The following is a 72,089-nucleotide window of genomic DNA, read 5'->3' as shown; positions in this document are numbered from 1 at the left end:
TTCCACCTCTTCAACCGCGACGCCAGGTCCCGAACTTGGCACCGTTGCCGTTGGATCCCAGGAAGAGAGCTGAGATGAATCATCCACGGCCGGGTTCCAGCCAGGAGCCGAGACCGCCACCACCGGGCTTCAGCCAGGAGCCAAGACCAACCCAAGAACCAGCAGTTGAGGAAAATGGTAATGATCTTTACACCTCAACCGAACTCCTCAATATTTTCAAACAGATGTCCGCTGCACTGCGTGGATGCAAAACCAAGACCCAGCAGATTGAAGTGCTGACCTCGTTCGTCATCCAGTATGGATCGTAGGTCCCTCAAGCTGCTGAATTGGAACGCTTGCTCCATTAGGAGGAAGAATTTAGAGCTGGTGGATTTTCTTCGCGAGAAGGAGATCGACGTAGCTGCCATCACGGAAACTCATCTGAAGCCCGGTGAAAAAGTTTATCTGCAAAACTACAAGATCGCGACGCAGCTCGATAGGACCACCTCTGGAGGAGGAGGTGTGCTTGTCGCTGTTCATCGTGATCTCAAGCCACGCCGGCTGCCACACTTCAAGCTGGACATCATCGAGGCCGTTGGGGTGGAAATTCCCACTTCGGTTGGCCCAGTACTCTTCATTGCTGCATACTGCCCACGTCAGGTGAATGCCAGAGATGGTTCAGCAGCAAAACTGAAGAGCGATATCCAGAAGCTGACACGGCGGAGCGCAAAGTACATCATCGCTGGTGACCTCAACGCGAAGCATGAAGTTTGGGGCAACAGCAGGAGGAATCGGAACGGAGTGATTCTGCACAACGATCTGCAAAACGGATACTACAACGTTGTGAGTCCGGATCGTCCAACGAGGGTGGCTCGGTCTGGGAATCACTCAATCATCGACTTCTTCATTACCAATATGGCTGAGAACGTGGCTCATCCTGAGGTGTTTGAAGAGTTGAGTTCTGATCACTATCCGGTGGTTGTGGAGGTTGGAGCTTCCGTTACTCCGCAGCGGCAACCAACCCGGAAAGATTACCACAACGTTGACTGGCAGCAGTTTCAGCAAGTGGTAGACAGCAACATCGACTATGATCAACACCCGGAAACTTCTGCTGATATTGATCGTTCGCTGGAGGTGATCCAGCAGGCTATCAACCAAGCAGAGGCTGCCAACGTTCGGGAGGTTCCTGTTAATTTTAAGGTAACTGATATTGACGTAGATACTAAACACTTGATTAGACTTAGGAATGTTTATAGGAGACAATATCAACGGACTGGGGACTATGACAAAAGATTTCAGTGAACAATTTGAACAAAATCATACAAGACCGACTTGACAATATCAGAAATCAAGAATTTTCAAAACATGTAAGCCAGCTTGGGAATTATTCAAAACCATTTTGGAAACTTTCAAAAGTTCTTAAAAACAAACCAAAGCCTATTCCTCCTCTTATTGTTGAGGATTCTCCTTTGATTACATCCGAGGAAAAGGCAAATGCACTTGGGCTTCATTTTGTTAGTTCACATAATCTTGGCGCTTCCATGACCAGCCGTAAAGAAACATCAGTTGCCAATAGTATTTCAACAATCAATGACTCTACCTTTGAATTTCCTGCAGATTCCCATGTTTCTGGTGAGGAAGTCAAAGTTGCAGTTAAACAAATGAAAAATATGAAAGCTCCTGGCTTTGATAACATTTTAATCTAGTGTTGAAAAAACAGAGTGATCAGTTCTTTCAACATCTAGCCAATATTTTCAATAAATGTTTGCAACTTGGTTACTTCCCCACCAATTGGAAACTGGGCAAAGTCATACCAATTTTGAAGCCTCAAAAAGATCCAACATCGCCAACAAGTTATCGTCCCATTAGTCTTTTGAGTAGTTTGTCCAAACTCTTTGAGAAGGTCATCTATTCAAGGCTTTTGGATTTTACCAATGATAACAATATAATTTTGAATGAGCATAATTTTGCTCATCAGCTTACGAGAGTAACTAAAATCATCAAGCAGAACAAGCTTGAGTCTAAATCAACTGCTATGGCTTTGTTGGATGTTGAGAAGGCTTTTGACAATGTTTGGCATGATGGTTTGATACATAAACTGTATTTATACGGTTTTCCAATGTATCTTATCAAAATTATCCAGCACTATCTTTCGGAGAGATCGTTCAGGGTTTTCTGAATGGGATTGCTTCTGGATTATTCAACATTGATGCTGGGGTTCCCAAGGAAGTATTCTTGGCCCACTTCTGTACAATATTTTTACATCTGATTTGCCTACTCTTCCTGGTAATGGTGTGTTGTCACTTTTTGCTGATGACACTGCCGTTATTTATAAGGGTAAAATAACCAGATATTTAGTTGGCCGTCTTCAGAAGGGTCTTGACGTTCTTTCCGAATACTTTGGCGACTGGAAAATTCGCATAAATGCAGCCAAAACTCAAACCATCATTTTTCCACTTTCCAAATCGGCCCGATTTGTCCCAAAGGATGATGTTTTGATTAAAATGAATGATGTTTCGATACCCTGGTCAAAGGAAGTTGTCTATTTAGGTCTCATACTTGACTCGAAACTATTGTTTCGGCAGCATGTAGATAAAATATTGAACAAGTGCAGCATTCTCATCAGGTGTTTGTATCCTTTAATTAACAGAAAATCAAAGCTATCTTTGAAAAATAAGCTAGCAGTTTACAAACAAATAATTTACCCCGTTATTGAGTATGCAGTACCTGTTTGGGAGTGTTGCGCTAGAACTCATAAATTGAAGCTCCAGCGTGTCCAAAACAAGGTACTCAAAATGGTTTTGAATGTTCCTGGCTGGACAAGATCAAGTGAGGTTCATGAATTAGCAGAAGTTAAAATGTTGGATCAGAAGATTCAAGAAAAATGTTTGAAATTCAGGGAAAAATGTGCTATATCTGAATACCCCTTGATTCAAGGATTGGTTTAGTTTATGGTAAGATTAAGTTAGTTTTAGGTTAGGTTATGTTTTCTTAATTTTTTTTTTCTCATTGTACCTAGTGTTACAAAAATGATAAATCATATACTTTTAAAGTTAAGAAAATGAACAGTGTTTAAATCACGAAAAGCAAACTAAAGCTGAAGAGCCACAGCTGACCACTTATTATGTAAACCAAATGTAATTATTATAAGAAAGATTCAATAAAGTATATTTAATTCAAAAAAAAAAAAAAACTGAATAGTTTGTGTCTTGAGCGTAATTTTCGTTGAGTAATTGGTGTTTTTTGTGATTTTTTTTGTGATCTTAATTAATTGTTTTGTGATTTTCAAAGCCCTTCCTATATCATCGTTGATCGGAAGGCACGGCGTCGGGTAAATTGTGTATATTTTTTCGAATAAGGTTTTATTTTTTATGGTGAAAAAGCCATTTCTATATAATGATCGAAAGACGCACTGACATTTTGGATCAATTAATAGTGGAGTGAAATAATTGTGTGTGAGTGACTTTGTTTGTTAACCAGAAAGACCTTCCCATAGCATCGTAGCTCAGAAGGCTCGCCGACGGGTTTGTTATGAAAGTCCTCCCCATAGCATCGTAGCTCGGGAGGCATCGAAAAGCCAATACCTTATCCTACTAACCCAAAAAAATAATAATCACGTGATGTTTGAAGGAGATGCTGTGGATTCAACGGTCTCAAGCGGTATCAACAAGTATATAGCGAAAAACTGTGTGCTTGATGAGTCTGCAACTTCAACTATCGGACTAACATTCCTCCCTTTCGTTGAACTGCAGGCTTCTTGGGAGGGCGCCGGTATTGACTAATAAAGTAGGGATCTTCAGAGGTTAAACAGTGAATGGATGGTTGGCTCCCACTGATCATTTTTGATTCATTGTTTAACTTCAGCTGATCCGTCAATAACGGAGTAGCAGCTCATTGGCAGTCAACCATGCTCATGCTCCCTGAATGAAAATTTAAAATTAAATATTCAAATAAATCAAATTCGAATAAATCAAATAAATACATGATTTTTTTCCTTGAATCCATTTTTTCTAAATAAAAAGTCCTCAACGTTTGATATAGCCGCGTAACATTAAAAAATCGGTCGATAAATATGAATTTTCCTTTTGAATATTTTCGTCGTTTCATTATTTATTATTACCCTAAGTATACGCGTTTTTGATCGTTTAGTTAGTTTAGTTGCAATTTTATTTTTTCCATTATCGTTGTATCGCTGTTAAGATTCGATTTTGTGTAGTGGGACCTCGCGGTTACTTTGCATCGTGTTTTTGAAGCCTTTTATTTGATATTTTATTTTTCATAAATCCTTCTTTAATCATCGTTGATCGGAAGGCACGCCGCCGGTTTAGATCGTTTAAGTTATTGTTTTAATTTCATAACAATCGTTTACGCGGTGTCCTGTTTTCTTTGCGTTCGGTAACTAAATTGTTCAAATAGCATGAAGATACTGATAAGTCCATCCCACAGCATTACTGCTCGGTTGGCACGCGTTCGATTATAAAAAAAACTTTTTTAAATAATTAATTATGTAAGTTATAAAGGTCCCATTATGCAAGGATGGTTTTCTCTAAATTAATTACTCCAAAGTGTTGAGTTTGACGGTCCAAAACGTTCTGATTTTATTATGATCGAAAAGTCCCCCAGAGCCTCACACACGAGATACTGAGGTTTTGCTTACAGTGCATTAATCGAGCTACTTGCTTTAATCGCGGCGAGGTAAACGAAGTTTAGCTTTGTTCGCAGTTTGGGTTACTGTTGCCGGCTGTGCTGACGATGTTGGTGGCGTCGATCAATTATGCGGAAAGCAATTTCCGTAACTGCTCCCTCACCAAGAAAGGATCGTCCCGATCCGTATCGACTGCACATAAATTTTCCATCGGAAAGAACTACCAAACAGGTCACTCAGCGAGTTTGAAATATCAGAAGCTTCTTTGGTGATGTTTGAAACATTATAGTTGTTGCTGTTTTGTAATTAAGTGTTACAAATATTTGTAATCAAAGATTACGTAATCCTTAATTACATCTTCGTTTGTTACATTTCTGTAACTCTGAATTACAAATCGAGACTTGTAATTAGCTATTACAAACAAACTATTATTTCATTGTAATGTTTCCTCTTAACAATTTCAAACACACTCGATTAACTTAAATTTTTTTGCTACATAATTTTGAAATGATTTTCTTTGTTTTTTTTTTATCACTCACACACCTTCTAAAAATAAATTTTGAATCGTGTTTTTTCCTTTTGTCAAATTAGTTAATCTGATTTTCGAATTGCTGATTTTGTTTTTACTCACACACACTCACTTAACTTATCAAATTTGGAAAAATATTTTTGAATTTTGAATTTGGATTTTTTTTTTCACTTTAAATTTTGTCGCTTGTTGAAAATCCGGGTAACGCTGTTCCTTTGTCCTCCTCGTCGAAGGTGTTGACGTCCATGTTGTGCTGCGCTCCTGAACTCTGACCGAGTTTTTCGCGATATGCACACGATGGTATCACGCCTCTTGCCGAAGTATCCAGCGGATAACGTTGGTTCATCTTCTTCGGTCGGTGGCTATTTCACCAGGCAATTTCCTTGGCTGCTTCACTCCTGATCTCCAGAGCCGTTGGTGACGAATTTCTGCTGAATGAACAACTGCCGTGTTTTTCGCATTAACTTGCACTTTCGGTCTCACTACCGAGATTTTCGCGAACGACCACTTCAATCACTGGGCACAGCCACCTTCCGGCGAAGACTCGACTGCGCCAGTTATAAAGGTCTCATTATGCAAGGATGGTTTTCTCTAAATTAATTACTCCAAAGTGTTGAGTTTGACGGTCCAAAACGTTCTGATTTTATTATGATCGAAAAGTCCCCCAGAGCCTCACACACGAGATACTGAGGTTTTGCTTACAGTGCATTAATCGAGCTACTTGCTTTAATCGCGGCGAGGTAAACGAAGTTTAGCTTTGTTCGCAGTTTGGGTTACTGTTGCCGGCTGTGCTGACGATGTTGGTGGCGTCGATCAATTATGCGGAAAGCAATTTCCGTAACTTGTATCTTTCCGCAGCCGGCTGCCTAAGATTTTTAAAGTTTCAACCGATAAACAAATTGCTTATGGTCGCATCAACTACCACAGTGAATCCTGACCTCATACCCATCTTACTAACCCCTCAAAACTCATGTGATACTTTGTCGGAGACGCAGTCGATTTGGCGGTCCCATCACTCAAGTATCGGACTAACATTCCCATCCACTTCCCCGTGTCTTACCACTGGTCGTGGCCGGCGTCGGTATTGATCAGCATGATAGGGATCTTTGAAAATTGCGAAGGGGTGATGATTGGTTCCTACTTTTCATCTGTGGTCCACGGAGCAATTTCTGGGGGTCCCGGTCAATAACGAAGTAGCAGCTACGGGTAGACACCAATGCTATGCTATGCTATAAAAAGTCCTCAACGTTTGATATAATTTGAGCTAACTATTCGATTCCTTACCCTAAACCCGAGAAAAACACGACTTCTTCACGTAATAATAGCCTGAAATCAGGAAGCTTTTGCAGAGCCTCTGAACCTGTGCCGTTTAGCGAAAGCAAAGATTAATTAGCCCACGATAAGCATCTTATATTTGAATGGAAATCTTCCGCTGTGCTTCCGTTGGGCCACTTCTTTGGTTGCTGCTCCACCTATATTGAGGTACCTACCATATTTCAAAGCCCTGAAAACATGTTCTTTGTTCTACATGTGTTCTGGAGGGATGGCGCTCTAGGTGAAATGGAAATTCTTCAAAGATCAAAGTACGCTCGCTTCCTTGTGCAGTGCGCGACTAAAACAGTTCGCACACGCTTTGAGCAAACAAGCTTAACAAATCTTAAGGAGAAGTCCTTCTTACACAAAAGAAAAGAAATGCTTCAAAGTAAAAGCTCGGAAGTCGTCTCGCATGTGCGACGGCCACGAACAGAGAGGGATTCCACTAGACGCACGGCAAACATTGAATATTAAATTTCCCACCCAAACTCAAATTTTGCAACATAACTTGCCCTTACATTCTCGGACAAAATCCAACTTTGTAGAGAGGTGCTACCGTTCGTTCTACCCAGCAAGTGACGAACGCGAGACTCGGGCTCAATAAAATTTAATTAATTTCCACTTTGTCTGCCTGCCGCTGAAGCCTTCTCGCTATGGCCGACGCAGGAATCAGGATATACTGTGGCAATATCTTTTTAAAACGAGATTTTTTTCGAGCAATTTAACACCCTGGCAAGTAGTATCGTTCATTGTGTTGCAGGTCGAGTCGTTACGATGAAAGTAGCGTGTTTTTTTAATCTTCCTGAGAAAAAAAAAGTGGAAGCGAGAACGGTCAGTTACTAATTGAGCGAAGGAGTTGGAAGAGTGCTTGAAATAACACTTTGTCTATTGAACTGGTGCTGATACTACTTTCCAATTTTCAGGTATAACGAAATTAATGTTAAAATATATATGGGTCATTCCAGGTCAACTGAGTACACTTTTGGACTCGACCTTCACCGATTTGGATCAAACTTGGAAGAAACGTTCATCTATCGATAGTTAACAGAAATCCCAAGTTTGGTGCTGCTTGGACCATCTCTCTATTTTTGGCACCGCCCTCTTTTTTGACGATTTTCAAAAAAAACTTTTTTTTCTTTTAATCATAACTTTGCAACTATTTGAGCAAAAGACTTTCTACAGGTTGCATTTTATAGGAAATTGTCCAAGGAATTCGATAAAAATAAAATTTTAACCCTTAAATGCCCACTAGTAGTATATTTTAACGTTTTAAGTATTAAAATTCAGTTTTGACCAATCCCTTATTTTTTTATTTGTTTTATTCTATCACCATCGTGTTCCCCGGACAATTTAACATAATAATCAATGTAGACCTCAAACTAAAATGAACTGTTGGCGAGATACAGCGATTTTACTGAAAAAAGTTTTATTTTACGCTGCACTCTGTTATATGAATTCAAATCCGAAATAAGTTTCTCACATATAAAAGCCGAACTATGTGGGATTCCACCTTTTTTTTTATTGAAAAGTACATCATGTAATTCCGAGTGATGCGCAAAAACAAACTTTTTTCAGTAAAATCGCTGTGGACACTTTTTGCAATCTCAGACCCCCCCCCCTCCCCCCTCGTGTACAATTTCCCTACAAAATAAATCTATTTTGTATGGAGCGTGGACAATCCTGACACCCCCTACGGTGTCCACGTGGTTTATGGATGGTCCCTTTCAAACAACAGTTCGACTTTTAAAATATTTGTTAAATTTTATTTTATTTTTAAATACAACTAATTCTTGTTTATCGTAATATTTTTGTGTTTTTCCATTCATTCAGATCTGAAAAAAAATGATAAAATGTTCGACTTCCAAAATACTTTAAAAGTTTATTCTTATTTAAAAAACAACCTATTCTTGGTTGTCATAATACTTTTGTGAGTTTTTTTTCTGTCAAGCAAAAGCAGTTGTTTTTTAAAAAAAAAGTTCGACTTCTGCAATATTGTTTAGTTTATTTAAACAACATTTTATTGACTGTCGTAATGTTTTTGTGAATTGTTTAATTCTTTAACCCTTTCAGGCCTGAACTTTCAAAAAAAAACGTTACTTAATCCACCTTGAGGTGGTTGGTGCCTTCCTCACATTCATAAAGTCAATACATTCAGTAAAAATAGCAACATTCCCTTAACATGTTTAACAAATCAACTTTATTACTCATCTTTTGATAGGGTTCGCAGACCTTCAATTTTTCTGGCTCATCGGCAAGGTCTGATAAAAAAAACCTATCCAACGATAGTTCACATGGAAGATTCAGACAATATTTTTATCACAATATCTGAGATCCAGCCTCCAAAAAGTGTATAAATAACACATAAGTGCTTAGGCTCATTTGAAAGGTCCTTCGATTATCTAACTAACGATGGGTCGCATGATGGACCCGGACATCATTTTAACTGAAATGTCTGAGATCCGGCCTCCAAAAAGTGTACACCCAAAATTCAGAATCGAGATAATCGTTCTCTCAAAATTTATTGAGGGCTCAGTGCCAAAATCGATACACCCAAAACTGGCAGCGGTAGTCCGAGAGAATGATGGTCTCGAGTCGAGAGAATAGTGGTACCATTCACGGACGCAGAGAACACAGCTCGAGATAGGCGATAGAACTATTCTCTCGAGGTTCATTTGCAAAAAAAAGTTCATCCGTCAAACAAAAACCAAAAGCGTCGACAACGGGAATCGAACCAGAGACCTTTGACAAACCAATCCAATGACTTAGCTGCCTCGGCCACCACAGCTTGGTGACCAAGGAGAAGTCAGAAGTCGATGTATGACACTTGTTGGAGATTTATTGATTCAACTAACGAATGAACTCATTTGTTATGACGGTGTGAGTTGGTACCATTATTCTATCGATTTTGGCACTGAGCCCTCAATAAATTTTGAGAGAACGATTATCTCGATTCTGAAATGAGTTCATTCGTTAGTTGAATCAATAAATCTCCAACAAGTGTCATACATTGACTTCTGACTTCTCCTTGGTCACCAAGCTGTGGTGGCCGAGGCAGCTAAGTCATTGGATTGGTTTGTCAAAGGTCTCTGGTTCGATTCCCGTTGTCGACACTTTTGGTTTTTGTTTGACGGATGAACTTTTTTTGCAAATGAACCTCGAGAGAATAGTTCTATCGTCTATCTCGAGCTGTGTTCTCTGCGTCCGTGAATGGTACCACTATTCTCTCGACTCGAGACCATCATTCTCTCGGACTACCGCTGCCAGTTTTGGGTGTATAAATAACACTTAAGTGCTAATAACTTTTGATAGGGTTGTCAGATCTTCAATGTTTTGGGCTCATTGGAAAGGTCTTTTAAATACCTTTCTGAAAATGTATAACATGCCAGGTTTTCTTACAAAAACCACCCTTTTTATAATCTTGCGGACATACGCCAAAATCGTATTTTTAGCATAACTTTTGAAATACTTAACTAAACTTGCTGATTTTAAATAGAGACCTATGGGACCCCAAGACGGATCGAATGAGACTAATACAGTCAAAATCCGTTCATCAAGTCTCGTGATAATCGAGTGACAATTTTTTTGTCCACCCACCTACACACATCCACACAGACATTTGCTCAGAACATGATCCTAAGTCGATAGGTATACGTGAAGGTGGGTCTACAAGGTCGAATTAAGAAGTTCATTTTTCGAGTGATTTTATAGCCTTTCCTCAGTAAGGTGAGGAAGGCAAAAATTTTAGTCAATGATGGGAAAATGATTCTTATGACCATACGAAAATTATAGGCTAGTTTTGGAAATTTTTATATTTGCGTCAAATAGAACCCATCAGGCTCGAAAGAGTTTAAATGAGGGGCTTCCAAAACAAAGTTCAACTTCGGAAATATTTTTTAAGTTTTTATTTTATTTTTGGAAACAACCCATTCTTAATTGTCGTTATATTTTGGTGAGTTTTTCCATTCTTTAAAAAATGAGAAATTCTTCCAAAAAAAAATCGACATACAAAATATTTTTTTTGCAATTCCGTCGTGAAACTACTTACTTTTCCTGTCATTCTTGAACGACGAAATAGCCTACTTTTCTGTACCAAAAATAACAGAATCGAATAGCAACACTTTTCAAAATAAATGCTGAAAAGTTCTACTTTTCAGCACTGAAATGGGTGCTGAAAAGTTGAACTTTTCAGCACTTGTTTCAAAAGTAACACTTTTCAACATTTTTTGATTTAAACGATTTATTGACAAAATACATGAAAATTCGACTTAAAATTTCACTCAATGGGTGTTTTTCGAAATAGCAAAAAATGTTGTATGGAACTCGTTGCAAAACTTGATTTTTTCAGCACTCGTCGTATTTATCCAACTCGGTGAACCTCGTTGGATAAATGTACGACTCGTGCTGAAAAAATCCTCTTTTTGCAACTTGTTGCATAAACTACTATTACGCTTTAATTTTGTTTTATTTTATTTTATATTATTTTTAAAAAGTTATTCTTGAATGTCATAATGTTTTTAAATTTTTTTTCTATTTTTTTCAAAAATGAAAATACGGTCATTTAAAAAAAACTGCTTCCAAAATATTGTGTAAGTTTTTTTTTTTATTTAGGCCGTTGCAAATATTTATTCAAAGTTCTAAGTTTTGGTTCGAAAAATCAGGAGGCAAAAAAAAATATTCATAAAACAGGAAAATTTAAATGGAAATAGAAGTCTAATCAACTCAAAACTCAAACACAAAACGTCTTTTTCTGCATTGATAATCGTATTTAGCTTATTTGGGCTTGATTAAAAATATTTGGAAATTTTATGAAATTACAATAAAATTATGCAAAAATACTCATAAAAAAAATCCCCCTCAACTTTGGTCAGAGTCGAGGGAAATAAACTTAAAAAATATTTTCAACGGTAAGAAATTAATTACGCTTTAATTTTGTTTTATTTTATTTTATATTATTTTTAAAAAGTTATTCTTGAAATTTTTTCGTATTTTTTTTGTAATTTTTCCATTATTTAAAAAAGTTCCAAGAAATTAAAAAGTCTTGCTTCTTACATATATTTGCAAGTTTTCTACCCTTTTTCAAACTATCCTTCATTAGATCCTTTAAAAAAATGTGACTTCAAAAATAATTCTGTACATATAAAAAAATGCCATTGCATTTATTTATATTTTCAAAGATTTTTTTTAAATTCATGTTCAGATGTCACATCAAATTTGCAAATTGCATTATATTCAACCATTCCACGTCAAACCAGCAGGATCCAAAATGAAAGTGCTCCAATTTGGCTCTAATTTGGCATCGGAGTTCCGTGGCCAAAATGATTAGACCATTTTTTTTTTGTTTAGCGATTATAGTGGTCCTATCCGAAACAAAGTGGTTCACTGCGGAACATATTTTTCTATAATTAAGAATGTTTACCGTTTTGTTTAAAAAGTCTTTTAAAATGTTGAAACAAAACGAATCATATTATAACAGTTATGTTACTAGCAAAACTTTAAAGATTCCCAGCAAGCCAAATACAAGAGAGCTGCTTCGAAAGAACATCTTGTAAAAGGAAAGATCCCCGTTTCAGCAAACAAAAGCGCACACAATTTAAGTTAGCTTCGAAAGAAGCTTTCTTTTCACAAACTTCACCCCAACACAGCTCAGCCCGCCACGCTGACAAGCACCATTACAATGTTGCAGCTTCTTTATCATCAGAACCACGTGTAAAATCAAGAAGGGAAATTTATCGCTGTAAACTTCTGAGGCCCTTCGAAGGCAAGGGCCAGAGCAAGAAATAGAGCTTCCCCATTATTCCCGGAAAACCAGATTTGCAAGTTTTTAACAAGGGCATCATTTTCACCACCCGCTCCCCGGGGGTAGTTATTTACACTTATTTTCTATTGGCATAATATTCGTCGATAATGAGATATCGTTGACGTCTACGGGGAGGTTTGCAGCAATAAATAAGCAAATTTCACCGCCACTTGAAGCGTTCTTAATTGAGTTCGGCTCATTCAGGTCGCGCTTTATTGGCGGCACCCGTGCGGAAACGGTAAAAGCCAAGGAAGGCCACGTTTGCGATCGACAGCAGAGACGCCCCGAAAAACAGTCCCACGAGGCTGCCCAGGGAAACTGGAAGGAGGAAACGGTTAGGTGCGATTAGGTGCGATTCAGTGACATCGCTTACTGAAAAGATCAAGCTCCGTCCTGGCCACGTGGCGGAGAAACTTGCTGTTGGGTAGATCCAGCATCCGAACCGTTACAAAGTCGTCCTCTTCCTGGTCACTGAAACGAGAGACAGTGGAAGCGTAATACATTTATTCGGAAAGTATTGTGGCATAACTCTAAAATGATTGCAAAGCGCCAGAAGGTATACTACACACAGTGCATCTTACGCCACAATGTATTGTGATTTCTCCTGAAGTTATGCATTTGTGCTCTAGCTTACAACTGATACTGAGAAATCACACATTACGGATTGTGCAAACCAAATTCTCATACCTCTCAGAGCTGAAAACCACCGAGTACTCCGGTTCGATGCAGGACGACAGACAGGGGCACAATTTTCTGTGCTGCGATATGTTCACTGCAAGAAAAAGAAAATGTGATTCAAGGAATAGAAAAAATAATATCTATTTGCAGAAAAATATGCTCACCTGAATGCTCGGTCATACAGGTTAACCCGTCAAAGTTGCAAATATTTTCACCTGAACGGGCTGCAATGATGATTGAAAAGGATGTGAAATTAAAAAAAAATATGTATTTTTCCCAACCAATTAAAAAGAGATGAAATACAATAATATTGGTTCATGCAGGGGGGAAAATCTGAATTTCTTATGATTATTTCTCGTGCCAATCATTGTAGAGCAACCAAGTGTTTGTTTTCTTGGGCGTATTTTCAGAAAAGTTGTAATGATCGTCATTCTGAGTAACTTTGCTGAAGGATGCATTACTCTATCATGAAACAAAAAAATTCTAGAGCAATTTTTGTGATTAAAGTTAGGGTGATTCCGAAAAATATAGTTATTTTTTTTATTCATCAATTCAGGCTTTCTTCGCAGCGCGTTGGTGTCTTCAAAATATGTGTAGAGTTCATCAAACCAAACAATTTTCTTCCAAGGGGTCGAAAATCGAAGAAAAATTATGAAAAATTATTTGATTTTATGAAAAATTTGCAACCAAAAATAATATCAGAAAAAAATCACAGTTTATATCAACTTGGATACGATGCGGATCTTCTTGCAATTTTTTAAAAATAAATTAAAAACAGATGAACAAATGTGAGCCAAATTTGAGTTTCGTTTTTAGTAAATTATTACCATAAAATCAAACATAAAAACCGTATTGTTGCGACGGAGCACGTCCCAAATACGGCCGAAGCAATCCCCTCGTACTGCGTTAGTATTAGTGTTTGTTTTCGTTTTGACTGGTGCCCGTGCTGTCGCTTGGCGATCGATCAGAAGTTGAAAACTATCTGAGCAAGCGGGAGCACGGGCGCAGCTAAGAAAGTAGCTGCGAAAAGACACCGTAAATGTAAGTTTATTGTTTATTGTGAACGTTGGTAGCTGTAATTAATTGTAAATAAAATTACAGTTTTGTAGCATGTGGTGAATAAAAGAGTTTTATTTACCCTGCTGACGGAACCGGTGCCCGGTTGAGAAATTCCCGCCTGTCTCAACACGTATTCATAAACAGTATAATTTTTAAAATATCAAAAATCTGACTAATGATAGATTTTTTAAAATCCTTATTTTTCCACAAACCGCTTGAACCATATCTATCTGAAATGTTAACAAACAATCAAGCAGGTAATAACAATAAATTATAATCAGTAGTTTTATCTTTGATACAGACTAATTAGGTTTATTTGTATTTATTTATACGTTATGCGTAAAATATTCCATCGAAAATTATTATTGTCACTTAGAGATTTAATAGTGTAGAACTTGAGTAAAACTCAGGAGTATTTTTTGAAAAGACAAAGAGGAAACTCCTTGGTTTTTTTTATTCGGAGAAAATCACAACATAGTGAAACATAATAGAATATAATTTAATATAAAACAATTCCACAAAAAAGAGATCCGATTTCAAGCCATTTATTTCAATAAAAAATTTAGCTAAAATTACTCAAAGTCACAAGCCGTAAATATACTTAAAAATGATAATAAGATTCAAAGAACCATTTAGTTAAGATATTCTAAAATATAGTTTTCAAACAGACAGAGTTTAGAAGAATATTACACTGACCTACAAAAATTGACAGAAATTGACCTAAATTACTGCGCAGGCTCAACTCGAGGGAAAGCATGAAGTTTGGGGTCTTACGAACAAAACGAAATAAAAATAAATGAATGTTTTCAATGATACGTAAAGTATTCTTATCTTTGTTTCAATATAATGAAAAGAAAACGATAAAAATAGTATAAAATTTGAATCCAATTGAATTATAATTTATTTAGTTTGTCAGATCAAAATCAGTTATTTCTTTTTAAACACAAAATATAAAAAAAAATCAGAAGAAGTTATAGTTTTTTTATCTGTTCATTTAATTTTTCCATCTTGATTTATTGAAATAATTATTTTTTCAAACCCAATCTATATTTTATATCAGGCAAAAATAAATTTGTAAGAAAGTTTGTGTCGGAATTCATTCAAATCCATGAAAAATCGAAAAACAAAAAGTAGCAAAATGTTTCATGCTAAAATTAAAGTTTGATTCTAATACGTTCGCAAAATAATTTTTAAAAAAATCTAAAAATTTGGAGAAGGGAAAAAATCAAATTGAATGAAAATTGTGTTGTTGCATAGGAAATAAATCCATTTTGGAAAAAAAAATATTTGGGCCGAAAAGTTTTCTCTAAAAATTGTTTAGAGAATAAGTGTTGTTCACTCCTTGTACATATTGCATGATTCTGTATAGTATGCAAGAACAAACGGCCCTAATTATCTATACAAAAAAACCATTCTGTCCAGTCTAAATATTTTTGTGAAATTTAATGTGCACGATTTTCTAGGAAACCATGTTTCTCCTCGAGTTAAGCTAGCACAGTCATTTTTTTTTTCAATTTTTGTAGGACAGTGTTATAAACAAATTGCACTTTTTATATCTCAAATAATTTTTTTATGCCCACCGAAGAAGGGCCACAAAAAAGTGTTAGTTTCTATCAAAAGTGTAACTTTTTCTAAATTCTATCAAAAGTGTAACTTTTTGCCCAAACTTTGACGAAGACACCAAATGGATCAGACAATTTATTTCAAGGGGTTACATACATGTAGAAAATCTCAAAATTTCATTTTACGGCAAAATTGTTAATTCCACTAAAAAGATGATTTCCAATCACTCCTGAAAGTTTCATGAAGATATTTCATGATTAAACTGAGTAACAAGTAACAATTTACTTTCAAAATTTTGCAATGCGCAAAGCGAACTGTCGAACTTTGTGAGCGTTTTTCTGTGAACACCGAGTTGATTTACGGGTGCCACGATATCTCGAGATGGGACGGACCAAATTGGCTGAAATTTGAGATGAAGACTTGCAGACATATTCCGTGTGCATGACGAAGCCCGATTTTGAAATTTTGCTTTATAAAAAAATAAAAAAAAACGTTTCTTAATCCACCCTTTGGTGGTTGGTGCCTTCCTCACATTTAGAGGGTAATGCTATCCAAAATAGATACAAAAGGGCGGACCTTTCAGTGTTCTATCAACTTGATTCATTATTCATACCATCAGATTGGGTAGTCAGATCTTCATAATTCAGGGCTCTTATGTGCTTATAACTTTTGATAGGGTTGTCAGATCTGCAATTTATTGAACTCATTGAAATGGTCTTTTGATTACCTATCCAACGACCAGTCGCATGATAGATCCGGACAACGTTTTCATAAAAATATATGAGATCCGGCCTCTAAAAAGTTCATAAATAACACTTAAGTGCTTATAACTTTTGATAGGGTTGTCAGATCTTGAATGTTTTTGACGCGTTGGAAAGGTCTCTTTATTACCTTTCTAAAAATGTATAGCATGACGGGTTTTCTTATAAAAACCACCCTTTTTACAATCTTCCGGACTTTTGTTAAAATCGTTTTTTTAGCATAACTTTTGAAGTACTTAACTAAACATTATAATTTTCAATAGCGACTTATGGGACCCCAAGACGGATCGAATGAGACCAAAACGGTCCAAATCGGTTCAGCCAGTGCCGAGATAAGCCAGTGCAATTTTTTTTGATCAACATCCCACCACACACCACAGACATTTGCTCAGAATTTGATTCTGAGTCGATATGTATACATGAAGGTGGGTCTAGGAGGTAAAACTAAGAAGTTCGTTTTCTGAGTGATTTTATAGCCTTTCCTCAGTAAGGTGAGGAAGGCAAAACTGGTGATTTTTTATATGAAAAACATAAAAATATTTTTATCTTTTTTTCAAACTTTTTGAAAATCGGGCTTCGTCATGCACACAGGACCGGTTTAACGAGGCTTCACCAAAATTTTGAGCAGATTTTGTCAAATCAGTGTGGAGATATTGTGGCACCCGTTTTTTGAAACTGCTAACTTGAAATGGCTATGTCTCGGCAATGATACAACCAAAAATCTTCAAATTTATTTTGATAACACAGTTCAACAAAAAATCAAATATTTCTTGTCTCTGAGACGAGAATATGTGTTCCTAGTAGAATTTTGCCTGCTGAATCCGAATCCGGGTGCAGAATTGCTCCAAATGGTCCCAATTTTGAAATACACCCGTTTGAAATGTTAGTTTAGGCCAAAATTAGCTACTTTGTCGACTATTTTACAATAGAACTATTGAATAAACAAATAAACCAATACATGTATCTTAAAGTTCACGTTCTCCCCTTTCTGAAACACCCCTGGTTTTTAAAATTTGATTGTTTCTACGCATATTTATAGCCATTTTAAAATTAGAATTTGACTTGCATGCAAGTTGGAAAAACTTGAATGAGAACCAACTGAAAATACATATAATTTTAAAATTGCTTTAACACTCAAACGCTCGGGTAGTCATTTGACCCCTATTTTTTTTCTTAAAAATCTCATAACTTTTGATAGAATCGACCAATTTGGATGCTTCCGGTTGCAAAAGATCCAGATTTGTCTATATTTTCAACTGTCAGATGGGGGACAAATATGGTCCATTTTTACCGGAGATATTCCGAATTCCGTTGGGGTACCTCGGCCCTCCTATTTGGGTTTTTGGTCAATATAACAAAAACTATTCCACAAAACAAAGCCGGAAATGATGCAAAACTTCAAGGCATCATCCTAATACATCATTCTGCATAGATACATGGCATGGTCAAGACCTTCGTTCACCTGAACAGGTTCCAATCGGAAACGGTTCACTGAGGTTATGTCGATTGGTGCCCAACTGGAACCGGCTCCGGTGCCCCGTAGGACTTAACTATGCCAATTATATTTGCAGGATGATGTATTAGAATGACGCCTTGAAGTTTTGCATCATTTCCAACATTGTTCTGTGAACAATTTTTTGTTATATTGACCAAAAACTCAAATAGGAGAGCCGAGGTACCCCAACGGAATCCGGAATATCTCCGGTAAAAGTGGACCATATCTGTCCCCCATCTCACAGTTAAAAATATAGACAAATCTGGATCCATTGCAACCGGAAGCATCCAAATTGGTCAATTCTACTAAAAGTTATGAGATTTTTAAGAAAAAAAATAGGGGTCAAATGACTACCCGAGCGTTTGAGTGTAAATATGCGTAGAAACAATCAAATTTTAAAAACCAGGGGTGTTTCAGAAAGGGGAGAGCGTGAACTTTAAGATACATGTATTGGTTTATTTGTTTATTCAATAGTTCTTTTGTAAAATAGTCGACAAAGTAGCTAATTTTGGCCTAAATTAACATTTCAAACGGATGTATCTCAAAATTGGTACCATTTGGAGCAATTCTGCACCCGGATTCGGATTCAGCAGGCAAAATTCTATTAGGAACACATATACTCGTCTCAGAGACAAAATTTTGTTGGACTGTGTAATAGTTGAAAATATATACTTTAATGCCCTTAAAACAGATTTAAAAATATTTGATGTGTGTGCCCAATCCAACCTCTTACATTTTTGTCAATTTACATGTATGTAACTTTCATACATGTTATTACATGTATGTAGTTTTCATACATTTACATACAGCAAACTTGTATGATGCTGATTGTGCAATATTTCTTAAGTTGACATTAGAAATGCATGGCAAAAAAAAAAGTTTTCCAATTAATGAAGTTTAGTATATGTGTTCATAATACTTTGCAATATTTTACAGACTACACAGCAAAAAATTGTGTAAATTTGGAAGCTGTAATTTTGGAAGGTTGAATATTACCTCTTTTATGATGTAATTTTACCTCAATTTAGACCGAAAAAGCGACATTACACCAGAATAGTGGTAAAATTACACATTTTCAGAGGTAAAATTACCCATTTTTTCTGACATAAAAGATGTACCACTTTTTAGATGAAATTTTACCATGATTTTTTTTTCTGTGTAGGATTAATTATCAAAAGTTTCGTTAATCCGAAATTCGATTATCCGAAACTTCGAATAATCGAATCATGGACAAACATTTTTCATGTATTTTTTTTTTTCATTTCTCAATTTCAACATAAAATTCCAGTTCTGCGATATTAATTAGGTTAAATTTGCTTGGTACGTGCATTTTATACGACCCGACGACCATTTTGTATCGTCATATTATTTTTCGGGGACTGGTATGAAATGTACACTTAAATTACGCCTTATATTTCTGATTAAAATTCTATATAATATTTTGAATAAAAAAACCGACATTTGATTTGTTTGGTAAAACAAAGAACTTCATTAACCATGCGCCTCCATTGATTGGTGAGAAATACGTTTGCTTCCTAGGATTCATGGAAATCTCAATTTTCCGTAACAGATCGTATCCCGCTAGCGGGAATTAGTGTGGCATCTTCCCTCAACTGACATTGCTGAAAGTTTTGCAAAGCTCCTTTCCGAAAATTGAAAAGTATCAAACTGCTGCTGCCGGTTACCGAGTTGTGTAATTACAATCAGCACTTACTTGAGCCTCCTTCCTAAGAAATCACGCCATTGCCTTACCGTTCAACCGCTTCGGCATCAGGTGGTGCGAGCAGTTACAGAACTCAACTTGTGACGCCATAAAGCACTCCACGGCACAGGAGGAAAAGCTGTAACTGGCGTACAATTGGGTCCCTAAGGTGGGACGGGCACAAGTAATGATGATAATTTTAGTTACTGAAAAAAACTGAGTTGCAAAAGTCACCTGAGTCCATCACCTCCCACGGAAACCGACAGTTTCGGCGCGCAATCGGAATTTCCCCCAAGCTGGCCCCATTCTCCATCTCGACCACTTTGACGATAATCTCCTTGTGCATTCCCCAGAGGACGGTCTCCTTGAGGACGCGGTCGGTGTAGGCAAACGGAACCGAGTACGGGTCGTGCAGAAACAGTTGGAGATCTTCGCGGGCTCGGAATCGCAGCGAACCCGGTCCCGTGTGGTGGTTGACCATCAGCGGAGTCGTCGGACCGGCGTTCAGGGAGTTGACGCTGAAGCAGCGGCCAAACTCGGTAGCGAGGGGGCGAAACAGCTCGCAACAGTCGAAACTTTGTCCCAGCCAGGTGCAGTCGGTGAGGAGGGCGGGACAGCCGAGGCGGTAGACGCTGGTCAGGGCGGTGAAGTTGGCCGGACAGGTGGTCGTCGGTGGTAATCCCCGGGCGCAATCCTCGCACGAGTGACACGTGCCACCGTAGAACGCAATTTCACTGATTACGTTGTCCAGGCGGTGGGGGCGGTCGGGGCCGAGGTTGCTGCGTGGAGGTGGGACGGGTTTTTGGGGGGAAGAGTAAATAGAATCTTGCTCTAGAGCAATTCCAGCTCAAATCAGGAATTTTTCTTTTTTTGTACCCAACCCTCTCCGATTTCTATGAAATTTCTTAGACATCATAGGTTTATATAAGCCATTTTTGTGTATATAGAGCCAATTGTACTCGAAAATGACATTTGAGAAGAGCGTAGGTTATTTTAATATTTTTGTATTTTGTTTTTAAAAATTACTGTAACTCAAAGCCGTTGCATTATATCAAAAAGTGGTTAGAGACAAACTTGTAGGAAATTTGACGGGCTTCCCGAAAAAAATACACTGAAAGAAAAATACACGCCACTTCCACGAGATTTTTCAATTTTTAAGTTTAAAAGTTAAGTCACGATTTTTTTTCGTCCAATTTTTTTGAGAAATTAGCCTAAATTGTTACAAAAACACTCACGAAAAATGCAGGATGGTATGTCTCTCCTAACAAAATACAAAAATAATTTACTAAAACTGTTTTTTGAAAAGTGGTCTAAACGTCAAAATTTTTCGAAAACCGATAATGGGAATCGATTCTCCAGTCAATTTTACATAAAAGTCTCGATATTGACCATTGTCCTATGTCCAATCCTTGTGAAGATACAGCGGTTTTAAAAATAAGAATGTTGAAAAAATAGGTTTTTTGATGTTTTTTTTTTGCAATTTCTATATGACAGACTTGATTTTTCAGACTCGTAAATACTTTCATCGGAAAGCTCGTCCAATTTCCCATAAGTTAGTCTTTTAAAGCAGCGATTCTCAACGGGGGTACCGGGCCTACTTGATTTACATGGTAGGGGGTACCAACCTAGAAGAAGGTTGAGAAACGCTGTTTTAAAGCATTTGAATTGGATGTATGGGCTTTCAGATATGACCTTAATTACATTGTTCATAACTGAGAATAGTATATTTTTTTCAGTGTGGTAGAAACCTGGATAGTAAATAACCTTACGTAAATATAAAAACGAGTCAAATTAAAAAGCTGTCAAAGGCAAACTGATGGGAAATTGGACGTGCTTTACGGTAAAAATAATTTCAAGTCTGTCATTTAGAAATTGCAAACAACCATAAAAAAAAACTATTTTTTAACATTTTTATTTTTAAAACCGCAGTATCTTCACAAGAATTGGACATAGGGCAATGGTCAATATGAAGACTTTTATGTGAAATTGTCTTGGTAATCGATTCCCACTATCGGTTTTCGAAATTTTGACGTTTAGTAAATGAGTTTAGTAAAGAGTTTTAGTAAATGATTTTTTTTTAGGACAGACATACCATCCTGCATTTTTTGTGAGTCTATTTGTAACATTTTAGGCTATTTTCGTAAAAAATTTTGAACGAAAAAAATCGTGTCTTCACCTTCAAATTAAACTTTTAAACTTAAAAATTGAAAAATCTCGTGGAAGTGGCGTGTATTTTTCTTGCAGTGTATTTTTTTTTTTTTCAAAAAGTCCGTCCAATTTCCTACAAGTTTATCTTTAACCACTTTTTGATATGATGCACTGGCTTTGAGTTACAGTAATTTTTAAATTACAAAATACAAAAATATTAAAATAACCTACGCCCTTCTCAAATGTCATTTTTGAGTACAATTGGCTCCATATACACAAAAATGGCTTATATAGGCCTAGGATAACATGTCTCAAAAGATTCATTGGAATCGGAGAGGGTCGGGTACAAAATACCAGAAAAAATCCTGATTTGAGCTGGAATTGCTCAATAACTTTAACGGCAATTTTTCACAAATAACTTACTTTTCCAGCATTTCGGCCATCGTTTCATCGTTCAGAATTTGGCAAACACTCACGGCTGGAAAGGTTGTGTTCCAGTGCAAACTGGGAGACAAAATAACAATTTAAGAAGAATCATTAATCACGAAAAAAAAATATCCCCCCTCTCTTACTAGGCCGTATCGATGGAAAACGATAACGAGTTGTCCAAAAAAGCTCTGACCAAGGATTGAGCCGTGCTGAGCATCATATAGAGGAGACCACCCCCAACCACCAACCAGTACAGCCTGCAAATTTATTCATTAAATTTCACTTTTTTTTTCAGCCAACAATATCATTCACCTTTTTGTATATTTTGCTACCACCACCACCGACACCATCATCATTGACGGTGCAACTGTTTTTGTGCACTTCTGCGGTTCATTTCCGCACGTTTTATTGAGGCAGCAACTCTACGCTGAGGACGATGTTGGTGAGATTGAAAGCATTGATAAGTTTTCCATTGATTGATTTTATGCGCTCTAAGCGCCCCGCCTATTCAATGGGGAGTAATGGATGCCACGTTGAACAAAACAGCTCAATTTGCAGTAATTATGATGATATTATCGGGGCGTAATGGAGTCATTGGTGCGGAATATTATTTACATGTAAAGGCTTCGGATTTACTAATGGATCAGATGACGTTGTTTTCATTAATGTTTCTTTTCATCAATGATAATACATAAACCCTATTTCAAAAACATCGTAAAAGGGTGTGTTCTCGTGTAAAAATAATCTCATGAACGCAAAAAAATTGTTAGCATTTTATTCCAAGCCAGTTCTCCACGCGAAGGGAATCAAAAAAACATGAACGAACTAACATAAAATTATTAACCAAGAAGAATTTCGTTCAATTTCAACCAAACTTACCATGAAATTCGCAAAAATATGTTGTGTTTGAGCACAAATTTTCAATCAACAAAAAATTTAAATAATCTAAAGGGTAGAAAGGAACGCCTTGAATACTACTTGCCATGTTTATAACTCCACACTCACTCATTGTTGATCAAATAAGGTAAAGTTATTAAATGAAAGATGAAAAGTTATTTAATATCAGCCTAAATAAGGATGAAACCATGAACGCAGAAATATCTAGGTAGTCTTTTAAGTGCAAAACTCAACGCCTCCAGCGATCTAAGCAGGCCTTGCTTTGGCCAACTTTTCTCAGTTTTCTTTTCACTCTCGAGAAAACTTTTCCTTTTAAGGTTTTTTAACTGGGGGAATTAAATTTCCTACAAGAAACTTACACTTGGAAACATTTGAGTGGGAACTGCGCCAACTGCTGGCAAAATTATGAAACGATATTTTTTCTCATAAAGTTTCTCGATGATTCGGTAATTTTTTGGGTCCATTTTTCCCACTGTGTCGCGGTTTATCTTTAAAATGTTTAATCAATAGCGCCATCAATAGATTATGGAAAAAAAAAATTTTATTTTAATCGTTACATTCTAGAAACCTGATTGAAATAGCAAATTAAGTTTATTAACATTCAATTACAAATTCAATTTAATTAGTATTTTTATTTGAATTTAACAGTTCTGCTCCAGGATTTTACATTTGCAATTCAGAGATTTGGAGAACCTTTCAATTGAGATCAATTCAAAAGCCTTTGCAGGGAGTGTACATATTTTTGAAGTTTAGATTTTGCTAGCTGAGTGCTCTTTTAGGGAAAATAAATTTAGAGGAAAAATCAATAATATCACAGTTTCAATTACAAATCCTATCGAAATTTGTCTAACTTTTTACTTGATGTATTATGTTAATTCAACAGGAATAAGGTTATTTACAACTCGAATATTTGTGCAATTTATAACACATGTTTCATTCACATTTTGAAACCATGTTTTGATATTAAAATTTTTATATTTTTTTTCATTTTCCATTCGATTGTCAATTCAGTTTTACATTAAAAAGTGTAGTCAAAAATATTTTTGGAAAAAAAATCTATTTAAAAAACACTTTTTTGAAAAAAAAAACATACAAAAAAATAAAAGCTTAAAAGATAAGTTGAGTTGGTTTAAAATTGTTTATTTAAAAATATGAGTTCCTATTTTTTCTAAATACAGCGATTTCATGTCAAACTGGATTTTTTATGGCTATTAGGGTAATCCTATCAGTAATGGGGTGGTCCGAACTATTACATTTTTCGTCGAATTTGGCAAAAACAACGTTTTTTTTTTTTTTTTCAAAAAATCATATCTCCGGAACGGTTAAACCTAATAAAGAGCACCACAATTCTGAAACGCAACTTCCAAAAAAATTTAGATTATTGCTTAAATTTTCAAGCTATGACTTTTTCGCGCGGCCCGTCGAAAAACCCAGTTTTTATGTTCAAAAATTATATCTCCGAATTTGGTTAGGCCGTTGTTTTAACATGCATTTTACACCGGCCCTGTTGTTTTGCAATCATTAGTTTTTCAAAATATCTAAGTATTGACGATTTTTTTGTCGCCGAATTTTATTAAAAAAAATAAAATATTTGTAAACAAACTTGAATATGTTAAACATGTTAATAAACACAGGGGAATGCATTTTAAAATGTTTTCAGCTATAATTGTACTCAAAATTTCATGTTCATGTTTTTTGAGAAAATATATATTTTGTCCCCTGATTTTTGGGACCGACAGTGGGATGCGACATAAACTTTGAAAAATATTTGAATCGGCCTCAATGAATATTCGCAATTTTTGGATATGATTTGTATAATATTACAAGAAATCGTGGAAAAATATTCAAAAAAGTTTTTTACACCCTAAGCACCATACAAAAAAAAATACGTGCCTAATTATTTTGGCTAAGGAACTCTTATGCCAAATTCGAGTCAATTTTCATCTGAATTGTCATCATCAATTTCTCATCAGAATTTTCAAAAGAAGAAAGGTTTTGCTAAAAAAAAATTTAGGGGCTAGGGGCCATCCATAAACCACGTGGACACTTTAGGGGGAGGGGGGGTTAACGATTGTCCACGCTCCATACAAAAAAGTTGTCAATAGTCCACGAGTGGGGGGGTTAGATTTTTAAAAAAAATGTTCACGTGGTTTATGGATGGTCCCCTAGTAAAGGTTTTGAAAATTGTTTTTTCTCGTACTAATGCAAGCTGACGGTCGTTCAGTAAAAAGAAATCAAAAACAAAACGATCCAGACCTAGATTATAATATTTTTTTACATAATTGGGATTACAATTGGATATAAAGTTTGATAAGTTTTAGTCATATGAAAAAAAAAATATAAAATAATTTTTAAAATGTTTGGATTAACTTTGTCGTGCTGGTAAAACACAACGTATGTCACGGTATCCCGAGCAGGGGTAAATAACACGGGAATACCAAATTTTGGTATTACTTGGGCAAATAACAGGGACCAAAATGTGCCCTTGGTTGCCCAGTAATAGATGGTAAAATACCATGATATCATACCAATGTCTTGCATGTGGAAGTGCACAAGGTATTTTCATACCATTTTTAGTGCAGCAGTTGCAGTTAGTGGAAAAAACGGAAATGATCCATATGCAACAGCCAAATCTACTCACCTGATGATTCCATGTTGTTCTTAGTGATATTCTTCAATACATCGAATGCATTTGTCATTGATGATGTGCTTGAAGTTCTTGAAGCATCTGAAAAATAACAAGATTGAAAATAAGTGTTATTAAAATGAAACTGGATTGAAATTCACCAAAATACAATAATCTGTCGATTTACTCGTTTTTCAAAGTATTTGTTTATCCCAACTTAGAGAAATTTCAACGTTTAAAAAAAATCTTAGTGGGTACATAAAAAAAAAAAAAAAAATCAGCTTTAACATTTTTGGGTTTCAAGTCTTTTTAGCGCAAAATTAATTATCGCGACAAAATTTATAAAAAAAAACAAGCCTTACCCGACAAACTTCGTTCTGCCTTTTTTCGTTTGTTGACGTTTTTTGATTTTTTGCCTGTTCAGCCTCCTGTGATCAAAATATGATTTTACGTAACATTCTCCATACAACTTGCCGATGCTCCGGAATCGGTTCCAGAGTGGCCAAAGTGTCAATTAATTAGCGTAAGAACCTTCCTTGCACTTATACGAACCCAACGCAACAAAGAGCACCTTGATCCGACATTCCGTGTTGAATTGATTGGCGTTCGAACAAAACCGTCGAAATTTTTTATATATATAGATGTCCCATAGTTTCAGAGGAATTTGATGAAACCTTTCAATACCAAAATAATACCAAAATGTGGCATTTTTTTTTTCACAAGTTTCAAGTCATTTCTTTAGGGGGTATATCAAAAATGTTTAAAATCAAGTTTGAAATTTCCGGTTTTCAATGAAAGCATTCGCTTTGAGACATAATTTTAGCACAAAATTAATTATTTTGTTAAAATTTTCCCATGGTTTCAGTGGAATTTGATATAATACTGTAATATGATACCACATTTTTATCTTCCATAATCCTTAAGACAAATTTTAAGGGTCCAGGAATACCAAAATTTGGTATTGATACCAGAGAAAGGTATTATTACGCATTTCCCTTGTTATTTACCCATGCTCGGGATGGCTGAAGCAAAATATTATAAATCCAGATGACCCATACTACATATATAGTAGAAGGTTGTGTTTTACCTTCCTGATTTAGACTATGTGAGATTCAAAATATTATATCGTTGAAAAATGTTTTTTTTTTTCATGAAAAGTACCATGGGAGGAGGCGCCTAGTGGCTCAAGTAAATTTTTGTAATTTGTAAATAAGCAGTTTTCATTTTTTACTATTATTTACTAAAACATCCAAAAAAGTAATATTCAATTAATTATATACATTTTGTTCTTCATTAGTATGAAAGAAAACTTTTTTATGATAAACGCATTTTTCACCGATAGAACATTTTGAATTGCACATATTCTCAATCAGGAAGGTGAAACACAACATTCTAAGATTAAATCTCTCAGGAGTCTTCTCGATCCATTATATTTTGCTTCCGTTATACCGTGATGTTCTACAAATTTTCAATGGTGTAAATTGGCTCTTAAAATACCGTCAGTGGGGGTGACATTGGGTCTGGGGGGTGAGATTGGATCAAAGTGATTTTTTACGGATTTTACCATTTCTCATGTTCTTCTCAATGAAACTGAATTCTGTTGAAAGAGTTGTGTAGGGGACATCTTAAGATGACTTCGCTGAAAAAATCTCGTTCCTAGAAAAAATCCTGTTATTTTGGCAGCTGTCTAAAGTTGGGGTACGTTTTTGGCCAAAAATGACCTCTCGAAAAATCATTTTTCTTATATTATTGTTAGAATTGCTCGAAAACTACACAGTAAAAAAAATCATGGTAAAATTTCATCTAAAAAGGAGTACATCTTTTATGTCAGAAAAAAGCTTTAATTTTACCTCTAATAATGTGTAAATTTACATCTGGCAGACGCTAGGAAAAAATATCTGTAATCCCGAAAAAAATTCAAACCGGCGATAGTTATATCTAGCTTACTAAGTCCGCGCCCCAACCCGCACAGCCATCTCGCCGCTGTGAAAACTGGACGATCAAAGCCAATGTAGCTCTATGTGTTCCGTACATTGTATACTGTATTTACTGCATATACGGTACACAGAAAAAAAAATCATGGTAATATTACATCTGGGAAGGGGTACATCTTTTATGTCAGAAAAAAGGTGTAATTTTACCTCTGAAATGTGTAATTTTACCACTTTTCTGGTGTAATGTCACTTTTTCAGTCTAAATTGAGGTAAAATTACATCATAAAAGAGGTAATATTCAACCTTCCAAAATTAAAGCTTCCAAATTTACATTATTTTTTTCTGTGTACATAGAGGTACATTGGCTTTGATCATCAAGTTTTCACAGCGGCGAGTTGGCCGTGCGGGTTGGGGCGTGGACTTAGTAAGCTAGATATAACTATCGCCGGTTTGATATTTTTTTGGGATTACATATATTTTTTCCTAGCGTCTGCCAGATGTAAATTTACACATTATTAGAGGTAAAATTAAAGCTTTTTCTGACATAAAAGATGTACTCCTTTTTAGATGAAATTTTACCATGATTTTTTTTACTGTGTACCCAAATGTTTGAAAATCTCCACTTCAAACATTGTAGCGTGTCAATACGATTCCCTCGAACAAGAAACACTGTTGGATGACTTGTTTTTACCATGTCGTTGTATTTGAGCATCATTTTAGTTTCATTTGACCCAATGTCACCCCCTCTAAGGGGTGAGATTGGGTCAATTTTCAAACAATTGGCATTTAAGGTAGTGTTCATCACAATCCACCATATTTTGAGAAAATGTTAGTAAACTATCTAAGAACAAATCTACGTTGAAAGATTTTCGATGTTATTTAAATTGTTTTTGATATTCAGAAAATACGAGAGGTGTATCGTTTTTTGACCCATAGTCACCTCCACTGACGGTACTTAAAATTTATTTACTTTGATTTTAATCAAGGTCACACTGATTCGGTAAATACAACATTTGTCGTGATAAGGCGGTTTTTATTAATTTATTTAGGATAAACATAAAATTTCATGGGATTTTAAGGGAAATTTTAAATTTTCGGAGTGATTCAAAGTTTCACGGATTTTAAGCCTTCGTGAAAATTTTCCGGTCCCTTAATATTAAAATAAAAGTATAACCTTGGATAACAAAAAATGCCACAAGCCAAAATCTATCGCCTCACCAAATTTCCATTAATTCCATTATTAAATTGAAAGGGTTTTTATCAGATTCCCCCGATCACTTAATTCCAGAAACCATTCGCCAAATTGACACGACATATCGAGGGTCTTTATTGAATCACCGCTGGCATATCGAACGACCAAATCCAGACAAGCACTCTCTGTGCCCAATGACAAGAGACTCAATAAAGTAATTTTTCGAATTTTCCCCCTTCTTTCTGTTGCTGCCAGGCTACCCAACGAGGAAATTACCAAGCCTGTATTATCGCGAACCCGGCACCACCGGTAATCTGTTGCTTCAATATTCATGAGCCCTCTCTTAAGCCGCCGAGCCCAGCTCAACGCGGTTCGAGTAAATTAAACCACTTATCATCCATCCATCGGGGTTCTGGCCTTTCCACCCCCCGCTCCGCCCATTATTGTCGCGCGTTACCATCAGCATAAGGGCCTTGTAACTTGCGGCGCGTTGTTGTCTCCGACCAACAGTGACAAAAGCGGCAAATTGATTGAATTTTCAAGAGGGGGACATCTGTCGTTCCGACGACCTCCGGAGGCCACTACGCGCGGTTACCCAACTCAACGCTGGCGGCCCCAAAGACCAACTGAAGTGACTACGGCGGGATGTAAACATTCCGAGTCAAGGCGAAGGTCGTCCGGCGTGGATCATGCGCACTCCGGATTAGATCGGTTCCGGAGCGGCAGCCGGTTTGGTCGAGATTTGCTTATCAGTTGCCTCCGGACGGCGACCGGACTCAGTCCCTCTAGTGCGCCCGGCGAGGACACTCCGACCCTGGGATTACGGAGACCTCCTGAAGAACTACCTTGAAGATTGTGTGAAGAGAGAAGTGTTGGTAGACCAATAAAGAGTGTGATTAGGGTAATTAAAGCCCATTTAATCATGCCAAAATTGGATTACTCGGCGAAGAAATGGTGAAAGTGTTCCGAGAATAACTGGATACTTGTGCCACCTCTAAGAAACCATGGCTGACCCAGCCGAATCCGGCGGCCTCTACTACGAACGGCTAACAACGGTCGAGTGGGCATTCCTGGAAAGTACGAACCTCACCGACCACCTGCCCCCGGCCTGGAACAACCAAAGTGATCCGGAAGACCACCACCACCGGAATGGCAGCGGTGTGCCCTCGCCCATGGATTACGACATTCGGCGGGACCCGCTGTGGATCGTGGTCCCCATTACGATAATTTACTCCACAATCTTTGTGATTGGGGTGGTGGGAAATGTGATAACCTGCGTTGTGATCTCTAGGAATAAGTCGATGCACACGGCGACCAACTACTATCTGTTTAGTTTGGCCGTGTCGGATTTGCTGCTGCTGTTGTTTGGTGAGAAAATTGAAAAATTAAATCATCGATTCAAGTGTTGAAAAAAACGATGGCAAATGATGCTGAAGAAGATTGATGATAAACGGGATCGATTTTCCCAGACGCAGACAGACAGATGCTTGACAGAGGGAAAAACACTTCAAAATTTCAATCTCCTTGCGCCGTGCTCGGTGGGGAAAGGTTGAAAAATGAACTCGGAAATAATCTCTTAAAAAATGCTTCTAAGATAACAACGACGCTGATGAATCATAAATCAGTACGTAGTGCAGAAAAAGTGGAATAAAGATATGCAAAAAGGGTCTGATTAAGGAGAAGCTTCTAACAATAAAGTAAATTTATTGAATATTCTAACTCGGTGGGTTTCCTAGAACAAACATAAGATAAAAAAAAACCGGCAAGTCTAAGGCTACCAACTCTTGCTGAGACAAAATCTGTATACTTTACCGATATGACAGCATGGTATAAACAAAACTGTCAAGGAATTATTTAGATAAGTTTGGAATTTGGGAATTAAAAATATTTTTGTTAAACGTTTAAAAGTTTACAAAATGTCAAGTTTGCTTTTACGAATAATATCGTTGTTAGTGTTTTCACGAAAACATTTCTAGAGGTCCTATAAATACAAGCACAACACAAGGTTTTCACAAGCCAAAATTTGATCTTATATTTAAAACATATGTTTTGTAAGGAATTTGAAAAGAACAATCAAGTTTGAACTGAGGAAAACCCAAGGAAAACCCGGAAAATTATGCAAGTTGTACCTATAAAATCAAACTGATAGTTAAATAAAAAAAATAATTGGAGAAAGCTTTGGCCCAAGCAAAAAAAGCAATGAAATTTTAAAAAGTTGTTAAAATTCCGTACAAATCCGTATCATGCGAAAAATTCTGTACAAAAATTCCGGCCTGTTAAAAATCCTCGGAGAAAGTCGAAAATCCGTACGGTAAGAAAGAAATCCGTATAGTTGGTTGCCTTAGGCAAGTCTTATAATGGCACCTGTTCTTTTGAGGAGTCCGTCCAAATATTGCTTCAGAAGCTTTTTTTAAAATTTCTTCTATTTTATAGGGTTTTTTCATGAACATAACCATAAAACTTCTTATAAATATGACAAGAGAGTCTCAAAATTACATATTTGACCAATATTAGATAAACAAAAAGGAGTTTCCGAGCCAAATTCGCCAGTTTTCTACCATATTCAATACGACAAAAAATCTATTTTTTGTACGTTTTGTCATTAAAATACAGCAACAGATTGCCCGGATACAATTTTGAGAATTAAACACACTTAAAGTATTTAATTAAAAAGTTATTAATTACCCAAAAAGGTTCCCATGACATATTAAAATATTTACAAATCAATACAAGAATAAATTCCATTGTAGAGAACGGTTTCCATAACAAATTCTCTAAAAAAATATCAAATTTTAGTTCAATAGCTTATGCCTAATTTCCTATAATAATATAATGTGTATTGCTTCAAAATTTATGGATTTAACGGTGTACATCAACCAGACCTTTGAACCGAGATTTTTGTTACATACATTTTAATATTTTCAAAACTACGGGAACTATCGACATTTTTTTTTATTCATCCCCTAAAATACTGTGTACAGAATAATTTACAACAAAATTTTACTATTTTTACAATAAGTAAGTTTGACAATTTTAAAATAAGAAGACAACAACTTCCTTGGTTGCTGGTGCACCCTCTAGTCACTTTCACATTATGACCACAGCATACTGTGATTATTTTCAGATTCTTAAGCCTGATCTACATCGGGAAACTGCTGCGATCCTGCGCTGCACCGCGATGAAAGATGTGAAAAAAATCGTTCTAAATACGCAGACTTTCCTGCGAGTATCTACAATGAGCTGCGTTGGTTGCTGTGATTTCCCATTTGAAACTGTCAACGCAGAAATCCTGCGAAAGTTTCATATATTTCAAAATTTAGAACTTGCGACCTGCGGTCTGCGATTTTAGACAGAATCGCAGCACCGCAGCATTATCGTTGTAGAAGATCAGATTGATTTGCTTGAGTTTTAAATTCGCGCTTGCATCTGCGATCCTGCGAGTTTCATATTGTAGACCAAGCTTTATAGAATAATTTCAATAAATTTCTTCAAAATTTGAAATAATTTTTATATCATTGTATCAGAGGTCATATATGTAATTTACAGTCTCTCAAGGAATATTCATAAGAAATTTGACGGAATCCATCGATTTTCAACGACTTTTCTGCAGAAAAATCTCGTTTTGCAACATACCAAAAATTATTATCGATGCAGAAATATGAATTGTCAGATGGAAACTACTGCATTACAATTTTAGAGTTTTTCACAATTCTTGATGACGGTCCAATTTGGAAGGCGACAAAATCATTGAAAAATAATGGAAGAGTTCTAAAATAATTTTAATGATTAAATCGTCACTTGAGTGCTATTTTGTGACCCATCTTAACTTATGTGTCAAGCCCCGTTAAAAAAATAGCTGACTTTTATTCAAACTTTTTAAAAGATTATTGCAACAATTACTGCAATTTTGAAGCGTTAACAAAATTGAGAACAATCTAAAAATTATTCCGTTTCAAAAGATTAAGAAAACACGTATTTTTTTATTCGTGTTTACCAAGGTGCATTTAACATTTCAATGAAAAAGTAGGGTACATTTGTCTTGCAATTAGTATTTAAAAAAAATCTAAACTATAACGAAAATACTCTGGCCGCTGCAAAAAAAATTGTGAAGTGTATGTTCTTCGATTATGACCAAAAATATATTTTTTTGCCGAACTGTTCATTGGAATCTATTTTTTCAATCGAGCATAAACATGCTTCATTGAATTAGCAAAACAGGAAAATGAATTAATAATTGTTTTTAATTGATTGACGTGCGTCTATTTCTATTAAATTATTGAAATTAAAAAAATATTTGCCACGGCCATATTTCGTTGAAAAAGATGTGATACGTTCATCCATTTCCACCATATTTCAAAATATGTTAAAACGCGACCAATCATGCTAAATACGATTATAAATGCAAGAAAAAAAATTACATTTCATGCGTTGGTTTGAAATTTAAAGAAAAAATATTTGCAATTGCTCTAAATTTTTCCCAAAAAAAACGTGTTTAAAAACAGTTATTTATAGAATTTATTTAAAATTGAGTCCATTTAAGCAAAAAAAGATTTTGAACAAGGTTTCATACATTATTGGCAGCTATGCATATAAAAATGGTATGTAAATATTCGAAAATCAATATGGCTTCATCCATAAAGTATGTCAAATTCATTCATATTTTTTTGCAAAGGTAATCCATTTTTAAGTTATACACATTTTCAGTTTAATTTCGAGAAAAAAAATCATTTTTTGGATTTAAAAAAATTAAACATTAGTGCCCCCCATTAAAAATATTGTTTCTAAAATCTGAAAAAATGTCCTGTGAAATCGTCTTAGAAACATCTTGTTGTTCCTGATATACAATAAAATTGAAGTTTATTAATTGTCATCCAATCAGCACTAAATGTTCGAATAACGACATCTCTTAAGCTAATGGCCCGATTTTCAATGTCAAAAAGTGAGTCATTCGTAAAATTTTCTGATCTCTTTGATAAAAATATTCATTTAATTTTGAAAACAAAACTTAGCTTTGAATTGGGCAAAAATGTTGCCGCCGAGGTATAAAGTTTTGAAGAAATATTAAAGTGTTTGTCTAGATTTTGTTTTTGATCCTCGACTTTGGCCGAGGCAGCACAAAATATATAAAAATTTAAACTACGAGCTAGAATTTCAACATTTCAATGGTAAAAAATGTTGGAAAATGCGTTAAAAACGTGAGATATGAAATTGAAAATGTAAATACTATTAGAAATTTATCGCATTTTTTCTTTGCTATTCTTTTTTAGGGGTCGTGCATAAACCACGTGGTCTCCTTAGGGGAGGGGTCCGAAATCCGACCGAAAAAAACCATGAAAAGCCATGGGGGGAGGGGGGGGGTCGACGGCTGACCACGTGGCCTTTCAAAAAAAATCTTTTCTTAAAAAAAGAAAAAATACGCGCTTTGAGTTTACTTATATGCATACATTTTTTCTTACACTTCAAAAGCAAACAATTATTGTGTTTAGAACTATTACTTATATTTCAATGTCACAATATTTTCCAATTCAAAATTAATTATATATTTCGGCAGATTCATATCAATGCTTAGAGCCTGTTATTGAATGAACACTTTTTAATACTCATTTAACTACGTCTTTATCGAAAGATTTCCTTTTGACACTTAAAACAAACTCAAGATATCTAGTATCTCCTCTCTCATGCAATATTTTTTTAAGTACAAAAAAACTAAAAACCCCAATTTCAGGATTATCGCGCAAAATTTCAGTTTCATTCATTTGCAAGTGAAACGTCTAACATTAAAAATTAACCAGTAACGAAAAAACGAACGATACATACTTTAAGATTCACCAAAAAATTGGATGAATATTTTGGTCTAAAAGGTAGGTATTCCTTATTTCATGGGTTACACAATTCGGATTGTTATATTACATAACATTTCATAAAATACACGTTTACTATCCATCGGCAAAGTTGTAGGTATTTTTTTTTAGTTTTTTTTTAAATGTTAATATGGACCATCTGTTGAGCCAAAGAGAAACAAGGGCAAACATTTTAGATTTTTAGAGAAAAAAACGAGCTTCAAGCAAACATTGTTTTTGTTTCTTAATAAATTTAAAGATTAAAAAATGGGGGCCAAAGGTGCCCTTTCCTGAAAATATTAGTTTTTCTTTAAGCTGAGAAAATATACTATACCCTCAACTTCATATTTGAGATAAAACCACTCAAATATAAAGACACATTAAAATAATTTAAGTTTTAAAGCGTTACTTAATTTTCAAATGCCGATATCAATTTGTGAAATAAATTTCAATACAATGCCGTTAATGATCAACATACGGTGGAACGGTATTTTCAACTCGCTGGTTCTCGGGCATAACTCAAATTTTCAAATGCCGATATCAATTTGTGAAATAAATTTCAATACAATGCCGTTAATGATCAACATACGGTGGAACGGTATTTTCAACTCGCTGGTTCTCGGGCATAACTCAACAAACCGGGACATTTTTTGAGTGAATTATAAGGATGTTTAGATGATCTTTAAACTTTGCAGAACTCGATTTGATCACATCTGTAATTTATGCGATCAAAAACGTCGTTCCAACTTTTGTTTGCTCTATTAAAAAAAATCGCCCGAAAATCCGCGGAGACAAGCCCGAAAATCTGCGAGGTAAAGTTACCGTTTCAACGTTTTAGGGAGGCTTGGGTATCCGTGTATATTGGACATGCGTTGGGCGTCCCAGTGTTAATAATTTCAAAGATATTGAAAAGATTGAAAAAATAACTTACATTTAATATTTTTTTTGTATTTATTTTGAGGTAATATCTCAGTAACCAAAAGTTGGATCAAAAATCTTAAATCGTAGATAATTGCCTATTTAAACAACTGAAAAAAAATCAATTCCAAATTTTAGCTCAATCTTTTTTTTAAATTTATCAAAACATAGCAAATTCAATTTAAAGTAAGAGTAAGACTTAAACAATTTGGATGTCCATGACTAAAAGAATGATTTTTAACGCGTTGTCTAATCGGTTTTTTCGATTATTTTCACATAACTTTTGTTTGTACAGCCGAGCAATTCTATACAAAATCGGTCTTTATTATTTAATTTTATTTTTTTTAATCCGTCTGAAACTTTTTTGGTGCCCAAGCCATTTTGCATCATTAGTTTGTCCATATAGTTTTCCATACAAATTTGGCAGCAATGAAAATTAAAAAAATGTGTATCTTTTGAAGAAATTTTTGGTCGGTTTGGTGTCTTCGGCAAAGTTGTAGTTATGGGTAAGGACTACACTGAAAAAAAAAATGATAAATGGTAATTTATTTTGCTGATTTTTAATTTCACTTTTTGTCATTAAAACATGATTTGCAAAAAACACTATTTTTATTTTTTTTAAATTTTGCCAACTTTTCAGAAATTTCCAGAACGGGCAAAAAATATTTGTTTGAGTGATGAATTTTTGAATCATTACTGATTTAAAAAAAATTAAAATATCGACCGCAACTTAATGTCAACTTAATTTTTCGATGTAAAATCGAATTTGCAATCTAAAAGTACATAAGTGAAATTTTCATAAAGTGCACCGTTTTAAGTTATAGCTATTTTTAGGTAACTTTTTAAAAAATAGTTGCTGTTATTAATTTCAAAAAATAATGCCCATGTTAGCCCACTTTTGAAAAAAATATTTTTGAAGTGCTTTTTTTGAACTTTGTTGCTGAGAGATTGCCATGTAAAGATTTAAAAACATAAAATTGATGTTTACTAAGTCTCACCCAAACAACCCATAATTTTCTTATGTCGATATCTCAGCAACTAATCGTGTGTTTTTCAATGTTTATAAATAAAACTTTCGTTAAATTTTCCGATCTTTTCGAAATCAATATTTTCAAAAAAAAAATTAAGACTAACATTTCAAAAGGTCGTAATATTGAATGTTTGTCCCTGTCTCTGATTCTTGTATGGAGAAAAAATATTACACAGCTCGACTTTTTTTGGACACACTGAATTATTGGAATCAATCATGCTTAATTAAAAAGAAAAGTTGCTTTAGTTTGGATTTTTATGAATGTTTGGAATAAAATAAATATTAACAAGGAGCTTTTATAACTAGATATATTCTTAAAAATAAAAATATTTTTTTCCGGAAACAAAACTTTTTACTTTTTTTAATTATTAATTTTGATTTTATGAAAATATTTAAAAGCGCGTTTTAATTAAATCATGAATGCTGTTTAATAACACAATAGCTTTAATTCCTAAAGCATATTTTTTCTGGATGCTATTAATTGCACTGCAATTCCATAATTTTGAATACATATGTTTTACTAAGTTGCTTGTTTTGTTGAGAGTTTTTTTTTTTACTTTCTGTACCATTTCAATAAATTGTTATACTGTTATTATTTACCTTAAACTTTGTGATGTCATACTTTTTTCACACTTTTATGTGAATTTCTGTTTTTTTTAAATATATTATTAAATTGGTTTTAATGGTGTTACAGCACTTACACAAATTAAAATGTTTGGTATTTGACCCAATGTCACCCCCTCTAAAGGGTGAGTTTGAGTTAATTTTAAAACGATTGGGATTTATGAACGGTGTGATTATACTAGCCATATTCTGGGAAAATGTTGGTAAATCATTCATTCAGGAACATTCCCCGACATTATTTATTTCGATATATTTTGAAATATTTTTATTGTGTAGAAATAACAACAGTAATATCGTTTTTTGAGCAAAAGTCACCACCACTGACGGTATATCATTTGTGGATGAACATTTTTGAAATATATACTTATTTTGTTTTTTTAAAGATTTTTCACCTGGGAGGAAAAAGCCACGTGGCCATATAGGGGGTTGGCGTGAAACCACGAAAAACCATGAGGGGGGAGGGGGGGGTCAAAAATTCTCCCAAAAAAGGCCACGTGGTTTATGCACGACCCCTTACAGAAAATACCAAATCGATCTGGAAACCCCATCTCAGTTACAGATTTTCATAAAAATGCTTTATAAGTTATTACTGTCAAAAAAAATGCAAATTTTTTAAACAGGATATAAAAAAGTCGTAAAGTTTCACATATTTTTCAGATCTTTGGTTCCGAAATTAGTAATTTGTAAAGAGATTGAAAAAATCTCTAATGAATTAAGGGGTTACATACATGTAAATCGGCAAAAATGTCAGAGGTTGGTTTGAGTACAAACTTAAACTTTTCTTAAATCTGTTTTCAAGACATAAAAATATGAATTTTCAACTATTAACAAAATAAATTTGAAGACATTTGGTTGTATCATTGCCGAGATACAGCTATATGAAGTTAGCATTTTCAAAAAACGGGTGCCATGATATCTCAACACTGCCTTGACCAAATCGGCTCAACATTTTGGTGAAGACTCATTAAACCGGCCCCGTGTGCATGACGAAGGCCGATTTTCAAATAGTTTATTTTTTAAAAACATAATAATATTTTTATGTTTTCCATATCGTCAGATTTAGATTTTTATATTTTTTAAAAAAGCAAAATTTAAAAATCGGGCTTCGTCATGCACACGGGATATGTCTTGCGAGTCTTCACCTCAAATTTCAGCCAATTCGGACCACCCCATCTCGAAATATCGTGGCATCCGTAAATCACCTCGGTGTTTAGAGAAACACGTTCACAAAGTTTGACAGTTCGCTTCGCGCATGGAAAAAATGTGAACTTAAATCGTCTCTTACTCAGTTCAGTCACGAAACATCTTCATGAAACTTTCGGGAATGATTGAAAATCATCTTTTTAGTGGATCTAGTGAATTTTCTGTAAAATGAAATTTTATGATTTTCTACGTGTATGTAACCCCTTAAAATGGCAAACATAAACATTATGCATTGCATTTAAAATTGCTCACAATCGATTTTACTAATTTTCAAATGATGATTTAAATGTTAAGGTTAAATTATTTTACTTTCCATTGATTTTTTGAGGAAATTTTGGAGAAAACTTGAAAAATAAAATTTGCATGCCTTATGGAAAAAAAACAAACTTTTTTCACTTTTGTAATTCGGAGAAGTTGGTTTGGTTTGGTTTTGGAAAACATTATAAACTTACAGGAATTAAGTTTATAATGTTTCCGAAAAATGTCAAGTATTTTTTCGTAAAGTACATTACAGGTTTTTAAATATTGCTCAATACCGTATGTAATTATAAATTCTAATGGGCGAATTAGAAAAAACTGAGACCGAAATGTGTGTACTCATCAGGGTTGTTAAAATATCAAAATATCAGCTCTCAGCAACTACAATTATCGCGCCTGAATATTCATGCCTCAAATACAACTGCTCTTCTCTCTTCATTGAAACTCTCAGCGCCGAACATAGCCGAACACGTTTTCGTGTTTACCCACTCGCGATTGACATTTTCCTTTTTTCTCTCATTCCCGCTTCCACGATCATCCTATCGCAACAGCGTTTAACCACAAAAACCGCCACAAAATCAATTTTGCAGACGCAGTTTAACGGGACGTCATGCGTTCTCTTTTTGCAGTTTTCGGAGAGATTGAGAGACTCAGCGGTGAGAGCGCATAGTCAAGGAAAAGGAGAGGAGTGATAGAGATAGAATGACATCGCTGGGAACCACGTGATCACGTGAGAGATCTCACAAGCTATAGTGACGGCCGCTATACTCTCTTGGATATTTTTGGTGCAGAGATAATCAATTGATAGCTTTTCTATCACTCATTTGCAACACTGGTACTCATGCTATTAAAAACCAAACAAAAAAAGTCACATTCTTGATATTAATATTATTAGTTACGAGAATTTGACACAAAAAGATAAAAGGAAAAACGATTAAAATGATAGAAGGGAAAACAACAAACGGCCATTTTTTGTCCGATTCCAATTAAATAATAGTAATTCATTGTGACAGCGTCCTTCCCCCATTCCCACCTCCACAGGCGTCCCGCTGGACATCTACTCCGTGTGGTACAAATTCCCGTACCCGTTCGGCATCAACATCTGCATCCTGCAGGGCCTCGCGGCGGAAACTTCCGCCAACGCAACCGTACTCACCATCACGGCGTTCACTGTGGAAAGGTAGGTGCAACAATTTGATTAATGCTGCCAAAATCGGAAGAGGGGCGAAAATCGAAATTTTCCTCTCATCAATTTCCCAACCATTTTTTTTTGTCCCACCAGATACATTGCCATCTGCAAGCCGTTCCTATCGCACACGGTGTCCAAACCGTCCCGCGCCGTTCGGTACATAATTGCCGTGTGGATCATCGCCATGTGCCTGGCCGTGCCCCAGGTTCGTTTCGTTTGTTCGATTTGGAGTTTATTGATAAACGTATTAATTAGGTGCATAAATTACACGATATCGGTTCGGCTCAGCCGCGGTGGAATAATTGAAATTTACATAAATACAAATTTATTCGTGATCGATGCTGTTCAGGTCCACGGATGTAATTTTGAACCGAATAGATCAAAGTTCGACTTCTAGAAATCATTTTGAATCGAAATTACAATCAAAACTGTTTGGCAATTTTGTTACGAAACGTTGAAGCCATTAATTTGAAACGAAAAGTGGGAATCCAACGAAGAACAAAGCAAACCATGCAATTTATCCCTCCCCTTTGAACTGCTCAATTAAAAAAGAAACATTTTCAAAGAAAACACTACACACGAGCAATTTGAGACTTTTTCAGCACACTCAGATGAACAGAGCAGTAGCGTGGATCATAATCACCGGAAAAACTCCCCCACCTCACCTGCTGGCCAAAATCGTTCATCCACGTGACGGGAGAAATTCCTTTCAAAATCTGTCAAAATTGGGAAACGATTCTCTGGAATTGACAAAATTGACAAAATTGACAAAATTGACAAAATTGACAAAATTGACAAAATTGACAAAATTGACAAAATTGACAAAATTGACAAAATTGACAAAATTGACAAAATTGACAAAATTGTCAAAATTGTCAAAATTGTCAAAATTGTCAAAATTGTCAAAATTGTCAAAATTGTCAAAATTGTCAATTTTGTCAATTTTGTCAATTTTGTCAATTTTGTCAATTTTGTCCTTTTTGACAATTTTGACAATTTTGACAATTTTGACAATTTTGACAATTTTGACAATTTTGACAATTTTGACAATTTTGACAATTTTGACAATTTTGACAATTTTGACAATTTTGACAATTTTGACAATTTTGACAATTTTGACAATTTTGACAATTTTGACAATTTTGACAATTTTGACAATTTTGACAATTTTGACAATTTTGACAATTTTGACAATTTTGACAATTTTGACAATTTTGACAATTTTGACAATTTTGACAATTTTGACAATTTTGACAATTTTGACAATTTTGACAATTTTGACAATTTTGACAATTTTGACAATTTTGACAATTTTGACAATTTTGACAATTTTGACAATTTTGACAATTTTGACAATTTTGACAATTTTGACAATTTTGACAATTTTGACAATTTTGACAATTTTGACAATTTTGACAATTTTGACAATTTTGACAATTTTGACAATTTCGACAATTTCGACAATTTCGACAATTTCGACAATTTTGACAATTTTGCCAATTTTGACAATTTTGACAATTTTGACAATTTTGACAATTTTGACAATTTTGACAATTTTGACAATTTTGACAATTTTGACAATTTTGACAATTTTGACAATTTTGACAATTTTGACAATTTTGACAATTTTGACAATTTTGACAATTTTGACAATTTTGACAATTTTGACAATTTTGACAATTTTGACAATTTTGACAATTTTGACAATTTTGACAATTTTGACAATTTTGACAATTTCGACAATTTCGACAATTTTGACAATTTTGCCAATTTTGTCAATTTTGTCAATTTTGACAATTTTGTCAATTTTGACAATTTTGACAATTTTGACAATTTTGTCAATTTTGTAAATTTTGTCAATTTTGTCAATTTGGTCAATTTTGTCAATTTTGTCAATTTTGTCAATTTTGTCAATTTTGTCAATTTTGTCAATTTTGTCAATTTTGTCAATTTTGTAAATTTTGTCAATTTTGTCAATTTTGTCAATTTTGTCAATTTTGTCAATTTTGTCAATTTTGTCAATTTTGACAATTTTGACAATTTTGACAATTTTGACAATTTTGACAATTTTGACAATTTTGACAATTTTGACAATTTTGACAATTTTGACAATTTTGACAATTTTGACAATTTTGACAATTTTGACAATTTTGACAATTTTGACAATTTTGACAATTTTGACAATTTTGACAATTTTGACAATTTTGACAATTTTGACAATTTTGACAATTTTGACAATTTTGACAATTTTGACAATTTTGACAATTTTGACAATTTTGACAATTTTGACAATTTTGACAATTTTGACAATTTTGACAATTTTGACAATTTTGACAATTTTGACAATTTTGACAATTTTGACAATTTTGACAATTTTGACAATTTTGACAATTTTGACAATTTTGACAATTTTGACAATTTTGACAATTTTGACAATTTTGACAATTTTGACAATTTTGACAATTTCGACAATTTCGACAATTTCGACAATTTCGACAATTTTGACAATTTTGCCAATTTTGACAATTTTGACAATTTTGACAATTTTGACAATTTTGACAATTTTGACAATTTTGACAATTTTGTCAATTTTGTAAATTTTGTCAATTTTGTCAATTTGGTCAATTTTGTCAATTTTGTCAATTTTGTCAATTTTGTCAATTTTGTCAATTTTGTCAATTTTGTCAATTTTGTCAATTTTGTCAATTTTGTAAATTTTGTCAATTTTGTCAATTTTGTCAATTTTGTCAATTTTGTCAATTTTGTCAATTTTGTCAATTTTGTCAATTTTGTCAATTTTGTCAATTTTGTCAATTTTGTCAATTTTGTCAATTTTGTCAATTTTGTCAATTTTGTCAATTTTGTCAATTTTGTCAATTTTGTCAATTTTGTCAATTTTGTCAATTTTGTCAATTTTGTCAATTTTGTCAATTTTGTCAATTTTGTCAATTTTGTCAATTTTGTATTTTTTTCAATTTTGTCAATTTTGTCAATTTTGTCAATTTTGTCAATTTTGTCAATTTTGTCAATTTTGTCAATTTTGTCAATTTTGTCAATTTTGTCAATTTTGTCAATTTTGTCAATTTTGTCAATTTTGTCAATTTTGTCAATTTTGTCAATTTTGTAAATTTTGTCAATTTTGTAAATTTTGTAAATTTTGTAAATTTTGTAAATTTTGTAAATTTTGTAAATTTGGTCAATTTTGTCAATTTTGTCAATTTTGTCAATTTTGTCAATTTTGTCAATTTTGTAAATTTTGTCAATTTTGTCAATTTTGTCAATTTTGTCAATTTTGTCAATTTTGTCAATTTTGTCAATTTTGTCAATTTTGTCAATTTTGTCAATTTTGTCAATTTTGTCAATTTTGTCAATTTTGTCAATTTTGTCAATTTTGTCAATTTTGTCAATTTTGTCAATTTTGTCAATTTTGTCAATTTTGTCAATTTTGTCAATTTTGTCAATTTTGTCAATTTTGTCAATTTTGTCAATTTTGTCAATTTTGTCAATTTTGTCAATTTTGTCAATTTTGTCAATTTTGTCAATTTTGTCAATTTTGTCAATTTTGTCAATTTTGTCAATTTTGTCAATTTTGTCAATTTTGTCAATTTTGTCAATTTTGTCAATTTTGTCAATTTTGTCAATTTTGTCAATTTTGTCAATTTTGTCAATTTTGTCAATTTTGTCGATTTTGTCAATTTTGTCAATTTTGTCAATTTTGTCAATTTTGTCAATTTTGTCAATTTTGTCAATTTTGTCAATTTTGTCAATTTTGTCAATTTTGTCAATTTTGTCAATTTTGTCAGTTTTGTCAATTTTGTCAATTTTGTCAATTTTGTCAATTTTGTCAATTTTGTCAATTTTGTCAATTTTGTCAATTTTGTCAATTTTGTCAATTTTGTCAATTTTGTCAATTTTGTCAATTTTGTCAATTTTGTCAATTTTGTCAATTTTGTCAATTTTGTCAATTTTGTCAATTTTGTCAATTTTGTCAATTTTGTATTTTTTCAATTTTGTCAATTTTGTCAATTTTGTCAATTTTGTCAATTTTGTCAATTTTGTCAATTTTGTCAATTTTGTCAATTTTGTCAATTTTGTCAATTTTGTCAATTTTGTCAATTTTGTCAATTTTGTCAATTTTGTCAATTTTGTCAATTTTGTCAATTTTGTCAATTTTGTCAATTTTGTCAATTTTGTCAATTTAGTCAATTTTGTCAATTTTGTCAATTTTGTCGATTTTGACAATTTTGACAATTTTGTCAATTTTGTCAATTTTGTCAATTTTGTCAATTTTGTCAATTTTGTCAATTTTGTCAATTTTGTCAATTTTGTCAATTTTGTCAATTTTGTCAATTTTGTCCATTTTGTCAATTTTGTCAATTTTGTCCATTTTGTCAATTTTGTCAATTTTGTCAATTTTGTAATTCAAAATTACTCAAATAACTTAAATTACATATAATCTTGTAATTCAAAATTACAGATTTCGCGTTGAATTGCTCAACTGTCAAACTGTTGAAGAATTTTCCTCCCCCTCACCAAAAAAACAATGTTTACACTGTATAAATTTCACACACTCATTTCTTGTCGTTTCCGTCCCCCTCCAACACGTCCAAAACAGGCCCTCGCCCTCGTAATCGACGACTCGTTCGGGACGTGCACGGTGCGGCAGGACCGGCAGCGCCATGTGTTCACCATGTCGGCGGTGATTGTTTTCGTGTGCCCGATGTGTGTCCTCACGGTGCTGTACGTCCTGATCGGGCTGCAGCTTCGGCGGTCCAAGGTGATGAAGCGGGGCGTCCAGCTGAGGAGCAGCGTGCGGTTGAAGGTAATTCCAGAGATTACTTTTTGTTACAATTGGGTGAAACTTTTTTTTTTTTTTTTTTTTTTTTTTTTTTTTTTGAGGCAGACATTCCATCTAGAAAACCAGTCTATGTCAAGGTTATCTCTCGATAACGTCCAAAACAGAAAAGGTCCAGCAAAATTGTTTTTTTTTTTTTGTTCAGTGCCGGCTTTTGATGAAAGTTTTAATTTGTTTTGTCTATTTCTGTGTCGGAGGCTGACCCAACGTAATTAGATTTGGATAATGATCCACTCAACTTTCCAAGTCTCAAACTATTTCCCAATTTATTTTTCCTCTCAACAGATGGAAACCGGACGCAAAAAAAAATGTGTCCAAATATTAGATTTCTTCACTCCAATAACACCAATGCGTGTCTTTTTCCACCCTCGTCAGCACACGTGTGTGCATCGAAACGAAAAAATGCAATCAGATTTTTCTTTCCGCTTCCCGTATGCCAAAACTTACCGACCAGAGGCGCTTGCAGCAACAGACAACGTTGCAACGTTGCAATTCTACTGAAAGCACAAAGTTTGCAGTGTTATCAGAAAGTATCATTTGTTTTAGGAACACACACGAATTTCGAGTCGAGTTCAGAGATGAAATGTGAACACGAGCGAAATTGAGCTTGCTAGAATTCATTCTAAATTTGTCTAGCTTGTCGGAGAGCAATCAAACTTTAATTAAAGTTTATTGTTTTGCGAGTTCAACAAGTTGTCCAACCGTTGATTGTTTCCTTCTGGAAATTTATTTCAATTTAATGTTGATTCATGCAACCACATCGGTTCGAAGCACAATTTTACAAATTTGTTTAATTTTCAACCCAAGCTTGAGAAAACGTCGAATTTAAAGGCTCTGGTAACGTCACCGCAGCTTTAAGTTATAGAAAGAGGAGAAGGGTGAAAAACTCTCTTCCACGTTTCGGTTATTAGCACTCAATTTGCGTGTCGTTATGTACATGTTTAGAGCTTGCTGTTCACTCCCGAGAGAATCGCAAGGAGCGTGAAATATTGACTTTGTCGATGTGAAATAGATTAAACGACTAAGCCGTGTCAACCATGGAATGGGGTCTGCTAGTTTAAGGCTTTTTTATTCATGTCATGTCAACGAGTTTATTGAATTTATTCAAGGGATTTTTTATATCAACCATAAAATCATTTGATTTTTTAGAAAATCTGAATGTATGGTAATGTGGCTCAGTAGTTTTTCACGCTCAAAAATTTCACCGGGCCCCTAATTTTAAAACACTTAATATCACGGAAATTTCACGGAACCAGATAAATGTTAAACTTTACCTATTTTTTTATTTGCTATTTTTTAGTTACGTAAGATTGTTCTTACCAAGAACTAATTCGAATAATAAAAGTAGAATAAGAAAAGTGGCATTGGAAAAAAGTTTGATCTTATTAAATAATAGTCAACAAATGTAAGGCTAGTGCATTATCATTAATTGATTTTTTTAAATATATTTTATTGATTTCCATATCAATACAAGATTTAAGTCTTGTCTATCCAAAATGATTAAAAAAAACTTGAATACTCTGCAAAAAATTTACCAATAAAAAATATTTTTTAAAATCTGATATACCTTTTCAAAAAGACAAAAAAAATAATATGATCTGTAATCAAATCATAAAAAAATCAAAGATATTGTGCTCTTTTTTCTATTTTAACGGAAATGATAAGTTCCATTGATTTTTACACTGGAAATTTGAAAATTCCACGAGAACCATTTAACCAAATCAGCAAATAGCGAAAAATCAGAAAAAAATTGCAATGTTCCAAAAAAAACCTGACTTTAGGGGTCAACAATATTTTTGTAATTATGTTGAAATTCTATCTTTAAGGTAAAATGGTAGTCTTATTGTAAGTTCATTTTGGGATATGATATGATTAATTCTTAAATAGTTCATATCACAATTTAAAGCGGACAAAATTTAAATAAAAAGGTTTTTTTATGTTTTTAGCATTGATTAGACAAATAATGCTAAATTTCACAGGATTTCCCGAAAATCACCAAAATTTCACGAAATTTACCACCAAAGAGAGTTACTCCTTTGCTCACTGTCTTTACCCAGTATTTCTGAAAAAAAAACAGTCGAACTAGAAGTGAATTATCGGTAAGATAAGATTGAAAAGTTTAAATTCAAACAAAATCATTTTTTTAACTAATTTCGATATTCAAAATTATTGGAAAGAAGAACCGTTAAAGCATTAGGAAATTTAGGTGTGGAAGGCTTGTTTTGAGCGACTTGCCGAAAAAAATCGTTGGTCAACTTTGGCTGTGTTTTTACTATCTTGATAAATCTATAGCAGAAAGCTACAGCGTGGTACGACCCGTAATGCTATGCTGATGATAATTCTATAGCAGAAATATGAAAAAAAAACAAGTTATTTCAATAAAAAAAGGAAAAGGTAACGATAAACCAAATAATATCGGAAACAAACATAAATATGAAATATTTAAAGTATGCAATGCAAACATTTAACGAGAAAAGCAAATCATGAGAAGCGCTAGTGATTTTTCACGGCAAAAAAAAAGAAAAAAACATTCAAATTTATTGACAATATCACAGAATCCTGGAAACTGAAATATCATTAAAAATATGATATTTCAAAACTTTTATATAATAACATTGTGGACAGATTATTTTAGATACAAATTATTCAATAAAAACTATTTTGCTGGCTAAAGTTTGGTTAAAAACTTTGATTAAATTTTATCAGTAGACATTTTTATTATCAGTGCCTAAAATTAAGCTTTTAAATTCAGTAAGGCAAGTACAAATTTAATTTCAAAATTGTCCCTAATACAAATTTTATAAAAAAATCCAAAATGTTGAAACAGTAATTTTACTGTCAAAAATATGCTAACTTTAAGTTGGAAAAAACATTCCAATCCAAGGTCTTAAAAATCAAAATATGGAAAAGGCCTAAACCGTTTGACTATTATTACAAAAATAAACGTTATAAAGTGAATTCTAAATATTCGAAAATTAATATTTTCTTTAACAAACACATTGAGCAGTTCTCTAGGATTTCGGTCATTCGATTTTTTTTTATATTTTTTAATCCGACTGTAACTTTTTTGGTGCCTTCGGTATGCCCAAGGAAGCCATTTTGCATCATTAGTTTGTCCATATAATTTTCCATACAAATTTGGCAGCTGTACATACACAAATTATGTATGAAAATTCAAAAATCTGTATCTTTTGAAGGAATTTTTTGATCGATTTGGTGTCTTGGGCAAAGTTGTAGGTATGGATACGGACTACACTGGAAAAAAATGATACACGGTAAAAAAAATTTTGGTGATTTTTTATTTAACTTTTTATCACTAAACTCAATTTGCAAAAAAACACTGTTTTAATTTTTTGTTTTTTTTTTTCCTTTATTTAATTAAGTTTTGTTTAATACAACCGGATTAGTTAAGAATGACTGTTGTTGGTCGTGTACTGCAGCGTTCAAATTCAATTATTTTTGATTTGTTTTAGAGGACATAAAATGCCAACTTTTCAGAAATTTCCAGGTTGTGCAAAAAATTATTGAACGAGTTATGAATTTTTGAATCAATACTGATATTTTCAAAAAATCGAAATATTGGTCGCAAAAATTTTTCAACTTCATTTTTCGATGTAAAATCAAATTTGCAATCAAAAAGAATTTTACTGAAATTTTGATAAAATGCACCGTTTCCAAGTTAAATCCATATTTAGGTGACTTTTTTGAAAATAGTCGCAGTTTTTAATTTTTTAATTAGTGCACATGTTTGTCCACGTTTGAAAAAAATGTTTTTGAAAAGCTGAGAAAATTCTCTATATTTTGCTTCTTCGGACTTTGTTGATACGACCTTTAGTTGCTGAGATATTGCAATGCAAGTGTTTAAAAACAGAAAAATTGATGTTTTCTAAGTCTCACCCAAACAACCCACCATTTTCTAATGTCGATATCTCAGCAACTAATGGTCCGATTTTCAATGTTAAAATATAAAACATTTGTGAAATTTTCCGATCTTTTTGAAAACAATATATTCAAAATTTTCAAATCAAGACTTACATTTTAAAAGGGCGTAATATTGAATGTTGGGGCTGTATGGGTGAGACTTAGAAAACATCAATTTTCCTGTTTTTAAACCTTTGCATTGCAATACCTCAGCAACTAAAGGTCGTATCAACAAAGTCCGGAGAAGCAAAATATAGAGAATTTTATCAGCTTTTCAAAAATATTTTTTTCAAAAGTGGGCAAACATGTGCAATAATTTAAAAAAATGGAAAACTTCGACTATTTTCAAAAAAGTCACCTAAATATGGATTAACTTGAAAATGGAGCATTTTATCAATATTTCAGTAAAGTACTTTTTGATTGCAAATTTGATTTTACATCGAAAAATTTAATTTAAAAAATTTTTGCGACCAAAATTTCGATTTTTTAAAAAAATCAGTATTGATTAAAAAATTTATAACTCGGTCAATAATTTTTTGCACAACCTGGAAATTTCCGAAAAGTTGGCATTTGATGTCCTCTAAAACATATAAAAAAAAACAGTTTTTTTTGCAAATCAAATCTTAGTGATAAAAAGTTAAATTAAAAAATCACCAAATTTTTTTTACCGTGTATAATTTTTTTCCAGTGTATTCCGTATCCATACCTACAACTTTGCCGAAGACACCAAATCGATCAAAAAAATCCTTCAAAAGAGACAGATTTTTGAATTTTCATACATCATTTTTGTATGGACAGCTGCCAAATTTGTATAGAAAATTATATGGACAAACTAATGATGCAAAATGGCTTCTTTGGGCAAACCGAAGGCACCAAAAAAGTTTCAGTCGGATTAAAAAATACAAAAATTAAAATTGAAGAAAAAAGACCGATTTCGTAGAGAATTGCTCATTATTTTCCATCAATTGGAGGTCAATAAAAGGATCAAGTGAAATTTGTATTTGATTTGCAAAACTAATTTCACAAATTCACTGCTTCCACGGAAGCGTGAAAAATCATTGATAATTATACAATGCTTTTTTGCTTTTTTGCTTTTTTTGCTTTTTTGCTTTTTTGCTGCTATTTTTTAGCTTTTCGTTTTTATTTATTATTTTTTATGTGTTTTTATTTGTTTTCAGTTTTTTGGACATTTCGTTTTTTCGAACATGTTGAATAACCTTAACCAAGGATCACTCAGCAATTGAAGCATTACCACTTTAACCATCGTGCACCACTTTCAACGTGCCCGGAATCGTCGTGGGTTAATCCCTGCAACGATGATTTCTTGACATTGCCAAGTGTTGTACATGTTGCGCGTTGTGATGTGGCTTCAACGACAATCGAATGCATTATTCGAAAGATAAAAGCGTGCTATTCCGTGCCGTACACGGAATGAATTGCTCATCCTTTCTGTACGTGACCTTTCGCAGATCCTTGGCCTTCTTCTGTGCAAAAGAAGACGACTACGACGGATGTTGCTGATTCCGTTGAAATATCCGTTGTTTTCTCCTTCCAGGGTTGTTGCGTTCTTCCGGTTCTCACACATTTATTGAAGTATATTTGATTGCAAACTTGATTGTCTTTCCCCCCTCTTCCTGAACCCCCCCAACAGCACAGCATCTTCCGGAAGGGTTCCCAGCGGACGATTGTTACCATCAACTACCAGCAGAACAGCAGCGCCAGCAACACCGAATCGCCCCAGCACTACAGCGAAAGTATGCTCACGACGGCGATGCAGCCGGAGCCCCTCCAGGCGAAGCTTTCGCTGCCGGCCAATCTGGGGAAAAATGCCGACAGCAATCACCACCACCAGCAGCATAGGATGGTGGAACAGACCAACTCGAACGTTTCCCAGTCCTGCCAGGACGGGCGGATTAATTACTCGAACCGGGCCCAGTACCACAGCACCCGGCACGTGGTCAAGATGCTCGGTAAGTATTTGCTGATATTGTAACACCAAACGCCGTTAAAGTGATGAACTGCCTGCGGTTTCCCAAACTATTAAATTTAATCAACTCAACCTTAAGTTACGGAGCAAGTTAAGAAAAGGATTCCCTGGAATGTAAATTGCTCTCCAGGAGTTTTGATTAAGAGCGAGTTTTTCACCGATGTGAAACAGGTCGTATCGAGGTGCTCCGATTTGGATGAAACTTTCAGGGTTTGTTTGTCTATACATGAGATGAACTCATGCCAAATATGAGCCCTCTACGACAAAGGGAAGTGGGGTAAAACGGGCATTGAAGTTTGAGGTCCAAAAAACATGAAAAATCTTAAAATTGCTCGCATTTCCGTAAAACTTCATCAATTCCAACTCTCTTAGATGCATTCGAAAGGTATTTTGAAGCCCTTCAAAATGTGCTATAGACATCCAGGATTGGTTTGACTTTTTATCATAGCTTTTGCAAATTACTGTTAAAAATGGATTTTTTTAAAACCTTAATAACTTTTGGCAACAGCCTCCAACACCCATACTCCCATAGGTCAAAAGTTAGGGAATTTCAAGGACTATAAGCCTACGGTATTAACTTTTTGGCCAATCGCAGTTTTTCTCATAGTTTTTCGATTTTTCTAGAAGAAACATTTTACAACGTTAGTTTTTGCCCTGTAGGCCTCCATAGCGGCACTTTTTGGTTTCAATTTTGACATATTCGGAATCCTCAGAAAATTTTACATTAGATTGAGGTGTTGGAATTTTGAATTTGATTGGAAAAAAATGCCATTTAGAATTAATTAAAATATTATTTAGCATTTTGTCGGATTAGGGGTAGAACAAGTTTTCGCCTACTTGATACAGCATTTGACGTATTGATCATAGGGTAAATAAGATCGATTTCTTTTTTCAAAAATGTTTTATTTAATTATTTTTTAAATCAAAATTACAACTCCAATACTTCTAACTTACGTAAAATTGTCCGAAAATTCCGAATATGACAAAATTGAAACCAAAAAGTGCCGCTATGGAGGCCTACAGGGCAAAAACTAACGTTGTAAAATGTTTGTTCTAGAAAAATCGAAAAACTATGAAAAAAACTGCGATTGGCCAAAAAGTTAATACCGTAGGCTTATAGTCCATGAAATTCCCTAACTTTTGACCTATGGGAGTATGGGTGTTGGAGGCTGTTGCCAAAAGTTATTAAGGTTTTAAAAAAATCAATTTTTAACAGTAATTTGCAAAAGCTATGAGAAAAAGTCAAACCAATCCTGGATGTCTATAGCACATTTTGAAGGGCTTCAAAATACCTTTCGAATGCATCTAAGAGAGTTGGAATTGATGAAGTTTTACGGAAATGCGAGCAATTTTAAGATTTTTCATGTTTATTTGACCTCAAACTTCAATGCCCGTTTTACCCCACTTCCCTTTGTCGTAGAGGGCTCATATTTGGCATGAGTTCATCTCATGTATAGACGTATAGACAAACAAACCCTGAAAGTTTCATCCAAATCGGAGCACCTCGATACGACCTCTAGAACAAACCGAGCAGAATCTACAAATACTGCCTCTTAATCCACCAGCTTTGTTAGAGGGATTCAATTTAATTAGCCGCTGGATGCGAAGCAAAAACAGATTAGATTACTATCTCGTCCAGAATGAAATAACGTACAGTGTACAATAGGGTGCTCCGAAAAATAAGATCCAACCGTAAAAGTTTTTTTGAGTTATTTATCTGTATCAATTTTAAGGGAATTTGTAATAGATTGCTACATTTCAAGATTAAGGACATAAATAAAGAAGTCTTACCTTAAAGACAGTATTTTAAAACACTCATAAGTAAACTTACTGAAATTTCAACATTTCAAAATAAAAACACACTCATACAGCTGATATGGAATCATTCATTTTCAACAAACGTAAGATCCGACAAAAAAATGTCTGCAAAAAAAGCTTTGTGTGGTTTTCAAAATCGAAATATCACTTAAAAAAAATCATTTGAATGATTTTTGAATCATCCCAAATATACTAAAAAAGTTCTAAACGCAGGGGAACGCCTTTTGAATTGATTTCAGTTGATTGCTCTTAACTTACCATTGAAAATTGTACCTTTTTGTAAACAAAAATATACCCCCTTATTTTGTGGGCTGACATTGACAAAATCTTTAAATAAAATTTGTACCAGCCTTATCAAAGAAGATATTTTTCACCATAAGTTCGCCCATTCAACATTTTTTCTTATCTTGAAACCAGTTTTTCTGATCAGTTTGCTTTCTTGGGCAAAGTTGTAGTTAGTTCTTAGAACTTCTCAGAAAAAAAATAGTTACACTTAAAATAAATTCTATTATCGTATTTCGACCTTCACAAAAAAAATGCAATGCTTTCCACAAAAATGGTCTTTTCTCACACATTTAAAATAAATTTTAATGTTCGAAAAACCGGCATGCCATTCGTTTTTAAGAGCCTTAAATCGCTGGTGCAATTGTGACAGTTCGATCTAAAACAGCCACAGAACTAGCAACACACATTTTTAAGCTACAGCACAATTTCCAAGGGGATATGCCTATGAGCAACTCTCTACGAAATCGGACGATTTCGACCATTTTTATTTTTTTGTGTTTTTTGATTTGATTCAAACTTTGTAAGAGCCTTCCCTATGACCAAAGAAGCTATTTTGTGTCTTTGGTTCACCCATCCAAGTCTCCATACAATTTCGGTCCTTTCCATACAAAAATGGTACGTAAATATTCAAACAGCTGTAACATTTGACTGAATTTTGTGATCAATTTTGTGTCTTCTGCAAAGTTGTAGGTATTGTTGAGGACTTTTGAGGAAAAAATAGGTACACGGAAGAAAAAAATTTGCCGATTTTTTAATTAACATTTTTTTCACAAAAACTCAATTTCCCAAAATACGTATTTTCTGATTTTCGAGATTTTTTGATATGTCTTAGGGGACAAAAATCCGCAACTTTTGAGCTATAGGAAACATGGTCAAAAAATCTGCCGCCTAGTAATGAATTTTGAAAAAATAGTGATTTTTGGATAAAATCGAAATTTTATGCAAAAACAAATCTGACGTAATATTTTAATGTAAAATTGAATTTCCAATCGCAAAGAACTTTACAGATTTTTTGATAAAAGATTCTGTTTTCAAGATATAGCCACCGAAAGTTTGATTTTAGCGAAATATTTGCAGTTTTTCGATTTTTAAAAATAGTAACCAAGAGTGACCATTCCTAAAAATATTTTTTTGAAAGTTTAGAAAATTTGCTATAAATTGTCTAAGAGACATTGAAGATTGGGCCTCTGGTTGCTGAGATACAGCAGCTTAAACAAAAAGAAACACGAAAATTGAAGTTTTCTAAGTCTCACCCAAACAACCCACCATTTTCTAATGTCGATATCTCAGCGACTAATGGTCCGATTTACAATGTTAAAACATGAAACATTCGTGAAATTTTCCGATCTTTTCAAAAAAAAGTATTTTGAATTTTTTTAAATCAAGACTTACATTTTAAAGGGGCCAAACATTGATTATTACGCCCATTTAAAATGTTAGTCTAGATTTAATTTTTTTTTAAATAATTTTTTTCGAAGAGATCGGAAAATTTCACGAATGTTTCATGTTTTAACATTGTAAATCGGACCATTAGTCGCTGAGATATCGACATTAGAAAATGGTGGGTTGTTTGGGTGAGACTTAGAAAACTTCAATTTTCGTGTTTCTTTTTGTTTAAGCTGCTGTATCTCAGCAACCAGAGGCCCAATCTTCAATGTCTCTTAGACAATTTTATAGCAAATTTTCTAAACTTTTCAAAAAAAATATTTTTAGGAATGGTCACTCTTGGTTACTATTTTTAAAAATCGAAAAACTGCAAATATTTCGCTAAAATCAAACTTTCGGTGGCTATATCTTGAAACCAGAACCTTTTATCAAAAAATCTGTAAAGTTCTTTGCGATTGGAAATTCAATTTTACATTAAAATATTACATCAGATTTGTTTTTGCATAAAATTTCGATTTTATCCAAAAATCACTATTTTTTCAAAATTCATTACTTGGCGGCAGATTTTTTGACCATGTTTCTCTATGGCTCAAAAGTTGCGGATTTTTGTCCCCTAAGACATATCAAAAAATCTCGAAAATCAGAAAATACGTATTTTGGGAAATTGAGTTTTTGTGAAAAAAATGTTAATTAAAAAATCGGCAAATTTTTTTCTTCCGTGTACCTATTTTTTCCTCAATAGTCCTCAACAATACCTAAAACTTTCCCGAAGACTTGGTGTCTTTGATTGATTGATCAGAAAATTCATTCAAAAGTTACAGCTATTCGAATATTTACGTACCATTTTTGTATGGACAGCTGCCAAAATTGTATGGAGACTTGTATGGGTGAACCAAAGACACAGAAAAGCTTCTTTGGTCATAGGGAAGGCCCCCACAAAGTTTGAGCTAAATAAAAAAATACAAATAAAATCCATTTCCGGTTTTGGTAGAGCATTGCTCCTATGCGATTTATTTGCATGTATAGAATGTAGATCTAAAAATACATGGAAACAACTCAATTTGTAAGAAGCGGCCGCGTGGTCCCGTTTGGTTGGTTGCACACACACAGCACAATTTCCAAGGGGATAATGTAAGAAGAAGAATCACAATTTCGCATAACCAATTTTAAGATTCTTCAGGAGAACACCGATATTTGATTTTTGAAGTAAACAAAAAAAAAGCTTTGGCTTTGGACAAGATGCCGGTTAATTGAACCTTTTTATGAGCGGTTCACTATTTTTTGTCTCTCAAACTGTTTTTAAGTTAATAAAATAAGTTTGTTGCGAAATTATCGTTGCTAAATTTGTGTTCACCAATATCAGTTTCTTGAATTTGTTTATCTTTTACTCTTTGGTCTGACAGGGGGATCGGCAACCACACCCTGTTTTGGTCTGATAGCTTTATGCTGGATTTTGGTCTGGACCAAGCGAGGGATAGAACACAGCCCCCTCTTGAAAATTTGCTCAAAATTTATTTGGCAATGTTGCCAGTTTTTCGAAAACATAATTTTTGTTTTCGAAAACATAAAAAAAATGGAAAAAGCCAACTAAATTTCAGATGAAAATTTAAATTTTCAACAAAATAAAATGATTTGAGAATTTTTCAATTTTCCAGTAAAGTAAGGTTAAGTCCAGTTTGAGATGATACACTACCTTCCCTTTACCAAGCAATCAAATCCACATGGGAAAAGATCACCAGTTGTGTTGGTCCGAGCAGTATTTACAGTGTTTAGTTTTAAATGTTTTACCAAAAGTTATAAGTTATTTTGTTGATAAAAGTTTCAATTTTTCAGCAATAATTCCTTGCTCCCCCTAATTTCTATAAAATCTATACTTTACAAAAATGAGATATTTTGATTTAGAGAACAAACCCAATTTAACCAAAACTAAAAATGTAAAAAAATCACTCATGCGTTTGCAGAATTAATACATTGGAACAAATCATGTTAAACTTGCGAACTGTGCTATTCTTCATAAAATTTTCAGATAACACGTTTGTTTAGTTTTGAACAAGAAAGAACTAATTGAAGTTCAAAAAAGTTTTCTGAACTGCTGTAAAAAAAAAATCAAAAATCAGATTTTCCCTGAAAAAGAAATATAAACTAAGTTATTATTCAAAAATGCTTCAAAATCAATTCCATCTGCAATGATAAAAAAACTAACAAAAACATCATTTAGAATTATCACTTCAGGACATTTCAAACCACAGAAAATCAATAGTTGACAATCTAATTATTCCACGACAAACTATCAATTTAACCTTTCGTGGTTCAATCCCATCATAAATTTCAACCGCCCTGCTTAATGTAACAACCTTCAAAGGTCTAAAATTAACCAACGCACTATTTATGTACACCTCCCCCTATGACGTTCCAACTCGTAGCATAACATAACGAGTTGATTGACTGTGGTTTCAATTAATTAATTTTGCTATCGATAGCAATGCAGATGACATACACCAGTGCGACTAGAGTTTCGAATGACGCTTTGATTGGATTCGATCTAATTTTGTGTTGACAGAAAAAACGATAAAATTTGAAGCCCTTTAAAAAATGCAAATTTTTAACCGGCAAAGTCATCCTTCAACAAGCAAAAACAAATTGATCCCGGAACAAACAGAACAAACCTGGCAGTGCTTGAAATTGATTCCTGGCAGATATTTTCCGTTACTGCGTCGAAGAAACGTGATAGCACGAGCCATTATCCGATCTGGCTTCCTATTCGCCCTGGCTCCACTACTGCAAGCTGCAATAAATTTGATTCGAATTTTCCTCGGAAATGCGTTCCGGAAAGTGCATTGAAGAACGCTTACTGAGAACAGCAGCAGTTTGGCATTTGGCATCACGTTTCTAGGGAACACCTCAGCAAAAGTTGTAATCTCCACCTTCATATACAAATTTCACCTTTCGATTTCTCCAAACTTCCAGTGGCGGTGGTGATAGCGTTCTTCCTGTGCTGGGCGCCCTTCCACGCGCAGCGCCTGTTCGCGGTCTACGGCAACGATCAGAACGGCCAAGAAGCAATACAAATCGCGTTCGAAATCCTGACGTACATTTCCGGCATCCTGTACTACATCTCGACCTGCATCAACCCGGTGCTGTACAACATCATGAGCCACAAGTTCCGGGAGGCGTTCAAGGTGAGTACGAAGATCGAAGGGAGGGGGAAGGGTTGCCAGCTTTAATAATTTTATTTTTGATTACGTGATTTCTTCTTTTTCGCACCTCTCTGAAACTCAATCGTTGCTGGAACGGCTTATAAAAATTCAGTATCGATTCTTGTTGCTTCTCATTCCTGGGTGCTAGTTACTCAAGTTCCAAGCCACCAATGCTTTATTGCTCATTTCCTGTACTCCAATTCTGATTTCTTTATCCCTCATCCCTTATTTCCCATTAAGCATTAATTCCTCCATTTTTGTTATTTTTTATTGCCTTATTAACACTTATTTTTTTCATTTCTTATTTTCAGCTTTAATTTAGTTTCAATACTCATTTCTTTTTTTTATGTTTTCACTTCTCATTCTTTTATTTCTCATTTTAATTTTTCTCATTTTAATTTCTCATTTTTCATTTATCATTTTAATATCTCATTTTTCATTTATCATTTTAATCTCTCATCTTTTTTTTTAGCAAACTAATATCGCATTTTTATTTTCAATTTTCAAAATTTATTTCTCACTTTTACGTTTTCATTAATTTAATTATTTTTCTCATTTTTTATATCTCATTTCAAATTTTATATTTTTAATATCTCATTTTCAATTTCTCATTTTTATATCTCATTTTTAAATCTCATTTTAAAATTTTCAATTCAATTTATTATTTTTTATTTTCGCATGATATTATTTTCAAATTTTATACCTCATTTTTAGTTTCTCACTTTTAATTTCTTACTTTTAATTTCTCATTTTTAATTTCTCACTTTTAATTTCTCACTTTTAATTTCTCACTTTTGATTTCTTAATTTTAATTTCTCACTTTTAATATCTAACTTTTAATTTCTCACTTTTAATTTCTCACTTTAAATTGCTCACTTTTGATTTCTTACTTTTAATTTCTCACTTTTTATTTCTCACTTTGAATTTTTCGTTTTATTTTTTTCATTTCTCATTTTAAGTTTCTGACTTTAAATTTCTCATTTAAATTTCTCACTTTTAATTTCTCACTTTTAATTTCTCACTTTTAATTTCTCACTTTTAATTGCTCACTTTTAATTTCTCACTTTTAATCTCTCTCTTTTAATTTTTCACTTTTAATTTCTTACTTTTAATTTCTCACTTTTAATTTCTCACTTTTTATTTCTCAATTTTAATTTCTCACTTTTAATATCTTACTTTTAATTTCTCGCTTTTAATTTCTTACTTTTAATTTCTTACTTTTTATTTCTCGCTTTTAATTTCTCACTTTTAATTTCTTACTTTTAATTTCTCACTTTTAATCTCTCTCTTTTAATTTCTCACTTTTAATTTCTTACTTTTAATTTGTCACTTTTAACTTCTTACTTTTAATTTCTCACTATTAATTTCTCATTTTTAATTTCTCACTTTTGATTTTTTACTTTTAATTTCTCATTTTTAATTTCTCACTTTTAATTTCTCACTTTTAATATCTAACTTTTAATTTCTCACTTTTAATTTCTCATTTTTGATTTCTTACTTTTAATTTCTCACTTTTTATTTCTCACTTTAAATTTTTCGTTTTATTTTTTTCATTTCTTATTCTTCTTTTCTGCATTTTTATTTTTCGTTTCTCTTTTTTCATTTCAATTCTCACTTTTAATTTTTCATTTCTTAGTATGCATTTATAATTTTGAATTTTTATTTTAAATTTTTTTTTCAGTTTTCAATTTCTCTTTTCTAAATTCAAACTTCTAATTTTTAATTTCTAATTTCAAATTTCTAATTTTAAATTTCTTTTTTTTAATTTCTAATTTTAAATTTCTTATTTTTAATTTCTAATTTTAAATTTCTAATTTTAAATTTCTAATTTTAAATTTCTAATTTCCAACCAAATTTCTAATTTTAAAATTTCTAATTTTAAATTTCAAATTTTAAATTTCTCACTTTTAATTTCCAACTTTTGATTTCTCACTTTTAATTTCTCACTTTTAATTTCTTACTTTTAATTTCTCACTTTTAATTGCTCACTTTTAATTTCTCACTTCTAAATTCTCACTTTTAATTTCTCACTTTCATTCCCTCTCTTCAAACTTTTAATTTCTCACTTTTAATTTTTTACTTTAATTTCTCACTTTTAATTACTCACTTTTTATTTTTCACTTTTAATTTCTCAATTTAAATTTCTTACTTTAAATTTCTCACCTTTAATTTCTCACTTTTAATTTCTCACTTTTAATTTCTTACTTTTAATTTCTCACTTTTAATTTCTCAATTTTAATTTCTCACTTTTAATTTCTCGCTTTTAATTTCTCACATTTAATTTCTAACTTTTAATTTCTCACTTTTTATTCTCACTTTTAACCCTCTACTGCCCAATTTTTTTTTCGAAGTTTTTTATTTTTCCCGTGTTCAGGAGGTCATTTTGAGCAACTTTTGTTCTACGAAAAGCTTTACTTCTCTTGTTTTATTTTTTTCTTGTTTCATTTTTAGTATTTTAATTTGCATTTATCTTGTTTAGTTTCTGTTTGTTTTTGGTAGTATTTGGCCTGCTCTACCACCTCCTAGCATTACGTTTTGCCTATCTATTTTTCATGTTTTTACAGTGACTTTTCAATTTTTGCTTGTTTTTCACATTTTCTGCTGTAAAATGGAACCATTATCATTTAAATTGTAAATAAATGCGTAGAGGCATAGTCTGGGACACTAGAAAAATTACTGCATACTTCTTTTTACTTAAAATATAGGATATGTTAGTAAAAAACACAGCCAAAGTTGACCCCTAAAAAAATACATTTTTAAAAACATTGGCACTTCCAACCCTAAAATTTTCCAAAATTTTAAAAGTTCTTCTTTCAAATGCTCTTTGAAGATCAAAAATTGCTTGAAAAATGAGTTTTTGGCGATTTTTAAAATCGAAGCCCGTCCAGAGGCGGGGTTGGGTTGTAGAGGATTGATTTTTCATTTTATTTTTTTCATTTCTTATTCTTCTTTTCTGCATTTTTATTTTTCGTTTCTCTTTTTTCATTTCATTTCTCACTTTAAATTTTTCATTTCTTTTTATGCATTTGTAATTTTGAATTTTTATTTTAAATTTCTCTTTTATAATTTTCAATTTATTTTTTCTAATTTTAAATTTCTAATTTTAAATTTCTAATTTCAATCAAATTTCTAATTTTAAATTTCTAATCTTAAATTTCTACACTTGAATTTCTTGTTTTAAATTTCCAATTTTAAATTTGTAATTTTATGTTTCTAATTTTAAATTTCTTATTTTAAATTTCTAATATTAAATTTTCGATTTAAAATTTCTAGTTCGTTTTATTTTTTTCATTTCTCATTTTAAGTTTCTGACTTTAAATTTCTCATTTAAATTTCTCACTTTTAATTTCTCACTTTTAATTTCTCACTTTTAATTGCTCACTTTTAATTTCTCACTTTTAATCTCTCTCTTTTAATTTTTCACTTTTAATTTCTTACTTTTAATTTCTCACTTTTAATTTCTCACTTTTATTTCTCAATTTTAATTTCTCACTTTTAATATCTTACTTTTAATTTCTCGCTTTTAATTTCTTACTTTTAATTTCTTACTTTTTATTTCTCGCTTTTAATTTCTCACTTTTAATTTCTTACTTTTAATTTCTCACTTTTAATCTCTCTTTAATTTCTCACTTTTAATTTCTTACTTTTAATTTGTCACTTTTAACTTCTTACTTTTAATTTCTCACTATCAATTTCTCATTTTAATTTCTCACTTTTGATTTCTTACTTTTAATTTCTCATTTTTAATTTCTCACTTTTAATTTCTCACTTTTAATATCTAACTTTTAATTTCTCACTTTTAATTTCTCATTTTTGATTTCTTACTTTTAATTTCTCACTTTTAATTTCTCACTTTAAATTTTTCGTTTTATTTTTTCATTTCTTATTCTTCTTTTCTGCATTTTTATTTTTCGTTTCTCTTTTTTCATTTCAATTCTCACTTTTAATTTTTCATTTCTTAGTATGCATTTATAATTTTGAATTTTTATTTTAAATTTTTTTTTCAGTTTTCAATTTCTCTTTTCTAAATTCAAACTTCTAATTTTTAATTTCTAATTTCAAATTTCTAATTTTAAATTTCTTTTTTTTAATTTCTAATTTTAAATTTCTTATTTTTAATTTCCAATTTTAAATTTGTAATTTTATGTTTCTAATTTTAAATTTCTTATTTTAAATTTCTAATATTAAATTTTCGATTTAAAATTTCTAGTTCGTTTTATTTTTTTCATTTCTCATTTTAAGTTTCTGACTTTAAATTTCTCATTTAAATTTCTCACTTTTAATTTCTCACTTTTAATTTCTCACTTTTAATTGCTCACTTTTAATTTCTCACTTTTAATCTCTCTCTTTTAATTTTTCACTTTTAATTTCTTACTTTTAATTTCTCACTTTTAATTTCTCACTTTTTATTTCTCAATTTTAATTTCTCACTTTTAATATCTTACTTTTAATTTCTCGCTTTTAATTTCTTACTTTTAATTTCTTACTTTTTATTTCTCGCTTTTAATTTCTCACTTTTAATTTCTTACTTTTAATTTCTCACTTTTAATCTCTCTCTTTTAATTTCTCACTTTTAATTTCTTACTTTTAATTTGTCACTTTTAACTTCTTACTTTTAATTTCTCACTTTTAATTTCTCACTTTTAATTTCTTACTTTTAATTTCTCACTTTTAATTGCTCACTTTTAATTACTCACTTCTAAATTCTCACTTTTAATTTCTCACTTTCATTCCCTCTCTTCAAACTTTTAATTTCTCACTTTTAATTTTTTACTTTTAATTTCTCACTTTTAATTACTCACTTTTTATTTTTCACTTTTAATTTCTCAATTTAAATTTCTTACTTTAAATTTCTCACCTTTAATTTCTCACTTTTAATTTCTCACTTTTAATTTCTTACTTTTAATTTCTCACTTTTAATTTCTCAATTTTAATTTCTCACTTTTAATTTCTCGCTTTTAATTTCTCACATTTAATTTCTAACTTTTAATTTCTCACTTTTTATTCTCACTTTTAACCCTCTACTGCCCAATTTTTTTTTCGAAGTTTTTTATTTTTCCCGTGTTCAGGAGGTCATTTTGAGCAACTTTTGTTCTACGAAAAGCTTTACTTCTCTTGTTTTATTTTTTTCTTGTTTCATTTTTAGTATTTTAATTTGCATTTATCTTGTTTAGTTTCTGTTTGTTTTTGGTAGTATTTGGCCTGCTCTACCACCTCCTAGCATTACGTTTTGCCTATCTATTTTTCATGTTTTTACAGTGACTTTTTCAATTTTTTGCTTGTTTTTCACATTTTCTGCTGTAAAATGGAACCATTATCATTTAAATTGTAAATAAATGCGTAGAGGCATAGTCTGGGACACTAGAAAAATTACTGCATACTTCTTTTTACTTAAAATATAGGATATGTTAGTAAAAAACACAGCCAAAGTTGACCCCTAAAAAAATACATTTTTAAAAACATTGGCACTTCCAACCCTAAAATTTTCCAAAATTTTAAAAGTTCTTCTTTCAAATGCTCTTTGAAGATCAAAAATTGCTTGAAAAATGAGTTTTTGGCGATTTTTAAAATCGAAGCCCGTCCAGAGGCGGGGTTGGGTTGTAGAGGATTGATTTTTCATTTTATTTTTTTCATTTCTTATTCTTCTTTTCTGCATTTTTATTTTTCGTTTCTCTTTTTTCATTTCATTTCTCACTTTAAATTTTTCATTTCTTTTTATGCATTTGTAATTTTGAATTTTTATTTTAAATTTCTCTTTTATAATTTTCAATTTATTTTTTCTAATTTTAAATTTCTAATTTTAAATTTCTAATTTCCAATCAAATTTCTAATTTTAAATTTCTAATCTTAAATTTCTACACTTGAATTTCTTGTTTTAAATTTCCAATTTTAAATTTGTAATTTTATGTTTCTAATTTTAAATTTCTTATTTTAAATTTCTAATATTAAATTTTCGATTTAAAATTTCTAGTTCGTTTTATTTTTTTCATTTCTCATTTTAAGTTTCTGACTTTAAATTTCTCATTTAAATTTCTCACTTTTAATTTCTCACTTTTAATTTCTCACTTTTAATTGCTCACTTTTAATTTCTCACTTTTAATCTCTCTCTTTTAATTTTTCACTTTTAATTTCTTACTTTTAATTTCTCACTTTTAATTTCTCACTTTTTATTTCTCAATTTTAATTTCTCACTTTTAATATCTTACTTTTAATTTCTCGCTTTTAATTTCTTACTTTTAATTTCTTACTTTTTATTTCTCGCTTTTAATTTCTCACTTTTAATTTCTTACTTTTAATTTCTCACTTTTAATCTCTCTCTTTTAATTTCTCACTTTTAATTTCTTACTTTTAATTTGTCACTTTTAACTTCTTACTTTTAATTTCTCACTATCAATTTCTCATTTTTAATTTCTCACTTTTGATTTCTTACTTTTAATTTCTCATTTTTAATTTCTCACTTTTAATTTCTCACTTTTAATATCTAACTTTTAATTTCTCACTTTTAATTTCTCATTTTTGATTTCTTACTTTTAATTTCTCACTTTTAATTTCTCACTTTAAATTTTTCGTTTTATTTTTTTCATTTCTTATTCTTCTTTTCTGCATTTTTATTTTTCGTTTCTCTTTTTTCATTTCAATTCTCACTTTTAATTTTTCATTTCTTAGTATGCATTTATAATTTTGAATTTTTATTTTAAATTTTTTTTTCAGTTTTCAATTTCTCTTTTCTAAATTCAAACTTCTAATTTTAATTTCTAATTTCAAATTTCTAATTTTAAATTTCTTTTTTTTAATTTCTAATTTTAAATTTCTTATTTTTAATTTCCAATTTTAAATTTGTAATTTTATGTTTCTAATTTTAAATTTCTTATTTTAAATTTCTAATATTAAATTTTCGATTTAAAATTTCTAGTTCGTTTTATTTTTTTCATTTCTCATTGTAAGTTTCTGACTTTAAATTTCTCATTTAAATTTCTCACTTTTAATTTCTCACTTTTAATTTCTCACTTTTAATTGCTCACTTTTAATTTCTCACTTTTAATCTCTCTCTGTTAAATTTTTCACTTTTAATTTCTTACTTTTAATTTCTCACTTTTAATTTCTCACTTTTTATTTCTCAATTTTAATTTCTCACTTTTAATATCTTACTTTTAATTTCTCGCTTTTAATTTCTTACTTTTAATTTCTTACTTTTTATTTCTCGCTTTTAATTTCTCACTTTTAATTTCTTACTTTTAATTTCTCACTTTTAATCTCTCTCTTTTAATTTCTCACTTTTAATTTCTTACTTTTAATTTGTCACTTTTAACTTCTTACTTTTAATTTCTCACTTTTAATTTCTCACTTTTAATTTCTTACTTTTAATTTCTCACTTTTAATTGCTCACTTTTAATTACTCACTTCTAAATTCTCACTTTTAATTTCTCACTTTCATTCCCTCTCTTCAAACTTTTAATTTCTCACTTTTAATTTTTTACTTTTAATTTCTCACTTTTAATTACTCACTTTTTATTTTTCACTTTTAATTTCTCAATTTAAATTTCTTACTTTAAATTTCTCACCTTTAATTTCTCACTTTTAATTTCTCACTTTTAATTTCTTACTTTTAATTTCTCACTTTTAATTTCTCAATTTTAATTTCTCACTTTTAATTTCTCGCTTTTAATTTCTCACATTTAATTTCTAACTTTTAATTTCTCACTTTTATTCTCACTTTTAACCCTCTACTGCCCAATTTTTTTTTGTTTTTTATTTTTCCCGTGTTCAGGAGGTCATTTTGAGCAACTTTGTTCTACGAAAAGCTTTACTTCTCTTGTTTTATTTTTTTTCTTGTTTCATTTTTAGTATTTTAATTTGCATTTATCTTGTTTAGTTTCTGTTTGTTTTTGGTAGTATTTGGCCTGCTCTACCACCTCCTAGCATTACGTTTTGCCTATCTATTTTTCATGTTTTTACAGTGACTTTTTCAATTTTTTGCTTGTTTTTCACATTTTCTGCTGTAAAATGGAACCATTATCATTTAAATTGTAAATAAATGCGTAGAGGCATAGTCTGGGACACCAGAAAAATTACTGCATACTTCTTTTTACTTAAAATATAGGATATGTAAAGGATAGGATAGTAAAAAACACAGCCAAAGTTGACCCCTAAAAAATTACATTTTTAAAAACATTGGCAAAGTAACATAAAACAGGTCAAACTTCCAACCCTAAAATTTTCCAAAATTTTAAAAATTCTTCTTTCCAATGCTTTTTGAAGATCAAAAATTGCTTGAAAAATGGATTTTTGGCGATTTTTTAAATCGAAGCCCGTCTAGAGGCGGAGTTGGGTTGCAGAGGGTTGATTTTTCATTTGATTTTTTTCATTTCTTATTCTTCTTTTCTGCATTTTTATTTTTCGTTTCTCTTTTATCATTTCATTTCTCACTTAAAATTTTTCATTTCTTATTGTGCATTTATAATTTTGAATTTTTATTTTAAATTTCTCTTTTATAATTTTCGATTTATTTTTTCTAATTTCAAATTTCTCATTTTAAATTTCTAATTTTAAATTTCTAATTTCCAATCAAAATTCTTATTTTAAATTTCTAAACTTAAATTTCTACTCTTAAATTTCTTGTTTTAAATTTCTAATTTTAAATTTGTAATTTTCTAATTTTAAATTTGTAATTTATTTTAAATTTCTAATATTAAATTTTCAATTTTAAATTTCTAATTACTTTTTTTTTCATTTCTTATCTTAAATTTTTAAATTTATATTTCTAATATTTCATTTCTGATTTTATTTAAACATTTTATTTCCTATTTCATATTTTCAATTTCTTATTTGGTACTATTATTTGTTTTAAAAAAGCAACCTACATTTTTATTTTTTTATGTTAGTTTCACATTTTGAATTTCTCACTTCGATTTCTGATTTTTTTATTTCTCACTTATCATTTTTCATTCCTCATTCTTTATTTCTACTTTTTTATTTTTCATTTCTCATTTTGAATTTATCATTTTTCATTTCTTTTTTTTTTCATTTCTAATTTAAATTTAGCATTTTTTCTTTCATTTTTTGTTTTTTTTAGTCTTACCGAATACATTATTTTTTTTATTTTCATTTCATATTATTTAAACGTTCATATTTATAAAACGTTTAAACTTACAGGCTGAACATTTCTGATTTTCATATTTCAATTTGCGTTTCTTGTTTTCCATTTCTCATTTCATTTAAGTGTTTCATTTTTCATTTCTCATTTTTCACTTTTCTTTTCTCTTTTTAAATATATATATTTTTTTTAACAGATATCTCACGAGGGAGATGTGAAACTTTTTGTGATGAAGGTTCCTGCAACGCTACTCATTTCTTCTCCTTCGCTGAACTGAATATTAAATCCTTAATCTGACGAGGATCAAATAATCCTGTTCGGGATCCAAATATCACTAACAAGCTTAGAAAAAAAAACAATAACCTCCTTCCGGGAAGTCTTGATAAAATTAGAAACAAAAAAACCATTTCATTGCTCACTGAACCACAATCGCTTCGTCGAACTCATAATTGAAACGATTCAGCCACGTGCTCAAATTGAACCAAAATAGTACCTTTCTCTTTTCTTCCTCTCTCGCTCCCACTCTCACAATTCGTCAACTGAATCTTTCCGCTCGCATGAAGGTGTTTTTAAATCAGGTTTAGATTACTGAATGTTTTAATCTTTTTCGCTTTTTGTTCTTTAACACTCCAAATTAAAATTCGCCAACCGAAACAGCTTCTTCGCGGAATTGGAAGAACAAAATTAATGTTACAATTTCATTTTCTTCTTCTTCTTTTCCTTTTTCTCTTGTTTCTTTCTTTTTTTCATGGGCGACCACCTTCTGTCTGTCTCTGCGCCGTCTGGCCCAGGACACCCTCGCGAATTATCTGTACCGGCACCATCGCCGTTCTGGCCACGACCTACTAAGACAGCGTTCGTTTTCTAGGAATGTCTCGTTGCGCTCAAATTCCAATAACTCGCACTCGGTGGCCACGTGCTCGTCCGTGGCGGTGGCCGTTGGCAACGAGCTAACCACCGGGCCCGATCCGGTGTCGAGTGATTCCACGGCCGGGACGGAACAGCCCTTCCGCTATCTGGAAACGTCCGACCTGGCCCGGCTAAAGCGTCCGCTGGTGGTCACGTTCCGGAAAATTCCAACCCATCCGAAGCCATCGCAGCAGGCCGGCACGTGTTGTAACTCCCTAGCCACAATCCACAAACAACTGGACAACGTTCCGGCCAACGCTTGCTGCCCAACTTCCGGTCCAAAAGCCAAACACAACGCCCCCGGCAGCACTCGTAAATGGACCAAACTGGTCGGTCGAACGCGTTGGACCGAGAAGCAGCAGCAGCAGCACCACCAAACCGAAAACAGTCAATATTTGCAGGATTTTAGTTCCGTCCTGGTGCCATCGACGATGACGATGAGCTGCTCCTGGCAACGCAGCCAACAGGACGAATACCAAATGTGCACGAAGACCACCACCACAAATCAACTGCGCTCGACCGGAGCGAGTCCACCACTTTTGCAGCAGCATCAAAATCATTATCAAATGCAGCATCCATGTCGATACGATTACTATCCCCAGCTGCGGAACAATACGACTCCCTAGAAGGGGAAAAAGTCCGGGGAGGAAAGGGATGAAACAAAAAGAAACGCACACGCATACTTCTAAAAGCTCACTTCAAAAAAGTCGACGAACGAAAGCTCATACAGAATGGAAAGCACAGGATACTGGGGAAAGCTCATGCTCTCGCACAAAGTTTTACAAACGGAAAATTACCACAGTTTACTGCTCGTTGTTCACTGTTGTTAGAAGGAAACAAGGGTAACGGGACCGTTTGTTGGAGTGAAAATTACACAAAAAAATACAACTTTTGAAATGCACAACTAAAGTTTCAACAATTTAGGAAAAATCTCTCTAAAAAAAATAGAATGATTTACTCAAAGCTGGTTTAACAAAACTTAACACTTTGTTAGTTTAGTAAGTCATGTAAATTCAAATTTTTGCGCTAGAAAAAAACAAGAAATCATCAGCAAAACCTTTCAGTTACAATTAATAACAATTTTGTTAAATTTAAAATATTTTTGTTAGATGTTTGATAAAGTGCACCGTTTTTAAATTTCGTCTACCTTAAAAGTTCAAAAACTGTATAAAATTTACTTTTTAACCTATTAAAGTCTTGCTCAAGCTTCAAAATCGTTGATTTTTTAAGAATGTAGCTTTTTCTACCCAAAAAAGTAAATATCCTATGTTTCAAATTTATCGCAGTTTTAGTGGAAAAAGTTGATTTGTAATCGTTTTCGTCATTTTCACGTTTTGAGCGTCGAACAACTCGATTTTTATTTCCAAAAAAAAACATATCTCGAGATCGTACGGGTAGACACCCCCCTCGACTCTGACCAAAGTCGAGGGGGGGACAAAAAAATAAAAAAGTATGCAAATTGAAATTACGAGCAATGGTTTCAATATTTTAATGAAAAAAGTGTTTAAAAATGCATTATACACCTGTCCAGTTGTTTTGCCATCATTTATTTCCAAAATATCCAAGTATTGACGAAAATTTTATATTTTGCGAAAAATAATTTTTTTGCGGTGCTGTATATTGGAATTTTATAAAAATTCAAAACATTTTCAAACAAGCCCAAACATGCTAAATATTACTATCAATGCAGAAAAATGCATTTTAGAATGTTTTCAGTTGATTCGACTTCTATTTTCATGAAAATTTTGAAGTTTTTTGGAAAAATATTTTTTTTGCCCCCTGATTTTTCAGACCAATTTTGAAGGGGGGGGGGGGCGACATAAACTTTGAAAAATATTTGCAACGGCCTTATGTGAAATTTTCCAAGGAATCCGATGAAATTATGTTCAGACATAGGCTAGTTTTATCCTTGATTTTTCCTAGAAAAGCAAACTTATCAGCTAAAATAGGTTGAAATCGTATGGAGTTATGATTTTTTGAAAAATGTGGTTTTTGCGAAAATCGACGAAAATTGCCGTTATTCGGACCATCCTAGCACGGTGTAGGTCACCCCAAACTAAAAAAAAATCTGGGATTCATTATATCAGCCAAGGATTCAAATAGAATTGCTGTATAACTAAATCAATAGTAAATCAAAAAGTGTAGTCAAACATTTTTTTGACATGATTTCAATATTTTCAAAATTTTCTAAAACTCGTGCAAAGCAATTTTGATCGCTTTGTGCCATAGCTCAAAAGATGTGATTTTTTAAATCTTAAACATAATCAAAAATATCATTAAAAAAATGTGATAAATTAAAAAAAAAATAGCAGGCATTTTCTAAAGAGAACAACATATTTTCTTGAATTCTCCTTACCTACAACTTGCCGAAGATACCAAATCGGTCAGAAATTGCTTCTCAAATTACAGATTTTTGAACATTTACATAGCATTTGTATTTCATTTGATCAACTGTAGTTTATTAATGACATGTTATTTCGGTCGATTTTTGTAAACACATTATTTTCTAATAACGATAACACTCTTCAAAAACTGTTAAATCTAACTTGCAATCAAAAAGTTCTTTAATGTAATTTAAATAAAGTGAACTGTTATTAAATGTAAGATTTTGAATGTTATTTTTTTGAATATAAAAATATTTTAATTTCATGCCTATTTCTATTTTTTTCCAATTTCTATTGTTTTATCAACTTTCATTTAAAGTTTGTGTGAACGCTCTAGTTAATGTCAAAACAATCAAATAAAATAAAATTATAAGATTATCAAAAATGTGGAACATTTCACGTGAAATATTTCATAGGCGTCCGAAGCACCGGGAAGGCTAAGCAGAAATTTATGGTCTTGATTTCCTTAAATTCTAGCAAATTTTTACATAAAATATCGATTGTTTTGATGTTAACAGCTTATTTGAGACCTAAAGAATGCCATTCACTAACATTTCAGTCCAAATTTGTGCGATTCATTAGCAAAAACGAGTGTCCGGAATTCGAATCAGCTTTTATTAGTGTCCGGGATTCGAAGCACGTCAAGTCATTTTAATTTTCAAATTCTGATGAAACATTGTTAGAAAAGACATATTTTGCATGCATTCTCTTAAAACTGATCGTTAATACTACATCCTGATGATATTCCTTCATTTCCAAACTATTACATGTTTTTTTGTCAGCTATGATAGGCTACTAAGTGTCCGGATTTCGAATCATGACGATATTTGCATAGAAATCCAAAAATCTATATAAACACTTTGACTCAAATCTGAGGGCAGATTCAGATTCAACGGGTTGCATTGCACGGGAAAATTAAGCTGATTTTTTAAAGGTGGGACCATACACTATTCCATTGAAAATTTGGAAGTTTCAGATGAAGATATCTCTAGTTTAAAGAAATAACGTCATGATTCGAATTCCCGGACGCTTCGAAACCCGGACACTTCAACTTGTTTTATCAATTATTTGGATATAAGTTCGCATTATGAATGTCAAAACTGTGTTATTTGATGAATTCTAACATCAACTTTCATTTAAAGATTGTTTGAACGCTGTAGTCAATGCCAAGACATATTTTGCATGCGTCCTCTTAAAACTGACTGTTTATACTAAATCCTGATGATATTTCTACATTTCCAACTTATTACATGATTTTTTGCCAGCTATAACAAAAATAATATGCTACTAAGTGTCCGGATTTCGAATCATGACGTTACGCCGCTGAGATTTTTCAGCTTTTGCAGTGCTGGATCTCCCCTTCCAAATAACAACATAAAAAACGGCCATCGATTTTCGAGATAGTTGAGTTTGCACCCTTTTTATCTTGTAAATGTTTTGAAATTCCAAATTAATTTCAATGTGATTTTTGGGGTCGATTCAAATATTTTTCAAAGTGTTTGTCCCTCGGCTCTGACTGAAGTCGAGAGGGAGCATAAAATTAAAAAAAATGTATAAAAAAATAACAAACCAGAATTTCAACATTCCAATGAAAAGGTTGTGACAAATGCATTTTAAACTAGTATAGTTAGTTTGCAATCAATGATTTTAAAAATCTAACTTTTGACGAAAAAAAATGTTTTTGCGAAATTTTTTTTAATCATACAGTACATTAAAATTGAAAATATTCTTAAACGAACTTAAAAAATGTTAAAAATGTTCAAAAACGCTGATGAATGCATCTAAAATCATTTTCAGCTAATAGCACTAAAAATATCGTTAAAATATAAAAATATGTTTTTGCTCCCTGACTGTTAGGGCCGAGTTTGAAGGAGGGGGAGACAAAAACTTGGACAAATATTTGCATCAGCCAATTGTATATTTGTTTACATCACTTTCTCTGGAACTAAACCCTAAATTGTTGTTCGAAAAATGAGCAGGACAAACCCTCAACTGCATCCCCTAATATTATTCGTAGAAGGCGCAGATTACGAAATAACATGACATGTTAGTGCTTAAGGTGAAACGGGACGCCAGTTCTTAGACAACTTATGCTCAAGTTTATCAATTTCTGAGCTCGACAGATTGCTTGCCATTTCCCTATTTATCATCTATACTTCATCTAACACGCAGAACCTTCGTAAGTTAGTGCATTTAACTGAAACTTGCTTTTAAAAACTCGAGTTGTGGTTTCAATATGGTGGTGCCTTCCCGTTTCACCTTCAACAATGCCTGGATTGGCATTCCCAACAACCGTCTAGAGTGAAAAAAAATCCAACATAAAAATCTTAATAGAGGCCATCCATAAACCACGTGGACACTTGTTGGAGGTTCACGCTCCACACAAAAGAGTGTCCACGTGGTTTGTAGATGGCTAGATTTAAAAAATCCCTAACCGGGAACA

General features: G+C 32.7%; 2 protein-coding genes across 4 annotated transcripts; one reads left to right on the top strand and one right to left on the bottom strand.

The window, feature by feature from the left end:
- Positions 1–11,945: 11,945 nt before the first annotated feature.
- LOC6048864 (sodium channel protein Nach) lies at positions 11,946–22,352 on the bottom strand. Its single transcript, XM_001865671.2, has 8 exons — positions 22,243–22,352; positions 22,094–22,174; positions 19,757–20,301; positions 19,573–19,686; positions 13,107–13,166; positions 12,952–13,036; positions 12,638–12,735; positions 11,946–12,582 (listed from the first exon to the last, which is right to left on the bottom strand). The coding sequence occupies exons 1-8, from the start codon at positions 22,317–22,319 to the stop codon at positions 12,461–12,463; spliced, it is 1,182 nt and encodes a 393-aa protein (XP_001865706.2). The 5' UTR covers positions 22,320–22,352; the 3' UTR covers positions 11,946–12,460.
- Positions 22,353–29,519: 7,167 nt separating this feature from the next.
- LOC6048863 (pyrokinin-1 receptor) lies at positions 29,520–68,786 on the top strand. 3 transcript variants are annotated; one of them, XM_038249291.1, is made up of 7 exons: positions 29,520–30,116; positions 39,663–39,801; positions 39,904–40,015; positions 44,426–44,632; positions 50,238–50,556; positions 57,030–57,241; positions 67,145–68,786. In XM_038249291.1, the coding sequence occupies exons 1-7, from the start codon at positions 29,753–29,755 to the stop codon at positions 67,886–67,888; spliced, it is 2,097 nt and encodes a 698-aa protein (XP_038105219.1). In that variant the 5' UTR covers positions 29,520–29,752; the 3' UTR covers positions 67,889–68,786. The 3 variants fall into 3 exon arrangements, with proteins under 3 accessions (XP_038105219.1, XP_038105220.1, XP_038105221.1); XM_038249292.1 differs by having other exon boundaries at positions 67,222–67,390; XM_038249293.1 differs by having other exon boundaries at positions 67,204–67,360.
- Positions 68,787–72,089: the final 3,303 nt, after the last annotated feature.

Source organism: Culex quinquefasciatus, chromosome 1 (assembly GCF_015732765.1).
Source record: "Culex quinquefasciatus strain JHB chromosome 1, VPISU_Cqui_1.0_pri_paternal, whole genome shotgun sequence".
In the NCBI taxonomy this organism is placed as follows: Eukaryota; Metazoa; Arthropoda; class Insecta; order Diptera; family Culicidae; genus Culex; species Culex quinquefasciatus.
Note: the sequence above shows the minus strand (reverse complement) of the source record. Positions and strands in the feature narration are given on the sequence as shown.

Excerpts from the sequence above, each read along its gene's own strand:
- LOC6048863 (XM_038249291.1), top strand. The coding sequence starts at position 29,753 with ATGGCTGACCCAGCCGAATCCGGCGGCCTCTACTACGAACGGCTAACA. Across the intron at positions 39,802-39,903 it reads ACGGCGTTCACTGTGGAAAG|ATACATTGCCATCTGCAAGC; the intron begins GTAGGTGCAACA and ends TTGTCCCACCAG. Across the intron at positions 40,016-44,425 it reads TGTGCCTGGCCGTGCCCCAG|GCCCTCGCCCTCGTAATCGA; the intron begins GTTCGTTTCGTT and ends CGTCCAAAACAG.
- LOC6048864 (XM_001865671.2), bottom strand. The coding sequence starts at position 22,319 with ATGATGCTCAGCACGGCTCAATCCTTGGTCAGAGCTTTTTTGGACAAC. Across the intron at positions 20,302-22,093 it reads ATGGCCGAAATGCTGGAAAA|CAACCTCGGCCCCGACCGCC; the intron begins GTAAGTTATTTG and ends ACCTCCACGCAG. Across the intron at positions 12,736-12,951 it reads GTGGTTTTCAGCTCTGAGAG|TGACCAGGAAGAGGACGACT; the intron begins GTATGAGAATTT and ends CTCTCGTTTCAG.